Here is a 72,089-nt window from a genome sequence, read left to right on the forward strand (position 1 = left end):
CATTCTGTTGGAAACCTAGATGTTACATTCCCTTTGTCCTCTTCATTCTGTAAGTGTCCTGACTTGCCCCGATTTTTTGTCAGCAGTTTGCTAATATATGCTTACATGGTCTTTCTCACTTTGTGTGTCAATCTCAGAATTTCTAATGAAATTACACTACCTAGGGAGGGATTTTAAACAGTGTAAAGAGAAGAAGAGGATGCAGCTCTCTTTCTCATGCACACTACAAGTTCTGTAGGCAGACAGTTCTCCATCTGGAGGACAAACTGCAAAGATCCACTTTCCCCTGACAAAAAGGCTAACTCATGGCCATGCTGCCATTGGTGCCTCTTATCTCAGGTAGTACAGTGGTAGCTTACAATTATTTCCCTTTCTCTGCTTGCCACAGAAGTACATACGCACATTTGCAGGGATGAGACTCAATCATCAGGGAGGAATAGAGAGGAAATATCTTCTCACAGTCTTTATCTAGGTTGTCAGAAGTATGGCATAGTAGTCAGAAGTAAAACTGAACTAACCAATACTCTATTAGTGCAGTTCCTACAGTGAAATTCTAGTAAAAATGCCCATGCTGAAATATACAGAAGTCCAAAATCTTCTACCTTATATTCAACTGCTATAACTTCTAATGAGAATCTCTGAGGCATGAGAATATGCTGAGAGACTTCAATCTTGCACTTAAAAAGATAGTTGAAAGCAGCTCCCTCGAAAAATTCTGAAATGAACCTTAACTCTCAAACAAGTCAGTCTTTACATTTTTCAGTACAATGTTTGCAATAAATCAAACATTTTCATTTTAAAACTGTAATCAGCTAAATCGTGAAGGGAATTCATTTATAAAAAAGCCAAAGTATAAAAAATCATCTGTCTCCTAGCTCTCCAGTTTAATATCTTCAATAAGTCAAAAGTCCTTGTGCTAATCCAGAAAAATAGAAAAGGATATATTTCTGTTAGCATTTTCCACAGGAGACATTTTTCCATGGGAGTACTTGCAAGGTGACTACCTCCTATAGAGCTGCATGTCTCATTTAGCAAGGCCTTGGGAATAAATTAGGAGAAAGATATTTTCCACCGCTCCATTTATGTGTACAATGATTTTTGTGGTCTTAGCACAATCTTTATATTTACCCATACATAAAACGCTTGAAGCACCCTGTCAAGCTATCTGCTTCTGCTAAGTGAGGTTTGCGAATGGGGCAAGGAAGTGAAGGATGGAACAGGTACGCAGAGTAAATGGGAGGAGGTTCAGTCTCATACCTATTGGGAATCACTGACATTTTTTCCAGGTCCTCAGATGATATAAATGTTTTATATTTCCACCAATGGCCTGTTATGGATCAACAGCAAGTTATGTCTTCTGAGACTCTGCTTACTGAGTCACTTACATTTAGGATCCCTTAACTAAAAAGAAAGAGACCTTAAGTGAGCATTAGGAATCTTGATACAGCTCTTCAATGAGACTGATCATGCCCTTTTCCGCTGATGTTTACAGGAAGTGGTAGTTATTACAAATGCTATGGGTTACTATTTTGTTGGCCATCTCTATTTTGTTTAGTTAACTGGTAAATCTATGTGATAATCAGACAGGAACACAGCTCTATTGAAAAAAGAAAAAAAGGCATTTTATTGGGGGAAGGCTGGCTGAACAGTGGGGTTTGCAAACATTTCTAATTTAGACTAGAAATAGATTCGAAAACAGGTCTCTGAAACTTACTCCCCAGAGTGTTGAAGAAATTTTGATGAGGACCTGACAGCCTCTGCTCCTATTTTAAATGCAACTATCCCAGGCACAGCAGAGATTCTGTTTTTACAGCTACATAAAATATGGCAGTTGCAGAGCCAGTATTAAACCTTCAGCCAATTTGCATTGTGATATCTCCTCTGAACTATATATTGACAGCTGCAGAGTACTTATAGAAATGACAACATTCAAGAAACCTCAAAGAGGATGATATGCAGAATAATCGAAGTGACTGACCTGACATTAGATCCAAAATCAAGATATCCTAACTTTTCTTAACTAGCTCTATACATCTTAAATAGATGTATTTTAATATCAGATAGCTGAGTTATAAATTTCATTCATTTTATTACTATGCTCCTTATTTAAATAATCTCCTCTACTTTAGAAGACTTTTAAAGATATGTGCACATTTAAGCAAAGTTGTGTTTGAGCTGAACTTCAATTTAAACAAATTTCATAAGTAAAGCAAAAAAAAGCCCCCTCCCGCCAGATGCCAAGATCTTTTTTTTTAAAGGATCAATAAGGCTACTGTGTGATAATATCACTTATTCCTTCCTCTCTCATTAAAACCACTGACTTGAACTATGGAAATGAATACTTAATACTACGAATATCCAAACATAGGGCCTGGGTGACCCTGTGACCAGTCTAAGCCAGCTAAAGGCAAAAAAATTTATAAACACAATACAAACCATTGACAATAGCAGTGGAGATCTGCTCAGCTCAGCTTTTACTTCCATGACATCTGTAGGGCAAAAGGTAAGACTAAGAACAGAGAGAATGACTGGATTTACATTTAGGATATTGCAGCAAGAATGATTTATGTTATTTATTTGAAAGGTTACAAAATGAATGAAAGTATAATTATGTTAATTTAATTAAATAAAGCAATTTTATATAGTTATCAGACCAAAGAGTGAAAGAATTACTCTGTATAATAAGAATACCTGTAGGTATACCATCTAACTTTTGGGAAATTCCAAAATTAAATCCTCACTCTAAATCATTCAAATAAGGAACCTGAACTTTTGTTTCTGACATCCAATATAGTGTACAGATGGTTTCGGAGGGCAGAAGGCAGAATCTGTCTCAGAATTTTTTACAAAAAAAGATAAACCATTAAGCTCTACATCAGATCTCAGAGTGCCTTATTATCCTCATCATCATTTTTCATTAATTGCCACTGCCAATTTTTCAGCCAGTTCTACTTCTCACAGTAATTGGTAAACAGTCTATTGTTTAAATAGTATTAAATAATAAATATATAAATATAAATAATAAATAAATAAATAAATAATATTAAATAATAAATAAAAATATTAAATAAATAAATTAAATGATATTGTTTAAATAGAGCAGCTCTGAATTTTATCCATAACATAGCCACCACTTTACTCAAGTTTCCACACATGGACTCCCCCTGCCCATGGCTTGCTTGCCTCTTCAGAGTAAGTGAACAAAACATCAATAACAAATTAATTAGGTTCTTTGCTTTTAATATTATTTACATCAGATGTGAAAGGGCTCCAAATTTCATTAAGGAGAATATGCAATTTCATGGTATTCTGCTTGGATACCTTCAACAGGCTTAAAGAAAAACACAAACAGCTATCAGTTTGATAATTGTAATGATTTCAAGTCTACCAAAACAAATACAGGTTTTTGATTTTCTAACCAATATATTTGTTCCATGATGAGCAATCTAATATGAATGTCTGATTATAGGGCTCTCTTTGTTCATTGTCAGTGTGCAGTCCTTGAAACGGAATTGCTATGATGAAATAAACTCCTTCCACTGGAGCTAAATGCTGCCTTTGTGCATCTTTGATCTCTATTCAAAATGCGATGCTCATAGTATTTATGCTACTGCTGTAGAAGGAGTAGGGCGATGGGTGAATATTGCAGAAGAATAGTCACACAATGCATTCACACCAAAAAGATCAGAAATTCATTTTGACAGTATTAGGAACCTTTCTAATGTGTTCTCTAGAACCAGCTGTTTGCAAAAATGATGAGGAAAGTAAAGCTGTTGTATGTACTCTCTCTGATGGAGGAAAGGTACAGAAATCATTAGCTGACCTAGATTTTCTTAGGCTCCCTCATACAAGCTGGTTAACATGTAACTCACATCCTAACTTCAGAAGATGTTTACACCCATTTCTTTTCAATTAGTATTATGACTGTATGCTTTATATTATTTATATTATTTACATTATATTTTTTATTATTTATATAATTACTTCATAAATAATTCCAACAGGTTTAATCGCAAGCTGAAAGTTACACAAGTGCTTAGGAGCTTTGCTGAGTCAGGTCTGGGATGTTCATTTCACACAGGGTTCAGGCAGAGCTGTGTAAGATTCCTCTCCCCAGTTAAAAGGATTATATGATATAAGCCATTAACTACTATTCTGAATCAGTGTTTCTTTTCAAATATTGCAGCAGATGACAGGCAGAGCCTTTGCGGAATTAATACATTGTTACTGAGACCTTAAAAATTATCCGAAAAGTCACATAGAACAGTGTATAACACATCTCGTTCTGACAGTGGGGAACTCACCTTTAGCACAAGGATCATAGCTTTGAATAATACAAAAGAATATGCAATAAAACATCCAAGGGTAGCAGAAGACACATTTTTCCATAAGATCCTGAAAAAACGATAAACAGCAATCAGTGAGTACATACCATGCATATGGTAAAAAATGTTTCAAATAAAATCGTGCCTGAAGTGATCATCTAAATCACTGATGAAAATACTGCTTGCTTTTCCATTACTGCCCTCTTGTACTGAACAGTTACAGAGCAGCAACATAGACCAAGAATTTGTTTGCAATATTCAAAAGAGCTGGAGTTCCACGGTGCATGTGTAGTGCAAACTGAACAATGTAGATTAATATAATCCAATTTAGGAAGTTACAGACAATGAATATGTGCCAAATGATGTAACAATCTATTTTCTTTTTTGGAAAGAAAAGAATTAATGAAAAAATATCACTTTCATTATGTCTTTTGAAAATGACTAATGGATTAGTTCATTCCATGTTACTTTAATAACATACTTTTATTAATTCAAGAAGCTAAAGAATGCCCAGAAAGTGTGTGTGAGCAAAAAATCTCATTTCCAGTGCAAAAATAGATACAAAATATTGTCTTGCTTAGAGTATCTGACTTACTGTTTGTGCTGGAATATGACTTTTCCATAAAGATAGGTTGAGTGATAAGGGAAACCTAAAATTAATTCTTCACAGCACAAAAATTGGGAAAGGCATATAGGACTAACTATATGCAAGAACTTTTCTATCCCCTGCATCAGCCTTGCAATTTGTGCATGCCAGAAGCCTGGATGTCCTGCTTGGAAGAGAAGCACATCTCTTAGATCCTCAAGATAAGCAAGAAGAGTCCCAGACATTAGATCAGATCAGAGTTATAATCCTAGATTTGAGCACCTTCTTAAAATGTCTCTTTTCTTTTGACAAATAATAGTCCAGAACTGGAATATGGAGCCAGGATTCAAGAGATCCAACCTCAGTTCAGCTGAACAAAAAGCAATTACCACATCTTGCATCTCTGCTTGGTTTGTGATCTACAGATGCTTGTTAAGTGACCATTAAACTCAATATGGCAAGCAAACGAGAAGGCCTGTTTTATGGATACCGGTGGTATTAGTGTTACTTTAGTCAATTCTGGATGCATCAGAAGCAGTTGAGCACTTGGAGAACTGAGGTAGAATAACTTACACCTGTGGCCTTCAGTTCAGAGGTGAATGAAAGCATAGCAAAGCCTGCAAAAATGCGTATTTCCAGCCTAAGTATCTACAGAGCCAGCTATGCTGAACATGCAGACATGAATAGTCTTTTTTTTTTTTAATCTTTGACCTCTGGTTCATCTCAGTTTATTTTTTATGAAACTGGATGTCTTCCTACCAGCACAACTCAGAGGACTGTGGATTACTCCTGTGGAGGCTGCGACATGTCTGATATCTCTGGAGTACAGGCTTTGTATCCATCCTACTCTGAACAGAGTCATACTTTAAGAGGATTTTTTCATAGGAAGTAGCAGCATCTAGCTATGTTGCCATTGGATTTGTAAGAAATGCTGCACACAATAATCACCTAGACCTAGTACGCTGCCAGGACTACAGTAGCCAAGAGCACACAGAACGTAGAAGAGCAAGAATTATATTCCCCAGATACACTCCCAGACACCAGGATTTGCTGCTCAGAGATGGTCTGAGTTAGGGGAGGTATCTCTGGCTACATCAGTGCTTGTCGTCTGCTCCTGAGGCCAGCTGGCAGCACTTGCCCGTCAAGCTGAACTCTCTCCTTCCAGAAGATGAGGGCGCTGTGCAAGCTGCCTGTCGGCAGCGGATCTCCTCCCTGTCAGCTCTTGAACTATGCCCAGGCATTGACTAGGGAAATGCTGGTTTTCTCACTCCTAAGCCATTCCAGGAACCAAGCTAACAATTCGACAGTACAGGCTATAATATGCCGATACTCAAACTTACGCTCTGTCTCTGCTTAGTTTGCTACTGCAGACACAGAAGTGCTGTTTAACAGCCCACAAATGGGACCACCTTCCTGAAATTTGTCTAACTAACTGAGCTTTGTATCCATGTAAATTTGTAACATCCAGAACTGATGGGAGTTTTACAGCCAATTCCAATGAGAATATGGTCAGGCCATTGCTGAGTGTCTTAAACTTCCTGAGGAGTTAAAAAACTCGAGCTTTTTGCTCAATATTACATATTGTTTCACACTTCTAATAAAAGGCTTTTGTTATAAATATGAAAGAAGCAAACAACAGTTTTAATACGTGGTAATACTGCCTTAGTTAATAACTCAGTAATCATGCATAAGGTAAATCAAATTAAAATAATACAAGCCTGACTGTTGCAATGAAAAGGCTACATAAATATATACAGATTTGTACTGATTATAGAAGACATCAGTATGTCCATTTTTCATATGCCATCAACAGATCTTATGGGAAAATGTTGAAATTCATACACCACATGATATTTTGTAGATAATTATATAAACATTAAGCAGATGGGATTAGATTTTACAGCATTTCCCTATACTATTTACCATATTCTATGCTATATGAAAGTAATATTTAAAGGATGTCAGTTGCAATCTGAAATCTGTTAAGTAACTACATAAATATTATCTATTAATTATTTCAGTTAAGTAAAATATTCAATGCACAAATTTCTGAAATAATACCATGTATTTAAATTTTTTTGTATAAGTTTTCCCCCCTAAAAATATGACTAGGTAAATGCATTAATGTTCTAAAATGTGGGACTGCCTTTGCTGTGACAGCTGCAGCATAGGTAACCTAACAATACAAGAATGCACTTAAGCATGAGTTCAAATATTTGAACAGTCCCAGCAAAGTAAATAGCACTATCTTGTTCTTGAAGTTAAAGTAATGCTCAGGTACTTTGCTTGGTCTCAGCCTACATCTAAAGAGATTAACAATTAAATTAAAAATATTTACATAGAAAAATCAAAGGTCTAATATGTTGACACCAGCTGAGGAAAGGGATGCTTAAGGAAACTTAAAACTGCAGGTTACTTACCTAGAGTAGCCTCCTAGCTTCCAGTGATCCATAGACAAGAATTATCTTATTGCTCAACAAAAGACAGCTTCCTTGTAATAAATTGTCCTCAATGTGTTTTTCTTGCATTAACTTATCTGGACACTTTTTGAACCCACATCAGCTTTTAGCTTCACTTAATAAAACAGAAAAAGGAGGAAAATTATTTCCATTCTACGTTCTAAAAAACTCTTGGAGGAATTAATCAGGTTGGAAAAAGTTGGGTGTTATATTGTCTTCAAAAGATTATACAAAATCTTCAAAAGATTGTAAGAACAAAAGTAGAAGAAGTAATATTACTTCATGAACTTATGTTCTCCTCATTTTTCAACAGTACTCTTTTTAGCTCCCTCTTTAATTTTCCTAGTCTCCTTTCCTCTCTCAGCCTCACTTTTCTTTTCATCTCTCTTTCAGCATTCTGTTGTCCTCATCCTCTGTTCTCTTGCTGCTATGGATTATCCAGCCTTCTTCAAGCTTTTTTCATGGTTATTGATTTCTGCTTCCCTTGCATTCCAAATAGTTTTGGTTGTTACAGTTACCTGGATACAGAAACCATGCTTTAGCTATACCTTTAAGGCACAGTTTTTCATACCAAACACCTCAGGTAATAGGAATTACTGATCTAAACTGCTGATTGTTCCCAACATCAGTTAATATCATTGATGAGTATTTCCATATGTATCAATGAGTTTTGCTGCTCTGCATCAGGGGAACAAACTACCTCATGATTTCCCCATAGAATATGTGGCCTGTAGCAGTCTAGAGCCATTCCTGAAAACACTGAAAAGGAGAAAGGACAGGGACTCACTGGGCTACTCTTGAAAACCTGGAAATAAAAGAGAGTGCTAAAACCAGATAATAAGCAATCTTTCACTGTTTTCTCAGTAGTAGGAATGGAAGTCCAATGACCAGAGTATCCAAGAGTCTTATATGGGCTCTACTAATGTCATAAGTACTACCTTCTATAGCAGGCTTAACAATAAAAAAGAAGAATCAAGTCATAGAGACTGTGTCCTGGGGTACCTGGCCACCCATTTAAGCAGGCTTTCATGAAGCTCACTTTCCCTGGAAACATTAAGAAGATCTGGTATAACTCTAGGTAGTTGCATTTATTCACACTGCTATACAGGCAGGGCAAATATGTGATAATTTATCATGAATAAAGAATTGCTTGAAGAAGTTACAAATGCATAAAAGAGCAGCTGTTGTGTTGCTGAAAGCGATGCGTTAGTGCATGCACACTACTATAAAGCCTGGTACTGATTAATTGTTCAACTTTTCTACAGGGATTTTTTTTTTTTTTTTCCGGTTTATGTTAATTGTCATCTATTTCAGTCACAGCTTGTGCGGGATTTCCTTTCAGGCATGAACTTATCACGAATAAGCAAGTAATAATTAAGATATCAATGGGCATGTTGATCACTACAGACTGGGAAACCAAATGAAATAGAAGCTCAGAATTGTTGCTTTCCGTCAAAGTATTTTGGTAGACTTTGCCAAGTAAGAGTTTGCAGGAAGATCATTTAGATATAGAGAAACCATAATCTTTTTGATTAACCCTGGCTTGTGGAGCTGTTTAGACCACATTCACACAGTTTCATGCAGGCCTGCAGTGTCTGTCTATTCCGAAAAAAATTTTCCCTTCTTTCCCTTACAGTATGTGAAGATTTTGTAAATAGCACTTCCAGGTAACACAAAAAGGGAATAGTGCTGGATTATTCCTTCAGCAAGCAATTTGCCTTTTCCTATATCATGAAACACATTTTGCTAGTAAGAACAATGCTGTTTCAGCACCTGACCAGTGCTAAATTGCTTCTGGTTACTCAGGTATTAAAAAAGAAAGGAAACTGAATAAAAAGGTTTTGGCCTGGCATGATTTGCTTCATTTGTGTCTTCCTGGAGACAAAGTGCTTCACTTTGAATGTAGCTGGAGAAAATTAGGAGTACAGAAGGGTAACTGGGAGGAGCAGAAATGCTACATTACACACAGCCACACTCTGTGTGGTGTTGGCAGGTAGGTACTTTCATGATTTGGAGCAGCCCTGCTTGCTTGGTTGCACAGATGATACACGTTAAACAAGGAAGCCTCAACTCCCTGATAGCTTCCAGCTTTTTGCTATGTTTTTTTGCACTCAGGCAGTCCTTTGTCCATTTATGTTATGAGTAAATTGCTCTGTTGACAACAACTTACACACAGTGTGTCATCTCACTCAATTTTAAACCTCTATATAGGTACCTTTAGATACCAATATAGATGTCTTAATCAGAGCTTGTGACATACTTTTTTTATAGTCAATACAGAAAAATCGGCTCTGACAGGTGTCATTTTTCTGGCCCTGATGAGGTCAGATGAACCCTGGAAGAGGCCATTTTTCTCTGTTGATTATAAAAAACAACCTAGGGTGATCAGCTTAGCTAAATGCTAATTTACATTATAGATATCTGAAATAAGGTAGGAGGTATTAAGTTGCAGCAACTGGGTTATTCTTAAAACATAATGCAATTTCATTTCTCTCACAAAGATGGGGGGAAATTGCCAAACTGACAAATACAGATATTTGGCAAGCAGAACAGAGCTAGGAGATGAGAGAAAAGCCAACTGTAAAAAAAAGATGCCTTTAGGTTTTATTTTCTATTGTTCTTGCCATGTTTCACATCAGGATTCAGTGTTAAACATCAGTTCAGAACAAATCATGCCTTGAAAGTCTCCACCAGGCTTAAGGAGGGTCCACAGAGAATTCCACAACCTGAGCTCAACCCATCTCAAACGGGCAATACAGCTGTGGAAAGAGCTGTTTGGCAGACTTTCAAATATCTTTTGAACAAGCTCCTTTATGCTCATGCACTCATTGTTTCTGTTCAAAGCTCATCATGAAAACTAGTCCTGAAAGAAGCCAATATTTGTATTGATTCAGTTGTTTTATTTGAGAATGAGAGCAGTCAAGGAGAAAAAAAGACTTTCCGTGCTTATAACAAAATTACCATCTTCAGTGTCTGATAGAAAACTTGAAAGGCACCCCTACTTTACTGCTATCAGAGAATCTCTGACTTATGGGCCTACGGTATTTTTGATCCAAAACATACTGCAATTGAATGAGTTTTCCTAGCAATTTCTGTTGGTTTTGAATCTAGGCCTAAGATCATGTTCCTAATCACATTTTGTTTTGAAAATTTAGCCTGTAGTTTTTTTCTAGTCTTGCAGGGTCTCTGCTGGTTTTTTACAGAAGTTAACACTAAGCTCACATTTTTAAGGAGCTATACAATGAATCAAGTGTGAGAAATGCTTAAAGAACTTAAAAAAAAATGTGAGTCTGGTACGCTAATGTGGCCAGCCCTTCCCTTCTAACTCCATGCTTTTCTGTGCTTTTAGACTCTAGTTTAATAAAGCATGAACTCACAGCCTGACATCTCTGAGTTGTTTTTGTTAAAGCTAGGGTAACGTGAGTTGATTAACGAAGGTGTTTTAAATAAAAACAACAAAACAGTCAACAGCGATAATCTTCCATAAGCCTCAACCAACTAGAATGATGTCACCCCACTGCTATCCAAAAATGTCACCTTCCCAAATGTATGATTAGATTTAACAACCATACCTATTACATAGCAGCTCTTGGAAAATCAAGTCCAAATTAGGCTCATAGGATTTCAAATTCTTTTCTCTTATTTTCTTTGATCAGTCAAGAATTCCTAACTCTATGACTTCCTGGTAGTGCTGCTGACTGATTTTAAACTGCATATATTACAAAATGCAGATTTAGGCCATATATTTGGCCTGTTACTCTTCTGGCTCAGATCTAACCTAATATATGCAAGCCCATGGTGTTTGGAAACCTGGAAAACAGTAGTGCTTCATAGAAACATTTGAAAAATTGGCAGCTTCAGAAAAAACAAGCAAGAATTTTTTGTGTATATGTGCAAACTCTGTACTGAGGAACTGGAAAACAGTCCTGGATTTAATGGTCCATAACCCTGAGTGGCTCTAAGTTTCATTGGCTGTGAATCTGACCCATGGAGCCATAGAGTGAGCTGGCTGGTAAACGAGCATAAAAAAAGATGTTTCAATGTTTTGATGGAATATTATCCATATTTTTGGAACTCTACATAGCAAACTCCTAACCGTCTAAATATAACTAAGCTGTATTTGGAAAGTGATGAACTGGATGTTTTTTCAGAAGTTTGAGACAGTAGCTTATATCTAATTTATTATCCTGGAGAATAATTTATGGGAGTTTTCAAGCAAATTATTTTTCCCAAATTGGATGTTATAGTAGAAGTTTCTGAGCCTCTCCCCTAATCACTGCAGAAGAAACTCACTTGCAAAACTCTGCAAAGTCATCCAGAGTTAAACTTGAAGCATTCTCCCATGTTTCAACTGAAGGGCAGGTTACTCACTGGTGCTGCTTTACAGGGGCATGCGTAAAGCAGTCAAAAGACAGAACCGATCTCTTAAAGAATGACGACTTGTTTTGGTTTTTATACCCTAGAGTAAAGCCATCTTCAGTTTCCTCTTAATTTGGATGAATGCCCAGGAGAACTTATTGTCTTGAAGTCAAATTTACTTCATACATGTAACACAAAGTAACTCCTTAGAAATACCTGATCACCACATTTCATACTCTGATAATCCTGTTGGTTTATATGAGATTTGTACCAGGACTTCATTTAGAAGGTGCTGGTTCATCTCTCCCTCCCTCTCTCTCTATACTTTTTTTTTTGTCTCATTTCACTGACATATCAAAATTTGTCATTGATTAGATAAAGTGATGCATTTGGCACTAACAGTTCATTCCAGCAGGGTCATGCATTTATTACTCCCTGGCCCTGTTCATTAATTCTCTTCTATGGTGGAACACATCAAGCACTTCCTATTTCTTGCTGTGGTAGAAACTATAGATATTTTCGTAAGACCTACAGGAAGTATTTCCATGAAATATAAAGCAATGGCAATACACTGATTATATATATATATAAAAAAATACATCATATATGATCACATATATAAAAATACATCATATATATGTAATCACATACATCAAATACATCATATATTTATATTTTTATATAAATATTATTATATATATATTTATACATATATATATTTTTACAATGATAAAATCTAAAGATAAATAGACAATGCCATGCTATCTTCACATTAGCCATTTCTCAGAACATTGGTTAAACAATGGTTATAGCAGAAATAGAATGTGTTCAGAGAAGGATAACAAAAAGGTGAGAAGCACAAAGAAATTTCTTTATACAGCAGCATGGAGAGATCAGGCTTTTTTAGTATAGAGATACCATTCTCTGTCCATTCTCAGTAAGTAAAGTCATGAAACTGAATTAAAAAACATAAAATTTACTGAGGTGATCACAGGAGAGAGAGTCATTAGTTTTATTTAGAGTACACATAAGTCCCATTTACAAACTTTTCCCCACAACCAGAATATATAAACTTCAAGTTTTTCACATGATCCTATAACCCTTGAAAGTTAAAAATAAGGAAACAAATATTACAATGGTCATCATGAAGGATAGAAACAGTAGAATAAGTGTATCTTTTAAAATAGAGAAGGAGAATAATTGTCCAGTGAGATTCCACTTAAGCTTTCTTGTAACACATGAAGCAGGCTGAAAAGTGAAAGGTTACACATTCAAAATGCACAAATAAAATTACTTTCACAAGAGATATCTTTAACTTACAGGACACATGACCACTGCAAATCATTATATGCAAGGCTACTAGGTTCAAAAAAGAATTAGTCATCTATAGAGAGAATGAATATTCACAGCTACAATGTATTTTAGAATAAATATAGATTTATTCATTTAGTTAGTTTAAGAGAGAGGTGAATGTCCACATTTCAGGACAGTCACTCACTATTAAGATTTAAGATGAAACTTGGCCTACACACAGGCTTATACACAGTAAATACTGGAAAATTCACATGGTTTTAGTATTTGGAAACGTGGCTTTAGCACGCTGATTTACTGTTCCCCAATTTATACATTTTGTATGCTATGAGAGAAGTAAATGCCCTGTGTAGTATGATCACAAATGGAGAGTAGGGATAAATTTGGATCACAACTTGTTGATAAGGTTAAGTCCTGAATAAGAGATGCCAGATCCACACAGTACAGAGGTACTCATATTGGCTGCAAACAAACTATATAACCATGATGCTTCAGTCAGGCTAATTGGCTGTGCAGAAAAATGTCCAGGGTAATTAACCTTGGCAGAGTGCTGTGTGAGTGCAACTACATTGCTCTGGGACCTTATTTAGTGTCTGTGTACTAAACAAAGGTCAGAGCTACTTAATATTTAGGATTTATCATTAGTCTTTCCTACTACCTAGTTGCCAAGAATTTGTTTCAATTTCATTTTTTCACTGTAAAGTAGGTGCCTCTACTGTGCTATGTAGAAAGCAGTGATTCCCTTTACCCATAACAGGCTGATCTACTCTAAAGCAAAAGCTTTCGAGGGTGGTCTGATCAGTTGGGCCAACTCTAGACCAACTCTAAAAGATTCATGAAAGATGACTAGGAAAATTAATTTGACACGTACTATATAATTACAAAAATCTGAGAAATTTGTAAAGGAGTATGAATCTTCCTTGCAATGTTTTAAAGGGACCTAATAATTCTGGAAAAGGTTGAAAAAAACTGCCCTGGGTTTCCAACCATCCCATTTTGAAATTGGGCTTCTTCTGGACTTTCAGCACTCCTTCATCCTTGGAATATGTGGCTATAGCGACAGGCCAGTGGCAGAAATAATTCTTCAAAACAGCCATTACACTATGTAAAGTAGCAGACATTGTGCAATTTAAAATGTGAATATTCTTTTTCTTCCTCTGGTGAATCTGTGGTGTAGATACTGGGTAGTTTTGTCACTGCCAGACAAGTGGTTTCCCCTCTAGGAGATCTCTCTCTGCACAGAAACTCATTCTTTGAATTACTTTCTCCTTACAGGGTGAACCCTAGTAAAACTGAAATGTCAAACACTAGCAAGGAGAGATGGTATTTTATCAGGCACTTACATCACAGTGACTGAGTAAAACTGAATCAAGTATATTATTCACTGAAGTGCAGATTGTTGGCAACTTGGTATTAAGAAAGGCTAAAGATGAATCATAAATGTTGAACAGTTCTTACAGCTACTCAGAAGCTACTTGCAAAGACAAAATCAGACTGGTAGATAAGAGCTGGAACAGACCTATATGGGCATGCAGGTCAGCTTTCTGCTGGTGGAAAACTGTTCTGTACATTACAAAGGCTAGAGAGGTAAAATTTCAAGGGGAGATGATATTTTGTCTCCATAATATTCCTGTGTAACACGACAACAGACAGTACTATTACACAGATTTGTTAGGTGTCTGTGTAGGCTGATCGAATGTATCAATGCAGAGGTTTGGTTTTATTCTAGCTAAGCTATAATGAGGCTGTCCTCAACAGAGACGGTTAGAAATTTTAAGGCAAAGGACATTACTGCTTGGGAGGGACAAAATATAAATGTTTTGGGACCTGTCAGTTTCAAGTGAACACAGGAGGTGTGCAGCACTGTCAGCACTTTACCCAGGTTCCTGCCATCTTTCTAATAGGCTGTATAGTGCAGGCCTCTGTGGGCCATGGCTTTGAAGGGACCCTGCCATGCTGTCTGTTCAGAATTGCCAAGGATTCCAGTAACCCCATTCCTTGATAAACAATCAGGAACCTGTCAGCCTTGGAGATCCCTGGCTATTGGAATCCACAATGTGCCCAGGAGACAAACCTTAGCTCAAGGACGTTCAAAATGTTATGAGTGATCTCTCCAATGAACATGCAATAGTTTTAGGTTATGTTTCCAGACAAATCCAGAAGTCGGTGGGATGGTAACCAGAAATAATATTGCTATTTTTCAGAATGATCTGAATCACAAGTCAAATGTGAATGCATCCAGCCACCTCCAAGTTAATGTCCTGAGAAACCAAGAATATGGGTTAAAGCAAAAGGGTGAGTCTTTCTTGGAAAACAGGAATTCACAGGAGGGCTTAGACACTTACCTCAACATGGTCACTTTGTATACCTCTATGGCAAGAAAGGCTAATGTAACCTTTCAATTTATATAAAGGGGGAGATGAAGTAGAACTGAGAAAGACAGAAAACACCTAATCAAACCCACGCCACCCAGAAGATAGGCATCAAGTTTAATCTTAATTCGTGGTAAGTGGAGAAAGGTAGGCACTTCTGGAGGGACAAACAGCATACATAAATAGATAGAATAAACGGACCTATTGGATTAAAGAGTGATCCCAAACAATTACTTTAGACTACAGTGCTAAAGCCAGTTGATTCTATCTAAAATGCCTGAGTGTGTAGAGTGCATATATGTGTATTTGGAAAGACAAAAACTATAACAGGACCATAAGCTGGATTTTCATACTTCAGGGGGAATATGGAAATATAGAATGAGCTTCAGATAGTGACAGAAACTGTGAAGTAACTCCTACATAGAATAGGAAGCATGAGGAGTCCATCTTACTTAGCTTCTCAAATAAGGTAAATTTGAACAGGTTTGTGGCAGTATGTGGAGAAGACCTTTGAAAATGGGGAGACGTAGAGATTCCAGCCTCACTGACAAAGACTTAGCAAGATCCCATCACTGGAATTTGGAAAAAAAAATTTTTTTTAGTTTTGAGGCATGTCTCTTAAGCAAGCACAGAATAATTCATTGGGACAGGCAATAAGATTCATCACTATTTGAAGTCTTAACATAAGAATAATCGATTTAAAGATACTCTTTAGTTAACTCTGGGAGAAATTCTGTGACCTGTGTCTAACTGTAAGACAGCATAGTCCCTTCTAACCTTGGGGTCTGTGAGGTGAATCACTTATATTGTGTTCTTTTACAAGCCTTGGAAGGAACTCCGTTCCCTTAGCAAGCCCATACCTCTTTTATAGTCCTTTTTCAGGGCTTCAGAGAGCTATTTCTGTAGGGGAAGGCTCTTTTTAAATACATTCAACTCTGTTTACCACAGCATCTTCAAAGGGGAGTGGTCACGGAGGTAGGACTACTGAAGTTTGTATACTTGTACAGTAAGAGAGAACATAATGTTTAATATCATCTAGGTCAAATGCTCAGACAGAGATGCAGATTTTGGCCAGAAAAAGAATTTTCTTGGGTCAGATTGGCAGGGACTTTGCTTTTGTTTCCACCTTGTTCTGCAGCCAGGGATTCATTCATTAAGATCCACTAGTCTCTGTTACCATTTCTATCCCATTACAGAACTGTAATCATGCAGACTGTCTGTAGACAGGATCCAGATTCCTTCAGAAGTGGCACACATATGCTTATATGAGCATAAGCACGTTTACATGCACTGTAGGTCTGATGTGAGATGCATCAAAATTACTGGTTTTGGAGTTACCAGAGAAAGCAGGTCTGTCACTATGCTTTTGATTTCTAGTCCAACATAGAAGTAGAGAGAGAAAATATGACTAGGGTCATATCCAAAAAGGAGTTTGCAGTCTATCAACAGTACATGGTCCTGCTGCTTCAGTCTTGGGTGAAATATAATGCTCTTGATAAATAGAGCTCAAGCTATATCCTGACTGTCCTTTCTGTCCTCAAATTCTGGCTAATGATTCAAGGGAGAAAAGTCTTAGGGCTTCAGAAACATCTTCTGGAATGAAAATGCTCATTCTGCAGACTTGCCACTCTGCCTAGCAGATGATCTATCCAGTAGGATCATGAAATGATAGATACAGAAGAAGTTAGGCTGCAATCTTTCAACATTTTTAGCCTTTCTCATAAATTTTTAGAGTAAGCATATCAATAGGGAGGACAGACCTGAGACAGATTTCATGTGCAGGGAATAAGTACTGCTGGGTTTGTTTTCCTGAAACATCGGAGAGTACAGAGCAAAAAATCCAAAATGAAACCCAGAGCCATTTAGAATGAGATTCAAATGCCTTGCTCTCAAAAGAATGCATTTTGCAATGTATTGACTCCATGAACATGGCTGGTGGCATGACTTTGCAGGTTTTTGAGATCAGTTCTTTTATCTGCGACAACTTGATTTTTTGACTAATGTATTGAATATTTTTATTGATTACATTAGTTACATTAGATATTGGACATTAGAATGAGAGATGACAAAATTGCCTCCATTCAAGACCATGGGAGAAATAGCCAAGTATTGTCTCTAATTCAGTGAAAGGAGTTTGTATCATTAAAGAAAAAAGCAGTAATGATATATTTCAAAAGAGGGAGATGATTAATAAGGAGAGATAATTAAATGTCTTGTCAGAACAGCGATATAGTATCATTTACTACCACCATCCCAAATTATGCAATAAGCTACTGTAAACCATTAACCATTTAAAAGAAATGAACAAAAGAAACCAGACAAAAAAAAGAAAAGGATCTGATACAATTTATATTTTAAATATTTATTTGGAGAAGCTTTTAACTCTTTTCTCCCAGGTATCAGGTACGCTAGTACCTAAACCTGACCATAACTGTGAGTGGAGTTTTCCTTTGGATTTGTTTTTATTTGGTCTTGCTGAAAAGTAGATGAGAATATATAGAGCACTTCAATGACACTGACTACATTTACAAATGGAAGAAAAGGATAATAATTAGCGAGCCTGCTGCATTTCAAAACATGAGACAAATAAATTGAATTCTGCCTTTTGGTGGTGTCAGTAATCTGCCAGTAACATGACTATTTCCATAATAACTAAAGAGGAAATAGTCAAAATATGAACAAAAGGAGTGATGTGTGTGATGTAATTCAAATGTGTCATGTGGGTGGTGTGCAGGAAGAACACTTGCATCTCATAGGTTCATGAGTAATATGGCATCTTAAAGTATCAGGGAAAAATCTAGCCTACGTGATAAGAACAACCTTTTACAAACATTTAAGGATTTGTTAGATGAGAATAGCTAGTAAGCACCTTTAAGTGTACAGGAAGAATATGAGCTTATAATAAGAGTGCACAAGCACAGATAATGTGCAAGTTATTCATTCAGAAGAAACTGTGTAGTATTATTATTTCAGAAAGTGAGTGGTACAGAAGCCTGTCAGGCCATTCTGTGCATCAAAATCCAGCTATATGATCTGAACCTGCTTGAGAAGAATTCTGCACCCAAACTAGAATAATTCAGTTGTGTTCCTAGTAGAATTAGTGACAAAGAAATGCACAGTGATGAAGTATTCCAGGATTGTGCAGTACTGCTAGCATATGATATCAGCTTTGCAGATCCCAGTTAAAAATATTTCTCCTGGAAATCGCCAAACTGAAGGTTAAAAAAAAAATCAAATATATTTTTTGTTGTTGTATTACAGTGGGAAGCCTGGGAAATGCACTCACCTTCCTGCCCTCTAACCTCACAAAGTATAAAAAGTTAAAAATTGCATCTTATATACCAATAGGTTTGACTCCATTTTCTTAGGGGTAGCTCTTTCCTCACTGCTATATTAACACTTTCTTTTATTCAGCTGGCGTTTCTTTACAATGGGAAATAAAATAAACCACCATGGAGAAATAAAGAAATGAACAACCTATAAAGACCAGCTACCTATCATGGGGAGCTATAGCACTAGCTTCTTAATGAATCTTCATTTCCTTTATTTCATCTCCAAAGGTGTAAAGAAATGTAATATTCCTGCTAAATGGAAAGAACAAAAGTAAACTAAGGACACGCTTGCTGGACCAAGACTTGGGAATGGAAGGGGCTACAATTGGAATATCTTTGATTAGAAGCTAGGCAATTCCATTATAATTACAAGTAAGGCCGAGTGGCTGGAAGGACAGTAAGAAGTCCAGGGGAACAATAGTCATGTGTTTTTACTGTTTTTCAGTTATTTACTAATTTAGGTAAATATTAATACTTTCAATGAAGTTATTTTCAACAAAAGAAAACATATTTGTATGATATAAATTAGAGACAGTAAAATGGAACTTTTTGATTTTCAGGCCAAAGCCTGCTAGGATACCCGTATTCCAGATACTGGTTGAAAAATTATTGTATAGAAAATGGCATACCCATGACAAGATAGATGCCAGAATGCATTCTTCACTAACCCCAGAATATCCTACTTTAAGGCTAACGAGAACTAGAAGAGCTTGATTCAAGTTTTCTCTTGATCTGGTAAATGTCATAGTATAACATTTTCAGGAAGGAATTATGGATTTTGTATACCATCTTGTGGTCTAACTCTTTTTTATTTAATATAAAAATGCACTTTAAACAAATTGTTTCACTAAACCCAAAGTAAGCTCTTCAAATTGGCCACGATTTTAGAGAAAATCAAAACAGCTTAAAGAAATCATTTATTCTCTCTAGTCAGTGCACAAAAACATCCAAACAAATGAAGAAATGAAGAAACTAATTCAAAATAAAATGAAAAATTATCATCCTAGCTGCAAAAGTAAGGTACTGTGATTTTTGAGGTCCATTTTGCTTTGCTCCAAACCATAGAGAAATCTGCCTTAGCACAAGACTTTTTGCTTCTCCAAATCAAAATGAATCTCCAGACTTTATGAAATCATTCAAGGATGCTGCTATTCCGACTGCAAAGTAGAAGTATGCCTTCTAACCATATTTCCAGGAGTTGTGGGGCTGCAGTTGCTGATCATAACAGTTTTACTGCCTGAAATTATAGAGAGCTGTGTGCTTATATCCCATAAATCACAAGTTTCAGCCCTGTTCTGTACTGGATGTTGGAGGAAAGGTGACATTGTGCAACACAAAGCACAACATTTTCATTTAGAAGTTTAGGATGTCTAAAGTACCCAGAGGTCTTTGCTGAAGGGTGAAAGGCATTTGTTTGGTTTTGCTTCTTTTACATTTATTTTTCTGTAAATACCTGCTTTCTTAAAAGCCAAGTGGTCCCTTTTGTTCTGGTCAGCAATTCCTTAGAGATTCTAATTAAATCTAGTCCATTACAGCCCATTAGGTGGTGTTAAAAAGCAATTTGGTTTCCCTTCCCAAGTCCATTCTAACATGCTGACCCAATTACTTCCACAGTGCTTTAAAGATGAGATTTTCAAAAGCATCAGCATTGGCAAAATGCTGTTTTCACTAAGTCAGTGGTTATCCCATTGACTTCAAATCTACAGGAAACAAAGTAGCAAATGCCCAAGTGTCTTTTAAAGGCCAAAAACTGTCTAAATTATGGGATAACATTGTAATGCATTACAGCAGTACTACTAAGCTAATTAGTTGGTGCTTTCAGTCACGTGTTATGTCAATATAATTCACTTGCATAAGAGCCTCTTCCCCATTCTGCTTTTGGACAGTAATGGGGACATTTTTATTATAGCTGACAATGCCAATTAGATTTCAGAGATTACTTATGAACCTCATTTCTTTTATTTTTTTTCTAGAAATGTTATTTTTGAGTCACAGAAAAGCAAATATTGGAGCTTATGAGCCCATTCACAGTGTGGAAGGAAAAGTAGAGGCTGTCAGAGAAGATCTGAAGTAATTCTACATTTAAGAGTTTAGCAAACACCCATTCGAAAGGAGAGCAAGCAGCCAAGATCCGGCTGTAGAATACAAAATTCTGACTCCCAAGCTCAGTTCTGAATATTGGGGATATTGAATGGGATGTCCTACCATGCTTTCCTCATTTTTATTCTTGTTCTGAGCTTAATATACTACCATGAAATGGTTCTTCTTCCACAGAGTCTGGAGATAGGCCTCATGCACCTAGGATCCAGAATCTGAATTAATCGTGGTTGTGTAACACCTTTTAGAAAGGCTTCACAAGTGAGAGAAGATTATTTTTCTCCTTTCTGGTAAGAAATTCGTGTCAGGAGCCCTCAGTCTTATTAGCCCTTATGGCTATTAAATTATAGCACTTATTATAGCCCTGAATAGCCCCTATGGCTATTAAGTCTCCCAGCCTGGTGCCTCCTAGTGGATTTAATAACAACTGGCAAATTAGTCAATTTTTAGCCTATATTCAGAGAAGCAATGGACAAGCTCTCTATAAGACTGAAAAGTATGATTCACATATACTTAAGGATGAGCAAAAAGACATGCTGTCCGTTGGATTTAGCTGCATGGGTGGTGATCTCTTCCCCTGCCACAGTTAATATCCAAGGGGAAGAAGGAGTCCTCGGTTACCACCCTTCATAGCTTGGCATGTTAATGAGAAACTGAAAACGATGACAGACTACATTGATATGCTAAGCAGTGCGATGCAGCAGAGGAAGAGCCAACACATCCATCACACTACTGCCTCCGCCTTGGCGGGGACACGCTCTGGCAGCTGCAGGCAGGGCCACGCACAGCCCTGCGAGGCAACGCTCCGCTCCCCGTCACAGCCCCCAAGACACGGCTGAGCATTCACCTGAAAGAGACCTTGCTGCCCATTTGGTTATACATGATTTACAAAGCTGGAAAAAACAATCTTGTTAAGCGCAAAAGAAGGAAATAAAGACAAAATAGCTTCTCGATTATAGGTACAAGGTGTTAGGCAGCACGCCAATTGCTCTCCATCTGTATTCTGCATCTGTTGACTTTTGCATGTTTTGTTGCGTGTTTTCAGCACTTTTCATTGATTACAGATTTAGATCCTGTAATTTCTATCAACTACGATACTGCAAATTGTCATAATATTTGCAGCTAAATACAAACCTGCTCAAAATTCCATCACTTTTAAACTCCAAAGGTTAGAGGCAGTAAAAAGTGAAACTTGGTGAAAAAAAGATTGCTCAGATACATAATTTCCTTCAGCAAAAATAGATGCATTTTCCATCATGAGGTGATGACTTTTAGATCAAAAATTTTTCAGTGATGGATATTGTGATTAATATTCCACAAAACAATCATTTTGAATTGCATTTATTAAAAAAATAGTGTTGTTTCAGATTTTCCAGTCGACCAATAAAATTATATCTTTTTTCCTAGCTTGGAAGGGATATAAATTGTTCTTCGGCAACAGACAAACTGAATCGGATAGGAAACCCTGCTTCAAAGGTAAAGACACACAGAGCAAAAATAAGCTGACACAGTGCCTGAACTGCTGTGACCATTACAACACTTGATATAAAACACTTGGTATAAAACACAGGAAAACGTGAAGGGAAAACAATAACCACTGACTATACTCAATAGCCCTTTATTAACACATTAACCAAAGCTCCAGAGAGAAATAAAAGATTTTAGATGAAGATCATAAAGAAAAGGAATTATGTCTTTTTCCATTAAACTGTTCTCTCTGGTGAATGTTCTGTCGGATGAGATGGGCCCTCAGCTTTCATTTTTTGAGCAATTATGTAAATACAGTAAAAGGCAAACAAAATAGAAGCAGATTGTTAGATCATTTAAGTGTGGAGACAGAAACGTGGGACCTGGTCCATTTAATAAGTGAGCTTGTTTGGGAAAAGCCAGCATGATTTTTTTCAGGTTTTATTTCCTCCTTCTTAAGCCTTTAATGTTTTGTTGCTACTGTTTCCTGTCTATAAGGCCGAGTAAGGGCCTCGGTGAGACTTAAAGTCTCTGTGGATTTTCCTGCTGGCTTCTAAACTGAATATAAGCACAGTATTCCCAGGCTTATCCAGCGCTGCTTTAGAATCCATTTGTAATCCACACAAGAGCAGTAAAGAAGAAACATATACAGTATTATTACTGGGATAATTGCTGGCTGGCTAATCTCATGTTTCATTGCTGCTGGGCCTCTTTTCTTATTAGCTGTGAATGTTTACAATTTCAAGTGATTGTGTAAGTCCTTCTTGCCTCATCTAGCCCCTCTGTAGAGCTGACAGTTGTCCTTGACTGTAAAGCATGATATATTCTGCTTCATTTACAATACATCCAAATCCACTCTAAATAGACTTTCTGCTTCTTGGTGAGGTGCCAGGAATTCTGCACAGTCAGATCCTGCCAGCTATTGCTATTGTCAATAACTGACTTTCGGGAAGAAAGGCATGGTATGAGGCTTTGAAGTAGCTGATCAGTTATGCTCAAGTGACCACTGCTAGCAATGTGGCTATAGCTTGGATTTGTTATATCTGTGTACTTCTCGTTTCAGTACAGAGCCAGAGAAAGAGATCTGAAAAATTTCCCTCTTCATCTGCAAAAGCTGAAAACATGGACTGCCTTCTGGTTGCTTAGCAAATGTGGCTAACCTCAGAGCTACATGTTATCATTTCACATTCAACACTGGACAAAATGGGTTTACAAGACAAAGAGTAGGAGATATATTTATCCTGAAAAAAACACTGGTAGGTTTCATCATTATTTCAATATTTTCTTTCTTGCATAGAGCCACCTGCCTTTAGCCTTTCTTTTATTTACCACCTTCTTTTTAACACCCCAAGACAGAAATTTAAAGGACTCCTTAGTAGAAGTAGTGATTCATTTTTTGTGAAAACCAAGTTTGTCCCAGTTTGGGCAGGCCCTCAACCATTAGTAAATGCAAGTTAAATTTTCTGACTATTTCTGGTTTGGGAAGGGGGCAACAGCTATCACATCTGTGACTATCCTCCAGCATGCCAGGACCTCATGTTTCCTCTGCTGCCCAAGGAGAGCAGAAACTGTGCTGCCTGTCTCCCTTCCCCTTTAATGCCTCCTTTCTGGTAAATCTGCATCTGACAGTGACTGGAATCCAGGAATCCTCTCTCTCAAATGAATCCCCTAATCACAAGCCAGGAAGCTTCACAGCTTCTTCTTTTCTAGATGAATGAATATTTAATTATTTTAAAAATGCGAAAGCTCTGGCTGGAGGGCTGACTATTGCAAACTACTCCCCAGCAGTAGGTTAGAATACGCTCCTTGAAGACAAGACACCACACAACCTATTTGGATATCTAAACTCTTGTGTCTGGTGTATTTTAGACACCTACTCGGCCTCCAGCTTGCACGTTAGAAAGCTTCTTGTCTCCATACTCCTACCTTGCATCTTCCAGTCACCTCTACAGATACCTTGGGTGCCCCTCAGGCTTCTGGAAAAGCAGAAGAAACCCATATTTAGGCACATGAATCAGACTCTTCAATGCATAAAGCAATTCTCTGCTGGAAGTAACACCCAAACATCATAGGAAGTGTATGTTAAAATCTTCTCACAGGGAGGATGGAGTTGAATATAGTGATTCAACATCCCAGATGATTGCTCTAAACACGATTTTATAAGAGCAAGTCCTCCTTCTCCAACAGTCTTGCAAACTGAGCCCTTCCCTTCCTTTCCTTCATCCTACCAGTGCTCAAAAATTAAAGTGTTAACCCAGAATTGTCACATTCTCTTTACAAGGAAGGGGTGAGAAAAGACAGTGAGATCAAACTTATTTTCATTAAGTTATCATTGATGTTTCTGGCTTGGCAGCTGTTTTTACTTGATGCATGCATGCCTGTATTGCAAGATGCTTCACTAATAATTCTGACACATTTCCCATCTTCTCAATTGCATCTAAATGTTCACTACGGCACTAATAGCATGCTAGTGGGGAATTTAGATATGTTTCATACACTTTGAAAAACATTCCCAAATTTTGGTATCCCAGACTGGCCTTCCATACATATGGAGTAGAACAGAAATTTCTTTTTTGTACTGGATAGTCTTCAGAGAAGGACTGCCTTTGAATTCATCCATTCAGAAGTGTTTAAATGTCTTGCTGATTTACGAACAAATAGTAACAAGCAAAGTTAATGCATTCATGAGGAGGCATTCCTGTGAGTACTCTGACACTGAAGATCTAAACTTTCATTCTGAACGTTCATCTTTTTAATTTTTTTTATACATCTAAAATCCTACATTTTAATGGCACTAAGCTGTTTCTCCATTTTCCATCTACCTCCTGTGAGTAGCTAAGGGCTTGTCTATTTTTGCCTATTTCACTCCTGTCTTGTCAATGCTATCCTCCCCTAGTGGCAATGTTAATTCAGAATCCTTTGACAGGATGTTCTAAAGATGCCTGTGTCAGAGAAAGCCAAAGCATCACCATCACATTATGCAAAAATATCTATTGTAATATAAATCCCTATGCCACAGCAATTTTAGCTTCTCATTTAGTCATTTATACAAGATGTGCTATAATCATGGTGAAGACATAACTTATTGTTGCACTGATAGATTCCATACAATCAGTGCATTGTAAAATATGATGAGAATCAAGTTTTATTCTGGCAATTCAGCATTACATGACAATAGAGCCAGTGCTCCCTTAAATCCTCCACAGTTCTCAGTCCTTTCTTCTTCTGCTGGCTAAATTTGCTCTTCCCAGAGGATCTGAGATGCAGCCGAGTTTTATCCACAGTCTTCCTCAGGAGCTGGTCTCCATTTGACTAACAGAGCATCAGCTGGCTCACTGACCCTCGCACAAGGAATTCCCCCAATGGATCTAAAAGAACGAGTCACGTGAAACCTCCAGCCCCCCATACAACAATATTCCTTTTTCCCTTTTGAACAGAGCTTACAGGCCCCAGTTGCCAAGCCAGGGAAGGTTTTCTCTGGGAAAATACATCTGCCTTTTTGGAAAATCCCAGACACTGCCATTCTGGCAATGTGGTGGTCACCTCTGGCTCTCTTGCATCTGGCTGCGGGGTTGCCTTGCCCTGTGAGCCTCACTCAGCCTTTCACCTAGCAAATTTTAAATTGTTTTTTCAGGGATGAATCTTCAGGGTACCAGACCAAGATATCTTCCGTAATCACTCACCCTGAAACAAGCTTTTTGTTGAAATCAAAAATGATGCTTTTTCATAATATCCTTGGCCTCATTTCAGGGAAAGAATAGGCTCTTGCATGATCCTTCCTCTGGTTTCAGGAACACAGGCATCAGCCTACTTACTGTTTTTCTGTACAATAACTCAGGAATTTTTGTGGAATTAAATAACTCTTTCATAATGACAAATGGTAACAAGGAAAAATTTCAAAGTGGTACTACAAAACACCTTAGTGCACATGCAAACGTAATATGACAAATGGAAAGTACCGAAGACACAGGTGCCTATTTGGAGATGTTATCTTTGTAAAACAAAGCAAACATTCCCATAACAATTTATATTGCTGGATGGTAGCACACTGCAAAGGCCATGTACATCTCTATCTTATCAGAAGAACAATAAATGATGTGAGTGTTTTAATACTGCTACTCCCCTTTTGCTCTGTTACAGATACCCATCCCTTCACAAGATGATTCAGAACAACATGGAAACAGCCTGCTTTTTCAAGGATCTCTGTCTATGCATGAATACAGATTTCTTGTGAAACAGCTTAGCACCAAGAACAGATGCCAACTGGAGTGATTAAAGCAGTGTGGATTCTCTGGGTCTTCTCCATAGCTCCTCCAAAGAACTGAGGGACACTAGAACATTTCTTGAGACCCTACCCTGCTTTTCCACCAAAATATTTGCTGCATTCAGCTTAATTACATAATCTGGTGACTACTGTCGAAAATCCAGCTTTCCTCTTACCTGGGTTCATTTCACTTCATATCGTATCATACCATCTCATATCATATGCAGATGGTATTAAAGTAAATGTTAGAAAATCTTTACAGCTTTTCCTCCATCCTTTATTCTCAGGAAAGTGATTTACAGAATGTATTTTATGACATTATTACTACAAAGATAGGATAAAACATGGTTTTAACATTTAATATTGATGATGAATTTTGAGGTCATTCTGATCTCTCTCGGAAGTAAGTTCTAAAGTCATGGGCCAGTTGCTGATTTTCTGCACGTAAACTTCACTTTTGAGATTAACAAGTCCATTGTTATGGAAATGCGATATCACAAACATATTGCAAGCAAATGCCTTTGCAATTCCCATTGAAGGATTTGAAGATTAATTGAGGACAGAGAGAACATTGTCTTTGTTTTTTTTATTGCGACTTGAAATTTTGTGAAATCAATCATCCAGAAGAATCCCACACTGGGGTGTAATTTAAACTCACTAACAAATCCTTCAAAAGCCATGAAGTCTTCTACCATACCAGTGCTACCCGATGATTTTAATGGGTGCTGCAACAACAAATCTGAGGGCATAATTGAGAATCATTATGCTGAGTCAAAGCAAATCCCCTGTATTTGTATTTAAGCATCACCAAAATATGGCTACAATATATACTTTCAGTTTGAAAGCTCTGCTCTATTACTGATTTTGAAATAATCTACACATGGAATTTCACTGTTAGTTCCTAAAGAACATTTGTAGTTGAAAATGACATCCAATACATCTGTGAGTGCACTTTGATCCAGGTCAAATCACAATCCTTTATGTCAGGAAAAAGATGGCTTAGCAAAAGCAGACTTCACTCTCAAGGCAAAGGCAACACTATGTTAGAGCCCCCTACTTGGGAGGAAAAAAAGCATCCGATTCTAAAACACCAAGTATGTTTGCAAAATGAATTAATTGTAATGTATTCTAATAAATGAAAAGAAAGAGTCAAGTTTGTTTTAAACAAAAAGAATAAGTTGAAAATCTTCAAAGCAGCTCTACCTGACACCATTTTGTTTTAGGTAGTTAAGTGTTTGGTAACTTGATGATACTACTATATCATTGCAGAAAAAAAATTACATTTCTTTGGGGCTATTTTTAACTGAAAAAAAGCTTTAATGGCTCCACTTTTATCATGATCAATTGAAATTACAGAAGGAGACACCATATGTCCAAGAATCTTGAGTGATTGTTGGGAAAAAAAAAGGCATTTCTTTCAAGCTGAGTGACAGGTTGTAGGAGGTCGAATAACATGGTCAAGCTTTTAGAGTTTCCTTGGCTGAATGAGAGAAAGACATTATCAGAGAAAATAATCTTTCTTTCCCATCACTTTTAATTAACTCAGAACACTTCATCACATCCTGGGACTTGGCAGCATGACTTGAAATTGATAGAAATATAGATGATTTAGTCTGGCTGAGTTTTTTGTGGCACATTGCACATTACTGGTTTACCACAAAAAATGACAATATTTAGCTTTTATCTATAGGCACTTTTCAAATAACAATGCAAATTCTGGTGTTCTGCAACAGTCCCTCTAATATGAACAAGGACCCAGAATGACTCCCTGAGAAATTCAGCTTATGCATAACAGCACAGGGTCAACACAAGCAGCCCTATTCCACCTTCCTGCACAGTCCCAGTAGAGCGGAGCTTCAGTGGGAGCTAAACAGTCTAAGCTTCTCTAGGTTGTCTAGGGTAGAGGTATCAAGGACTATCCTCCCCTTTACCTCAGGGCAACTCAGAACTAAGCTGGCAAAAATACAGGTATGAATGCATTTCTTTGACCAACATTTTTGGAGGATGTGAGGTGAATCAGGCTGTAAAATTTGTGAGCATCTCTCAAAAAGCAATTGGTACCCACTTAGAACTAAACTGTAAGTCCCACCACATGACTGTAGACAGCTTTTTAATAAGAAAATAACCTAAGAATATAAATATTATTGTAATGGACAAGAGCAAAGATCCTTCACTGTCTTATTTACAATATAAGCCAATAGCAGATTCCTCAAATCATGTACCGCTACTTCCCTGGGATACACTTCTAGCAATTTGGGGTTCTGGAACTTCTTGATCCAAAAGTGGTGCTTTTTAGCTAATAGCCTTCTATTATTTCTATTTCCCTGATTTTTCTGTTGTTTTTTTGAGCCTATGTAAGTATTAAGCACGGATTTTGAAAAAAATACAGCTGTCAGTTGTGTCCTGGAGAAACAGCCTTGACAGTGGGTGCAAATGGCTCCAAAGCAGCTCTCTGTCACACACCTTAGTGCGAAACCATTAAGTTTTCGCAAATGTGAGAACACAGAAAAACCAAGAGCACCTTAAAAACTTCCGACTCTTAATTTATGACCTGGACTGCAAATCCATGACCAGGCTGAATAGATTTTTGAATGATATGATCCTAGCTGGCAGACACAATACAGAAATTTGGTCTGACATAATTCTTATGCCAACATTGTGGGTTGTGTGTCGATAGTCGAACAAATAGTGGCAAATAAATCAGAAGGCTGGAGAAAGGACTGTTAAAGCTTGCCATTCTCAGTAAAGCAGAGCTCAGGTGGGTGAGTAATATTGACAGCGACCTGGGATCCCATACCAACAAAGGAAAAAAGCTGTTGTTCCCACTTACACCAGATGGGAACATGGCCAAGTATCTTCTTTTTCAGTTCTCTGTAGAAGACTGGTGAAATAACTGTGTTTAGGGTGTCCTCTTGAAACATTGTACTGATGATGAAGTAAAAACTTCTGCGTGTATCCCATGTGCTTCTATTCTCTTTTTCCTCTTCCTCCATTGCCTTCTGCTCTCCATTGCCCTCCTTCTGCCATTGTTTGTTGCCACAATTTATCTATATCTACATAAGAACACAATTCTTTTGAAATTTGGCCCCAGCTATGGGTACTGGTGTCCTTTGAAAGTATGTCTTATGGCACAACTGATCCATTGTTAATTAATCCTGCATATAATTGCACATGTAATGAAATACTCTAGAGGATAAAACACTTAAATACATGGTAAATTAATTATCAGATGAGAGAGAAAATATATATGATTTCAGTTAATGCTAGAAAAATAACAAGCAAGATGATTGTTATTAAATTTATTAGCTGTATGTAATTTACAGTCAAAAGGAAGTTTGACTTATGGAATTAACTACAGATGTCTACAATGACCGGTGCTTAACTGTTCTACCACAGTGTCAGGGAAATCAGTTTTGTTTGCTAATAGGTCAAAGCTTTAATTTGCTGGTTGTACAGTGTATATGAAGGTTTAGTAGCTTCTTTAAGCCCAGAACACGAAGCACTGGGAGCCTATTCTGTCGAACGCGTTGGTTGTTCAGATGATACCAGTCATTCATGAAGCCTAATAAATCTCACACGGAACAGGTGAAGGAGAAAAAGAGAGATTACATTTAAATAAGGAAAGGCTGACTAATTCAGTATCTTCACTTAGCAGGAAGCAAGGGGACATTTTAATTCCCTTGAAACTTTCCTTTAAAAAATAACCTGCTATCAAAATCTGATTTAGTGCTAAATATTGTGAAGCTGGCTGACATCCTTGGAATAACAAATTAGTTGCATAATCTGTCTCCTGCCCTCACTTCCCTGCTGCCCCACAGATATGCCCTTTGACTGCTTGTCATTTTGGATGCTGACAAGAGGTATTAACTGAGGAGTCTGCTGATCACAGACTGTTTGCAGAGTAAAATATATCTTTATTTTGTGCAGAGCTGAACAGTGAAATCGGTGTGCATAGGAGGTCTTCAGGGTCTAAAGAAGATTCTACTCCACATTCCTGATTCTCAGGAAAAATTACCATTGTCTAAGATATCATAGTGCTCTCAACTTTATCTACAGCTTATAGTAGTTCAGCTTTTCAGCACCTTTTTTAGCCATGGCTCACAGAAAACTTTTATTTCACTGGAATCATTAGAACTATAGGTACCAATAGTGCTTTTATCTCATATAAATGTAGCATTTCTAAAATATATATGAAATTCCAAGCAGAAATCTAAAACGCCTATTGGCAATTTAACAATACTGGAGGTGTGCATTTCTGAATGGACATTTTTACTAGCAATTTAAGGTTCAATTGTAGCTTTGTCACAAACCTCAAGATGAAAAACACAGAACTGCAGCTACTGCCAGAGCAGAATAGGAACCACATTGCAGGTGATTTGGAGTCATGATCTTGCTTTTAGCCTCCCCTTTGTCTTGGAAAAGGCAAAAGATGTAACTAAACAGTTTTACTAGTTTAACTTATTGGTTGTCTTGCTTGTTGACACGCTGAAAGCCCAGACTGTACTCACAAAGTTTAAGCCAGAGCTTAAACTGGTCGGGATGAATCCTTGCAAATAACAATTTGTAGGAAGCAGGAGAGTGATTTCTAAGGACAGTTTCCTCCACCTTGTGACCTGGCAGGCAAATGTAACTTGATACACACAGAGGTACACCTTTCCCAATGACACCAAGGTGGCAGTCTCTCCTTCACTTAGTAAATTGGCAGCTATCAGAAAAAAATATTTATTAACATAGCCAAATGTTGATGCAGTCCCTACCTGTGCAGAGAAAAACTGTATTCTGCATCAATGAATACACAGAGAATTTAAATGTCTTCATGGACAAACAATTCAACGTAAGTGCCAGTGGACTTTTGCAACAAGAAAAAGACAATGCAATTTTCAAATGTATAAAAAATGAATAGGTATAAGGTGATTTTACTTACAAATGATAGTGGAATATTGTATACAGTTCTAGTACCCACATTTTAAAGGGAACCTTGCACAAGTTGTAATATGACAGATATTGAACTGTTCTGAAATGAGCTATTCAGAAATTCATGATAGGGAATTACACCATTTGCTTGTCTTCAAAGTTAAAAATGGATAGAAAACAACTATTTTGTATAATCAAACCTGCTGGTGTTAGGGCCCTCATACAGACATCTTGGCAGTAAATCTTGTCCATTATTATTCTGAAAACCTTACTCTAGCTAGAAAATAAGAATACGTAAGAATAACAAGAGCTCTAGATCGCAACTGCTTTCACCCTTGTGATGATACAAAGATGCTCAAAGTCTAGGCAAGGATGCCCATGACTATAACATTCTAATACATACCATAAGTCTAAGATAGCAGGCATTGGATGAAATTCAGCAATGCAGGCCATGGGAAAGTGAGTTGCTTTCTTAAATTTTTAGTAGCTGTGACGTGCCACTAGAGGGGTGTCCGGGATTCCTTCAGATTCTGAGGTTAGTTGCACTGAACTCAAGAGATCATCATTTGTCAAGTATAAGAATTTATCAGAGCTAAGGAGTTCTACACATGTGATGGATGCTGGGCAACACTAACCAATCAACACCAGACAATCTACAAGTATAACAAAGCTAAAAAGTATAGTTAAGAACTAAAAATAGAATACACATATCAGAGCTCTATGATTAAGCCATGGATTCAGGGCACGACGCCTGTTCTCGCCTTTTCCTTGTCCTTATGGGCCACCCCTCCAGTATAATTTTCTCTGGGCTGTTCTCACCACACTTGAGCTGTGCCAAGATGATTCAGATTCTCCCTGGCAGTTGGCATCAGGAGCGCCTCAGCTAATGGGTGGGTTGTCAGGTCTGCAGGCCAGCTGACAGTGAGTCTGAGTCTACACAGAGGTAGGTGGCTTACTTTCTTTTATCCTTCTGGAGCTTAGTTCATTATCCAGTCGATCAGTGCCAGACCACAGATATGCAATAGCACAGATGGCAATAGAACAAACGGCCTCAGTCAATAACAGTATGGATACCAACAGGATGGTCAAGAGGATGCTCAACAGTATGATCAACAGATAACAGTACACATATCAATGGATATCAGTACACATGTTCAACAGATAACCCAGTGTAAAATTCCACAGTACCTAGATGCTTGTGGTGTGAGTTTGTGGTGTCTCTTCTCCTTTGCTGACTAGGTTCGCTTAGCACTCATGGAGTCATTGGAGGGCTACAGCAAACCCACAGTGCGGTGACTCCAGCTGTGGTGCACCCGGGGTTCCTATACCCTTGGGAAGCACCCCAGCGCAAACTGCTCTTCTATAGGCTGCACCATTGTGAGTCCCACACTTGCCTGTGTGGCACCTCTCAGTAGCTTGAACACGAACAGCATGATTTTTGAACACTAGATAAAAATTCCTAGACTGACCATCTAAAAGTGAGCTACTTTAGTTCATCATAAAGATTTAGAGGTGATATGATTTAAGTGCCTAAATATTCTTATGGACTGAAAATGCTGCAATGGACAGCAACATAATAAGCAAGTATGCCTGAAAGCTGAACCCAGACAAGTTCAAATTCAAAATTAGGTATAAATTTACCCACTGAGTGATCAGCCACTGGAAGAGATCGCCAAAAGAAGGTAATAGATACTCTATCCCTTCTAGTCAAATCAAATCACCATGCCATTCAGAAAGATAGATTTTGACTAAGATATACTGTCCGCTTAACACTAACTTCATATAGTAATGGTGGAATGAAGGAGAAAAGGGAGGGCATACAGTGGAGAATTATTCAATCTGTGCTCAAATGCTATGAATTCTAATGCAAGTAGGATAAAAAGAGATAGTTGTCTGTCCAAAAAAAGAAAGAAAAGAAAAAGATTTCAGGGGCAAAAAATTAAAATACCAGCATAAGAGCTCTTTTCATTTTTTCCCCCAAATAAAGGTTAATTGACAGAAGAGCATAAAGAGAATGTGTTTGCCTTCTTTTTACTTCCTTTGGCTTCTAGATCACCTGATTTCCTTAAAATATTCAAACATGGTTGACATATTTCCTCAAAATTTCAGTTCAGCCAAGTCAGCATTTTTGAGAGAATGTTCTTTGGCCAGCTCTTGCAATACTGTAGCCAGTACAGTGCTGACTGCACCACCAAAACATAATCAAAAAGACAAAAAAGGAGTGATTATTGTTAGTAATAAAAGTAAAGAAAAACATAGATTTAGTCTATGTTTAGATGATCTGACATGATTGGAGAGGGTAAGTTTTGATTCTGTTTGCTGAAATGTATTGGTAGAGAGGAGAGAAATGTCTGACTTCTTCATAAAATCATTTTTTAAAATTCTTAATTAATATTATAAGGATTCGTGACTTCTGGTCAGTCTTTCCCTCCTAATACATTAATGCCTCTGACCTTCTGCTTCTGCACATTAATGAAGTCTTAATTAAGACAGTATTGCACTTTTTGCAAAGATTCTTTTCAACTTCATTCATTTGAATCAAATTACATTTTAATAGCATTAACTTGAAGGTCAGTACTTTTTCTTTGGCATAAACTTTTAAATCCTTGGTAATGGGATGTCAATTTGCAGTGCAAGGAAGGGGCAGCAAGAAAGCTATTTGCAAATAATGCCATTTCCATTCCAAAATGTGTCAGCTTTATCAGCTGCATAATTTAGCTCCTTTCTCTCCCTTTACAATGGTATTCCGTGGAACTTGCTGAAATCTATTAGGACCATGTGCCTGTGGGTGACCCAGGGCCAGGCTTTGCATGAACGGAGATGTCAGACATCACACCTGCTTTTGAGAAGTTAAATATTATCACAGTTTAAAGAGCACATCCCAGAACACAATCCTGCCTGCTCCAGCAACCTATTGGCATTCCTTTCTGTGGCTTCCTTTATCAAGTCATGAAGCCTCTGAGCTTTCTCCAGAGCTGCATGGTTTATTTTTCTTTAATTTTAAGATGTCTCATAAACAGCTAGCCTTCCTATTGTGAACTTATAGTCCGCGGTTACTTAGGGTTATTTATTCCAGGCCAGCCAGTGTTGTTTGAAAGGTACAGCATTTGAGCAAGCTTTTTAAAAAAATTTATACAGGGATGCTCTTCTTACTTTGAGCCCATGCAAGTCATTACCAAGGGAACTTAAAAGTTCCATTTCACAACACACAAAAATAGAGTGGTCACTGCACAAATAATATTTATTTTCATTATAGCTATAGAAACAAAACAATGAAAACCTTTAAGTGTGCCTATCTGTAGGCACTTGTATGTGTGCACTGTTAAAGGCAAAGGACTCCCTGTCATCTTATATGTAGAACTCACAATTCTGAGCTTTCTGTGAAGAATCCCTCAGGAAAGGATAAAAGAGACCCTGCTGAGGAGAAAAATGATGAAGAAATGTGCATATTTCGGGATGAAACAAGAATTTCATACAGCTGTGCAAACCATCTGTGGTGAACGCTACTTCTGCTAGCATAAGCTTATATCCAAGCCAGTAAACAACATGGGACTGACTGTGCAATTGATATTTGGTATTAAGCTGGAGAGGGGAACAAGATCATCACTGAAAAGGAAGAGGAATATCAATTTAATAAAAATGATGCTGATAATCCTCCTCTTCTCCCATGTGAACATATGATTCTTAACATGAGCTCTGGCAGTCCTTATTTAGGAAAGCAGCTCACTATGTTGCCCGAATATAGCCTTGCCTCCATTTTTTGATCAGCCCGAGGGAAAAAACAGATAGAATCTGTAGAGTCAAATATATAGACCAATGTTTTCCAAAATCACATTTTTATATCTAGACAGCTTTTCTACATTGCCATGGCAAGACAGGGCTTGTTTACAAGGGGAGTTTGTCTAAGCATAGGACAAGCTGTCAGAGTAAGCAAGTGTCTGTGAAATCTGGCCTGACAAAAGGTTTTATGATCACTTGGAAAGCATCAGTGATTCTAATGAAGTTATCTGGAGAGGGAACACCTGAAGATGGAGAAAAAAGAACTGAAGAGGAAAGAGCTAGGATAATCCAAGAGGCACTCGTGACCCTTTCTGGAAAGAATACACACAGGTACAGAAAGGAAAGATGTAGGTTCATGGAGAAGGGAATATATAGCTGAAAAAAAAATACAGATTAGAGAAAAGCAAGAAGACCAGGCGGTAGGAAGGACAATTCTGTTCTGCAGTCAGACCCTAAAGATAAGCCAAGGCTCAAGGACAATCCTGCAAGGCAGGTTCCTGCCAGCAGGGGAAAAAAACAAAAAAAACAAAAAAAAAAAAACAAAAAAAAGCAGATAAAAGATGAAATGGAAATTCCAATGGCAGTTTTCAAAAACAATAGAAATACTGAATTAGCTGTGATTGACTTTGCTGAAATGGTGCAGTATTGATAGATAATAACAGTGGACAGAAACACTTTGGAGGTACACATACATGACAGATATAATAAGAACTATACAAGATAGAGGAATTTGAGGAAAAACTAAAGGCAAGAATTCAGTAGAGAAGTGGATGAGAGAGGCACTACAAGTGTCTGACAAAAACGTCAAGAGATGGGGCGTTTTGTCTTAGGTATATTGGCCACAGTGCCTCACTATTACTGTCATTACCTAACTTCAGGCACCAAGCTTGAGTTTTGGTCAAAACTCAAATTTGGTTTACATTCTGAAGTCAGTAATAAAATCCTGAAAGCTTTGAAAGTTATTTCAGTAAGGTCGGTATCTTCCCCAATTAGCAAATCTTGTAATTGCTTCTAACACTGAGCAGATGTTACCAACTGATGTTGCTGCGTCTGTGACCTATGTTATATGGTCCCATGCCTGTAACTCTATGTCACATCCTGTGTCCCCTCTTCTCAAGGCCTCTGTTATTGTATCGAGTCTGGATTTCTGCATACTGCATCATTATGTTAGAATTGTAAAGCCATGGTGGTACTATGAAAATAAAAACAAAAGCCAAACAAATTCACCCTAGAAACCTGGTCAATAAGAAAAATTGCTGTTACAGTTAAACCAAATAAAACAAAACTTCAGGCAGGTCAGGAAAAGTTCAGTACTGAGGCCTTGTAAACTCAATACAAAACTTATGGCTTGTTACTAGCAAGGGCAATAGCATACTACAGGGCTATGTAGATACAAAGGAAGTTAAAAGGAAGTCAAGCTGAATTTATTCCTGTTGACATTTGTTTAGATTTTCTACTTCTGGATCATAGAGATTTCTCAGCTATGATAATGAAAAAGTAGAAATAGTCACTAATTGAAAGTATTTCTGTAGTTGATCCGGTTTATAGGATTATATTAGAAAGCAGCTTCTGGGATCTTTTCCAAGACCAATAACGGGTGCGAACTCCTCTTATCACCCTTACCTGTGGCTCTCCTTAACAGGAATATTTTGTTCTCTCTTCAGTCTCCCTTTTGCCTTTTTCTTTTTCATACAGGTGTATCTCATTTTTGTGGAGTGTCCCAGATAGAATAGGGACAGAAAATTTTCTATCAACTGTACTTCAGCAACATCTTTTATTGTGAGAGTTCTTCTTTCTGCTATTTTAGGGGACAGAAAAATCTGTGTCTGTCCTTGCACACCCTTATCAAAGATCAGGTATTTCACAGCTCTGATTTATTTTAATTTGAACTGCCACCATTAGAGATGAAGCAGAGGAGTATCTGATTTTTGCAGATTCTTTAGATCATATGCTGGAGTAAAGCATTTGGCTAAATGGATTGGAAAAGGAAAAATACAATCTATTCTATTTTGTACTAACGTGCAAAGCTCCTGAAAACAGATGTTCTTCACTATTATTTCCTTTAGAGTCAATGACCCTTCTTCTAATCCTTTCCCACAACTCTTCCTGGATTTTAAAAACCGTTGAAATTTCTGCCTCACCAGCTCAGAGCGTCATGCAGTACAAAATGCTACTGCTGTAACGTAGGATTAATGTTCACAATAGAGATGATGATAAAACCACTTACTTTTCCACTGACAAGAAGTTTCAGCCAGAATATCTGATCACCAAACGAATCCTCCAATCCTCTCCCCCATCATTTTCAAACTGAAATGGAAATACAATGCCATCTTGTTTTGTAAATAAGGAATTCTCAGCACCAGTATTTCCCCTGATTTTAATTAGAAGTGATATTTTCCTGAGGCATATGTTGATTTGAATAAAGCCATCTACTTCATTGGAAAATCTTCACACCAAAATTTCTGCCACCTCCAGTTTATACATTTTTCCTGCTCATATTCATGCCAGGGCATCTAACACACACTATGCCAAATTTGTGATAATCCGAACTGCCACGCGTAGGGTTGCCTCTGAGGGTGTTTTTTCCTTTAATTCTTCTCAGAGTCTACTCCTACCTGCAGACTTTATCCATAAGAGACAAAGAACCATCTAATTTCTACTATCCATAAGAACAACACTGTTTCTTTCCCTTGGATACATGGCCAGAAGTCCAAGGATATTTTCCTTTTCCTGAGTCAAATGAATAATGACATATGTGAATCATTACTCACCAGGTTATGTTCATCCTGTATTTAAATGAGTTGAAACATTGAAAAAAAAGAAACACCAAAAAACCACACAAACAGTTTCATTCAGATCCCATAGAGACAGGTAGCACACAGTTTCCTTGAATTTGAAGACTCATTACTAAATAAAGTGAAGATGAACCCAAATATGTAATTTCATTTTATTAGAATTTTGTTGGTTATTTTTAAACTTAGCAAAGCCATAGCTGAGTGCAGTTCAGAAGCAGGCACCATTTAAGAGCCTTTTGGACACATCCTCAAAATTCAGCATAGAAGGATACAGCCTTAAAATCCCATCCCATTAGACATGTCTTTAGCCAATGTAAGTTCAACATAGTTCAACAATAACATGTAGTTACACAGTAGTTAACAGTAGTTACAGGTTACTTTGAGGAGAAAGCAAAATTAGAGTGTGTTGTTTTCTGAAAAGTCCAAGAATTCTGCATCTTCTATACTTAATGGACAAGAACCCACAGTGCTAGATAAAAATATGACAGCAACCCTCCAAATAAAAACATTATTAAAAAATCCATCTTGTCTGAGCAAAAAGTATGCTATATGAACTTGCATCCTCTCTAAAAAAAATGACATTTGGTGTATTCTTATCACAGTAATAATGGAAATTCTGATTTGCAAAAGACATATTAAGTTACAGTTTAAAATATATTGACATGTACATTAAGCTATATTGACATATATTAAGCTATAATTTAAAGTAACTTATAACTTCATAAAAACTATATAGCAAGATACTCAAGCTACAGAGATGTATGGGTAAAAAAGAATATAAGTTTAAGCCTTAAATTATTTTGTGCTTTGTTAAGAAATTTCTTTTTTTGAGAACAGTGCTTTTTGTCTGAGGGTTTTTTGTGTTTTTTTTCAAGGAAAGAGTAATGTAGGCCACTCTACCAGGTGGATTTCTTAGCACACAGGATAGCCAAAAGGTTTCAAAACCCCTAAATAATTAAGGCGTGGTTACAAGAAGTAGCTCTACAAGGAGTAGACTCACTAAAACAGGTCTAGTCAGCCTTTATAAAGGCAGGGACCTTAGAGAGTGGTTTTAAGTCAAGTAGAACATTGAAACAAGGACAGAAAGAGAAACAGCAGAAGAGGATTGATTGCCAGCCCCTACCGAACTTTGCCAGAGAGACCCCACACGGTCCTGCTGATCCCAGCATCAGTCCTGCAGTAAGTACCTCATCAAAATACTTATAACTGTATTCCTGTGTAGGAAGAAACTGCTTCAATATAACTGATGATAAAGCTCAAAATACTGTCTGAATGTTAATTGGTTTTAGGTTTTAACAACATTTCTTCCCAGATAAATTAGTTTGGTAGTCTATGAATCTATTCAGTTTCCAAGCTCAAGTTTTAACTTCCATCTCTCAATAGTCAGTCCATGTTGATTTGGCTGTTCATTATGACTCTGCAAGATTATACTCAGCAAGAGCGGCACATATGGTAAGAGAATCTGTAATGTGTGTCTATGTCAACTCATTTCTCTCATATAAAAGAAATAACCTGTTCTGTGTTCAGGGCATCCTGACTGCTTCAAATTCCTGACAGTGTAATTTACTCTGGTTGATCTTTGTAATGCTTGTTTGGTGCACGCCAGCTGGTAAAATGTATGTGCAAGGCACTGTAGAGAATTGCACCTGCATCAGCAATTTGTGACCATTTTATGAGCAATATGATAGCCCTGAGATTGGGTTCTTATTTACATTCTCTTGTGAAGTAGGCAATAAACTAGGAGCTAAATGAAATCAAACATCTTGTCCATTTTTCTGTCCATTATCTTTTATGGGTTTTAGAAAAGCACAGCAATGAGTGATTTACTTGATTAATTTGTCAGACAACTGAAGCGATGGCTAGTTAACTATACATAATGCGTTGGTGAAGATAGGGTTCCAGGACATCTATTCTGTGGAATAACTATGATTATTTTAGAAACGATTAATTCTGAGATGTTTCTGATACCATGCATATACAGAGGTAATAGAGCTATTAAAGAAAATGATATGAATGAAGAAAAGACCTTGACCCAGATTCAACCCTGGGGTAGTTTCATCAATTAGAGTCGAGTCACACTAGGAATAAAGTTGATCCCCATGTCAGTATTTTAAATCTCCGGGATCTTTAAAGGTAGCAGAAAAGACTTGCTTAGTAAAATTACAGATGTTATTTAAATAACAGTGTGATTCAGAGCATGTGAACATACGCTCAAGCATTCAGCTAATGTAAAGGATTTCAAGACCCTGAACAGAATGAGCACTTTAACCAGTAGGAATATTTCAGCATTTTAGGGAGGTGGTACCTATTAGACTGTGGTGAATAGCGGACAAGGAAATGGTTGCCCAGGCTTGTTTGAGAACAAATTAAAAGTAACATAATTATGGAAAAAAATAGACGAAACATCAAAAAGATACCATTCAAAATGGTTCAGTCAAGTTTAGTGTGTCTTCTCATTGGTTGATTTTACATGTAAGCACTGTAAAAGGTCTTCAGAAGACATCAGAAGTGGGATGTTTCTGATAGGGACTGACAGAAACCGTGGTGGAAAGTGAAAAACAGCAGAGGACTATCATGAGACTATCAGAAAGGAGACTGCAAGACGTGCCAACTCGCAGACAACTTTTGTTTTATTATTTATATGGGGAAAAGTTTAGAGCAAGGAAGGGAATGATTCCTAACCACATTCACATGTCACATACATAGAACAGACTCTCAGGCTGTCTGCCCAAGTGAAGATCCCTCACAGAACTTTTAACTGGACAGTGCAAAAACTGGATAGCGCAAAAGTTAGTTACCATCCCAGAAGCAGAGCTATTGGCACACTGTTGCATGCCATCCATGCATCCTCCTGTTGCTGGAACAATATTCCACTTTTGCGGCTGAGTTCTGTTCGTAATTTTCCACTGTGTCAGCACACCTTGCTGGTGGGAAAGTCCCAGGTCATGAACTTCATATTTAACATCTTACGTACCTTAGCTCATACCTTAGGCTGGAGAAATCCTCTCAAGGACAGGGATAATGACGCAGTTGCTAAACATACGTCTCAATGCCAAGCAATCAATGGAAGAGATTGCATGTGAGACACAGAGAGTGATACAACTTGCTGAAGAATTTTGCTTTCAGTCCCAAACCAAAGTACTCAGAAAGAAGTTTGGAGGAATGCAGACCAAGAGGAAGAGAGAAAACCAGTACTGGAGCAAAACACCAGTATCATAAATTCCAGTATTGACAGAAACAGGAGTTTCAGAAGATGCAAGAAATTTCATACACACACAACTGAGAAATAAGCTGTATAAAGAGTCCATTTTATTTTAACCTCTGGCAGGTATTGGCCAACTTAATCCTTCAATTATCAGTGTTTCTACCTCTTATAATTACTTCATATATGATGTAACTGTGAATAATCTTATTCATACATATATCTAATATTTTTGCAAAAATCTTCCTCAGCTTTTCTTCACAATGATGTACTGTAACTGTGAGTTACTATGGAAGGTGAAAAACGCTGTTTCATCTCCAGGAGGTTTATTCTGCAGTCACACTGTCAGGCTAGTCTTCCCAGTTTTTCCATTTCACTGCAGTGCATGTGTATGGATTTTCTAAAGATCTTCATGTTAAATATTGCAAAATAACAATTCTGTCCAAAAAAAAGAATTCACAGGGCTGGCCTAAAATGATGTTTGGAAGAGGAGAAGAATCATGTCGAGTGATCCATCCCATACAGATCCATCCCATAATTCCAGTATACTTCAATTAACAGAGCTATGACCACTTACTGCACTAAGATTCAAAATTATTAATGGAACTAGGTAAGAAGGGACTACACTGATACCTGGCAATCAAGAGGAGGCCTTCAATCCTGTGAGACAACGCAGACCATGGAACCCAGAGCAAAAGTGTGAGAAGTACAGATAGAACTTTTGCAGCTGATGAGATCTGCTGGTATAGTAAGTATAGTTCTGGAGCAAACTGAATGTATCAGGAATCTGACTATGGTTAGGTGAGTTATTTTCAGTACGGTGCTTGGTAGAGATTATTCATTTTAGCAGATCATTCACAAAAATCCACTGCTGACCTTGCAATGTCAAAGGCCATACCATAAGCAGGAGTTTATATTTACTCTGTCAGAGAGAAATTCCAAAGAACATAGGAAGCCCAGTGGAATTTTTCCTTTTGCTGATCTATTTTATGTACAAAGTGGTACACTGCAATCTGCATAAATATCCAGTAATAAAGAAAGATACGTTACACAGAGTTATATTCAAAAGTAGAGTACCGTATCTTTTAAAATAGATATTTTGTCATTTAGAAATAATAATAATAAGAAAAAAACCCTGAAACCTACACGCAGTACTATAGAGAAAAAGAGAATCACAGAAATCTCTCTCTCTCTGATTGTTTTCCAGCTTTAGGTTGACGATGAATAAGAAGAAATGCTGCCCAGGCACAGCAGGTGTTTCTGAAGTGACCATTAAAAAGATCTCAGTTAATGAAGTATTCTCTTCCCCTTGACAGAAATGTCGAATATGGATGAATGACCTGGCCATTACTTGGTTTCAAACAGTTCAGATCTGCTTGCTGAGCTGTTACTTGTTAGTGGATGTCATGCAGAAAAGACAGAATCAAAATACATCAGCCTTGTTCATCATAGGTTTGCAATGACAGCATTTGAAATATGGTATTTTAACACCCAAATGCACCAAGTACTTCCCTTTTAATACTTTATGCCACGCTTTTTTGTAACTAATGAATAACTCATTAACCACAGTCATCCTATGACATTCCAAAAGTTGTCACATAAATTTAGAGTTACTGTTTAACTGAAAAGTCAGATACTGTCTGGCTTCTCTGCACAACAGCAAAAAAAAAAGCATGTTCATAAGCATCTTGATAAAACTCCAATTCGACATTCTCCTATAAGTCTTTAGCACTGCATTGTACTGGAGAGAAATAAAAATTTAGCAGCTTGGGGAGTGATATAAAAAACTCTGGTCAAAGATTCGATGTCAGAAGTGAAGACTTGTGAATTTATGTGTACAATTTTCCATTTGCAATTCTTAGACATCTTTTGCTCATCCTGGAAAGAGGTACATAAAATGTGTGGCCTTAACTTGCCTACCAGGCTCAGTGAAACAATTGAACACTTGCATTCTAGAAAAGGAAAAGGTAGAATTTGTTTTCAATTGACTGAGAAAGTTAAAGATTTAAATCTATGGCCTATCTGTTAAATACATCCCATGTTTAAAATATAGCTTTTACATATTTTAGACAAAATTTATGTGTCAATACACTATTCCCCCAAACAGATAGAAGACCATTCCACAGAAAGAAATAGCTGGTGGTAGAAATGTCCAATAAATATCCAGGAACTGAAAATGGCAAGAACATTTTTATGTATAGCGCAGTACATTTTATGAGGTAAAGTTTTTGTAACATATACAGAATTACACACTATTTGGCCCTTAGTGTTAATGGAAGTTGTTCATATCACTCCCCGTGTGCCATGCTGAAAGCAGTTTGCTCCCCCATGTCAAGCAGTTAAAAAGAATTTGGCATTGTAGACTTTGGACTGATTCAGAACAACAGAGAGATAAATGGATGTTTAACATACAGACATTATAAGTCACACTGGAGGCCTGATTCAAAAACCCACTGAAGTCTGTGGGAAGTTTTCCATTGATTTAAATCAGCTTCAGATCAGGCTCCCAGGCATCTCTTGGCAAAGACACAGTTAAAACATCTGACAGTGTTTGTACTACAAGTCTCCACTTTCACTGAGTTATAATCTGAGTCATAAATATTCACTCTGGACCCATCTCTTGGCACATTTGGTACACCAGTTTTCAAAAGTGGGTTTGATCATTCATAAATTATCATCTATCTGCACAAGTTTCATTCCTTTAATGGGAGTACCTACCTGGCTCTGTGGAGACTATTTATTTCTGTGTGTATATATATGTTTGTGTGTGTGTGTGTGTATGCATACTGAATGCAGAATTTACCCTTATGCTTTTGAAGAAAAATACACTCATTTCATGCTCTGTATTTGAATGATCATGGCAATGAAGGTGTCTAGGAAATTCAGGAGATAGGCACTGTAACCCAGGATGGGGCAGCAGAGGCAGGAAGGACAGAGTGATGAGCACAGCAGACAGAGGTGACATCTGTACTGACTAGCTGGCACTGCTCAAGCACAGGACAAATTCCTGAACTAGTTGGTCAGACTTACAGTAGAGGCCCCGGGCCTCTCTTCACATGCTCCTGCACTCTCCCCGTGACTCTCCAATAGGACTGTGCAGTAACATGCTGGCCATCCCACACACCTTTGCCTCTTGCTGTCATAGTCCCTCTAGAGTCTCTCCCCATTGCTCTGCCGTGTGAACCCTTGGCAGCCTCTGTATGCCGCTGCCCCTCCACTCCAGCTCTCCACCGAGCTTGAGACACACGGTGAGAGATTTCTTCCCTAGGGACACCAGAGCCCTAGAGACACATTTGTATGCTTGCAGGCACATACTTGTGAGTGAGGTGTTGAGGTTCCTAATAAAGGCAAAGGAGATCTAGTCAATACTAGTCAATGGCACCTAGAGAGTGACCCATCTCAGTCTGAGACAGATACCTACTGGCTGGCAAATTGCTCCCTAGGCTCTGCTGACTGAGCTGACTAGATCTCCATTGACTATAATGGGATCTTAGATAACTAGTTCACATGCAACACTTAAATTTTTAAGTATTGTAATACCGAATTGACTCACAGCTGTGATGTTTGCATCTGTTGCCAGATAACTGGTTGAAGCCATTCACATCCATTATAAAGAGGCAAGATAAACTGGGAACCAGTGTCCTGAGTAACTTTTCACCCTCCACGCCATTCCCCACATTTGTGGGGAGAGAAGAATTGTTCTGCTTCTGATGAGCAAGTAACAGCCTCTACTTACATCACCCTTTCAGAGTTGCAAGAGACTGGTAGCTGCCTACTGCTTCAAGTGCCCCTGGAAACTGGAGTGAGTGCCCAAGGACAGTGACTGCCTGCTGAATGGTGAAGAGCTACTAAACATCATGCCATTCTCCAGTCGTGTCCAGGAGCAGATCGGAGTGAAGTGCTCTTCAGCTGCCTACAGTGAGCCAGAATTAGTTGGCAGATTGTCTGTGTGAGATGTGGTGAGACGTCCATCTAATAGTTTGAGCAGCTCAGTATCCAGCAGCAAGTAGCCAACTGTTTTAGTAAATGTCCTGGAGAGCCATGCCAGATACAGGTCTCCAGCTCTGGCACATTGATGTCCTCCTGTCCCACTAGCCAGAGCTTGTCCCGTGAGAAAAGGCAAGCAGGTCCTGCTCTACTGACCTTGAGAGTGCCTTTCTCCTCTGTTTTGGAGTACCAGGATGAGCTGATGGGTAAGTGCAGCACATTAAGACAGCTTGATAAAGGTCTACATAGCTCAGGAGACATGGTCAAAGTTAAAATAGAAGTACCATGGAGCCCAGCTGCTGCCTTAAATGAGAAATTATATTATGATCTGTGCTTTTGTCACCTAACTGGTTACATGATTTTAACATCTATCTGGTACAGGTTAGTTTAATTACAAATCTTTAAGGGAGCACCATTAAAGCACACACTTCGGGATGTGTAGATTCTCAAGGTTAAACACTCCTTATAGCCTTTTGGTAAGGCTTATAAGGGTGACTTTGAAATGACTGACAATAATATAATAAACACTGCAAAAATAAATTTTTGAAAAAAGTATTTTCATGCTTTAATTTTAAATATCTTTTTTGGGAAAATTGAAATATTTTGTGTAAAAATATCTTAATTCTCAGATACCTATGAAAATAAAATATATAAGTTGAATTTTAAAAGGTCAGATTTCCAGTACTTTTTCTGTTTTTTGTTGGTTTGAATGTTTTTGTGATAGTGCTTTGCTTCTAGGTAACGGATGACTTTGATGTTGTTTCTATACACAAAATCAGTGCGAGAAAACACTCTAAGGATTTCAGACATCTCATGGTTTAATTCAATAGATGATATTGTACTCGGCATGATTAAGAAAAAACAACTCGAAGGATCTTTAGTACTTATGTAGCCCTATCTATTCTGCATCAGCAAATGATTTAATCAAGTGTGACTATAGCCAAACAGTAAACATATGTTACTCCTCCCTCAAGAAGCAGTAGATCTACCCTTGTTTGTTGATTCAAGCATGGCATACACTTCAACATTATTAGCCAGTCATCCATACTTTTAAATACTGAGAATTAGAAGGTCCATTTGCTTGCAGAAAGAACCCCAAATACTTACAGGATAGAGAAGAAAAGACCTGAAGAAGCAAGGAGGCAATTATCCTGGAAGATAATTGAGAATGAAGAATTACTTGCCAGCCTATAACTATACTAATACCTTTTAACAAGAGTAGTCTTACCTGGCAAGAAAGCAGCATCTTGTTTTGCTTCCCAAAGCATAGGCTGCTGAAAGCAACACTGTGGAGCAATAAGGCCATTGATACACTGATGCGGTAACATCATTTTCAGGGGAGTCTCTTGCTTGAGGGCATGTTTCACAGCATGGCACTACAAAGCAGTGGTTGCTTTTGGTGACATGAGTGTTACATATAAATACATTCAGCATGTAACAAACTTACCACAAAGGTGATAGCGGTGTTAGCTCTCACATTTAATATTTTTCCCTTCTTCTTCCTTAGCACTTCTGCAGTGCATTGGGGTGTTTGCTGCTTCCCTTATTACACTATTTTTATTCCTTTTGCACACTCACCTAAACATTCTGTCACTTAATTTTTGGCTCTGCCCTAGACCAGACACCAACAACAGGATTTTCTGAAATACCCAACTGACATGGATTGTAGGGTAGATCCCCACAGCGAACTCCATGCCCCACATTAGATACCTATACTGCCTGTCAAGGCCATGTTAAAAGTCATGGAGACCTTATGTCAAGCCACATACTGTGAGCACCCTATCTGCTCTCTCTTCTACAGTACTTTTAGTAGCAGTGGCTTCAGCCTCCTGGTCTTAGAAGCAAAAAGGAAGACTCTCTCACACTTTCCCTGACAAACAGAAACGGAAAGCTGTTAAAACTGAATGCTCAGCACCAAAGAAATATCAGACTCACAAGCCCTGTTACATCCCACTTGCCGCATCTCTTCAGGGCAGTGTTATAATTTTTCCTCTCTCCCTCTCAGTGAGCCTGCTGAATCCAGGATCCCCATTTGTCAGAATGGAAAAGCAGCCACAGACTTGTACCTTTGAAATGTGGCCCTAAGCAGTCCGTCTCAAAGGGACTCAGTCCTGCACTGTGGCTTTTCTCCTGCTGGCTCAGGTGAGGTGTCAGGTAGCAGTTCCATTACATGAGCTGCTCAGGTGCTATTTCAAGGCACAGTCTATATGCCATGTGCAAGGAGAATTTCCTGGGTTTCTATTTTGGGTTGGCCTTTAAGGTGAGGCTGGTCAGTCTCACCTCAATCATGGATTAGATAACAGAAAAAATCCTCCTGGAAGCCATTTCCAAACATATTAAAGACAAGAGGGTGTTTGGGAGTCAGCATGAATTTACAAAGCAGAAATCAGGTTTGACCAACCTGATAGCCTCTCTAGCTTGGTGGATGAAAGGAGAGCAGTGGATGTTGTTTATCTTGACTTTAGCAAGGCTTTGAACACTGTCTCCCATAACATCCACGTTAACAAAATGGTGAAACGTAGGCTAGATAAGTGGACTGCGAGGTGGACTGAAAACTGGCTGTACTGAAGAGCTCAAAGGACTGTGCTCAGCACCAGCTCAGTCCAGCTGGAAGCCTGTCACTACTGGTGGAGTCTCGGGGGGGGGGGGGGGGGGTGGATATTGGGTCCAACACAGTTTAAGATCTTCATGAATGACCTGGATGGTAGGACAGAGTGCACCCTCGGCAAATTTGCAGATGATATGAAGTGGGAGGAGTGGCTGATACACCAGACAGTTGTGCTGCTATTCAGGGAGACCTCAACAGGCTGGATAAATGGGCCAACCAGAACCTAAAGAAGTTCAACAAAGAGAAATGAAAAATCTTGCACCCATGGAGGAATCAACCCTTGCACTAGAACAGGCTGGGAGCCAACTGGCTAGAAAGCAACTTTTGCAGAGAGGCCCTGAGGGTCCTTGTGAATGGCAATTTGTACAAGAGCCAGCAACTTTCCCTTGCAGCAAAAAAGGCCAACAGCATCCTGGGCTGCATTAGGAGGGCCTGAAGCTTGATGAAAGTGATTTTTCCCCTCTACTCAGCCCTGGTAGTCACATCTGGAGCGCTTGGTCCAGTCATGGGCTTCTCAGTATAAGACATGGACATATTGGAGCAAGTCCAGCAAAGGGCCACAAAGATGTTGAAAGGACTGGAGAATCTGAAATAGGGTAGAGACTGATAGAGCTGGGATTGTTCAGTCTGGAAAAGAAAAGGCTCAGGGGGATCTTGTCAATGTGTATAAATATCTGATGGGAGGGAATAAAGATGAAGGAGATAGATAGACTCTTCTTGGTGGTGTCCAGTGATGGGAAGAGAGGCAATGGGCACAAATTGAAAGACAGAAAATTCCTTGTAAATATTAACAACAACGAAAACAACAACAACAAAGTTCACTGTGAGGGTAGTCAAACAATGAAGTAAGTTGCCCAGAGAGGTTGTGGAGTCACCATGCTTAGAGGTACTGAAAACCTGACTAGACGTGGTCCTGGGAAACCTGCTGTGGTTGCCCCAGTTTTGAGCAGGGCTAGATGCTCTCCAGAGGTTCCTTCCAGCCTCACCCATTCTGTGATTCTGTTGAGATCTCTGACCCTTTTTGATCCAGGGGAACTAGAATGTTTGTCAGTCTCTGAATAATCCATATCCACTGTTCCGGGCTTAGCTGTTATAAAAGGAGAAACAGGTTTAAGTCCTTTTATTGCCAAAAACCTGAATTATTGTGCAAAATAAGCAGCAGTTGCCTCTTCTGTGCTTGTGTAAAGCTTTCCCCTCCAGCCCACCTCCCTACAAAAAAACCCACAAGATGACAGCCATTTTGGGGAGAGTCACTGCTCTTGCAGATGTGCATTCTTAAGCTTTGGGCAAGCTAGTATATCAAGTCCAAAGACAGCTAGTAACAACTAGTTTTTAGACATCTTTCAGATCTGGCAGGAAATCAGTGCCAAACTACTCTGACCTGTGACAACTGGAGTACTTCTTGAAGTATGCCAGGAAGAGCTGTGAGTGGCTGGGGAACATCTGAGCAAAAATTGAGGAGCCTATAAAGCTTAGGCACTTGCAGGGTTGCACTTAAGTATCTCAGTTGCACTTACAGCTCTCTTTGGGCACCTTTTCTGGCTCTAGGTCTTCATTCCTCACCTATCGGGAAATCCCAGACTTGCCTAAAGACTGACAGCAAGCCCTATATCACAGGCAGTACAGGAGGAGTCTGCTTGGGCATTGGAAGTTAATGTTATGCCCAGAATCAGAGCCGGCTGCTGGGCTACAGACAGTTTATGGCAGGAGCAGCAGCTGCTACCCATCCATACTGAGAGCTGAAAGTCCTTGGGTCCCTGGGTCTGTGTAAATATAACTCTGCTGACCCTACTTTTGGCCCTGCTGCTCTCCATATTTATTACATGTCAGTGTGGAGACTCTTTCAGCTGTTCTCCTGGGAAGCTTGAGTAATCCAAATAGTCTCAGTACAAGGGCTTTAATAGTGCAGACAGACTGGTGCTGCCTTTTTGCAGCAGTAAGAAGGTTCATCCAGAAGAAATGTTTAGGACCACCTTAATGACTTTGAGTCTTCCAGTTGTTTACCCAAGCCTTACTCCTTAATTCACAAATTACTTTTCTCCAGTGTCTTTCCTACAAGCATAACAGCAAGTGGTTCTGTTCTCAGAAGCTGAGGATATAGCCAGCTAAAATTTGTTTTCTCAGTGCCTAATAAAAATGATGAAAGATAAATCTCCAGTCATCTACAATGATTGGACCCTTATATGAAAGCTAAAAATATCATGAAAATGTTAGGTCAGGTTGATCAATACCAAGTAAGAATAAAAGATGAAGTTTCAATGGCACTCAGCACTCTCCATCTCTGTCAGGTAAAAGAGGGGGAAATGTGTAATAAACAATTTCCCCTTTAAACTGAAAGATAAATTGTACTGTTAAGCAAACCTCCTTTGTGTGTCACAATGACTCATTCCTTCCTATTGTTAAGAGTACATTAATCACTGCAGATACTGGGTTTTAGTGGAATTTAATTAGCAATTAGATGATGTTTCTAATGCATTTTCTTCAATACCTTTTCTTCCTACCTTTTCAGCTGTATACATATAAGTTCCACTGCAATATGGTATATAATATTAAACCAGATAAAGTGTAGATGACAGTCACAGTTGGTTATTAATATTGATGTTCACCTAATTAAACATCATAACCCTGCAGTCTTAATTTATAGTGTCTTCAATAAAAATCTAACAGATTTGAATATATTAAGTATATGATAGAAATAAATCATCTTGTCAACAGTTCTGTAGCACTTAGTCATTTGAGGAAAATGATTGTTTTGAAAAGTATATAGTTTTATGCCAATTAACTTTGTTCCTTTGAATTGAGAAGGGAACCTTCTTTCTGTGCTGCTGTGGTACTTTGCAGAAATCAGATACTTTTGTGGTTGACTGTTAGTAGGAAATTCTGGGAGTTATGAATTACAAACAATAACAGATTCTAGAAATGATTTAGCACTTCCTCATTACAAGCTTGGTATCTGATATTGGATACTGAATATGTTTGTAGGAATGTTTATTTTTCCCCATCTTTTATTTTCTTCTCTGTAATATAAGATATCAACTCCTATGTGAACAGTCTTTTACCAGACCTATTTTGCATAGCCTAAGACTAGGCATAACCTATTATATCTGAAATGTAATGCATTGCAGCAATATAAAATACTTTTTCATCAGGAATAGTAGCTTAAGAATGCTGCATGTCATGATACAACAGTTTTTATTTTTAATCAAAGGGTTGATGCTGGCAGTTCAGATTCAAGCTAACCATATTTCATTTAGCCTCCATTCCCTAGTGTAATGCAACAAAGTAAGTCAATAGTCATCTTCCAACCCATCTCCCTCCTCCTGCTCCTCAGAATCTGTTGTGTTTGTTCACTTGTCACCTTTTGGATCATATTTCATTTCTATTTGGGGGCATCAAATGTGATACAGAATAGCCACTGCCTATTTGTTCTAAATTGCTTCTTGCTGCAGATTCTTATTCGTTTGCTGTGTAATTCATATCAGTTTTAATCTCAGGATAACACAGAGCTTTTCAAAAACACTGGACCAAATGTACAGTCTGCCACAGGAGTTTGCCTGGGGCCTGCTCCTCTTAAGTAGCATCTAAATACAGACAGCAGTTTAGACCACCTTCTTTCCAGGATCACCTATCTGATAGAAATTTACATTCATTAGACACATTCCTATTTGACCTAAAAGTTTGGAATGGGTGACCCTAACCTCTGTTGTGACCATTTTTAGGCAGGCAGGCACTTGAACGCATTCTCAGTTCCCTGAGAAAGCAGAAAAATTAGACATGAGCAGGAATATAATTAGCTTTACCTGTCAGTGATAGGAGATTGCAGTTAGAGAGACTTGACAGCAAGGACTTCTGGTCCCTGCTGCCAAGGCATTTTAATGCATCTGGCCCTGGAACCCCAGGTCTGCCACCTTCTAGCAAATGCAGCTACTATGATGCAGTCAGACTTCTTTTAGCTTACTTGCTGCCATTATGAACACAGGGAAAATATTAAGGCTAAAGATTAGCCAGAATTCTAACATATCAGTCTATTGAACATTTAGTCTACAGCAATCAAATTTGGGATAAAAATAGGTAGTGAAGAAGTAGTTGGCAAGAAAAATACTTGTATCACTACCTTTTTCTGTAAACATGCTTTTTTTTCTGTAGCAAAACAAAATTAATTAAACAAAAGAATTTCTTTGTTATGAAGAAACATGTAAATTTATCTTTTTCAGTGAAAATTTTTTTTCAGTTTCAAAAGGCTGAAAGTTTTTAATTAAAAAAATTGCTTATTCTCATACAGTAGTTCCCACACACATACACTGTTCTGAGATTGAATATGTTATCTCAGTAATGCCTTTGTCAATCTGAAAACTCAGTACAGAACCAGTTCAACTTACGGACCTGTGAGTCAGACCACATGCTAACTAAAATAAAACTAAGTTGAATAATGGATTTAGATATCATGATGCTAAGCATTGCAATCCTTAACTTTTAAGGGCCTGGATCCAGAATGGAATGTTTTAAGCACCCTGTTTTCCATTATAATACATTTGTACATCCAGGCACCTTGAAACAAGCTCCAGAATAATACATGTTTAGGAGAGAGAGAAACCTAAATATGAGGCAATGTTTAAAGCTTTCTAATAAGAAACACTGGGCGTACAACCTAAATATGGACTTCCACTATAATTTGGACGCACCTCAGTCTCACCAGTATTTGTAGCTTTGACTCATCTTCCAAAGGAATTACTCCTTTCTTTCACCAATGGAAGAGGAAACCTAACTTTCCCTTTACAACACAGCAGCAGGAGGAAATACTCTCTCCCCTTATACACAAGGATTCAGTATCCTAGTATTTGCATATTTTATCATGATGTAGTCACCAGAAAAAAATTAATGCATTCTTTTTGCACAGGGACTTGAATTCAGTCTGTGTCTCCTAAAGGAGTTTCCTGATTAGTAAGAGAAAGGCTCTTCTCATGCATAATCTATCAAAGGCTCTTCCAATGCTTAATCATGTGTTACAGCTCATGCTTTGTCTCCTCCTTCATCCCAAAACCCACCCACAGATGCACATAGGCACAGACATACACCACAGATTAGCCCATAGGCTTGTGGCTACAGCAGCTTTGAAAGAGCCTGATGAGGGTCCAGGTCTGAATCCCCTCAGTAGGTGGTAGAATTAAAACAAGCAACTTTTATAACCACTCTGCTGTAGTATTAAGCACTTCCCTAGGCTTTGTTTTCACTTTTTCTTTTGAAGAGGCAGTTCCCACTTCATTTTGTAAGAAGCACGGTTTTGCACTTACACTGTGATAATCTCTACAAGGACCAGTTCCTCAGCAAACCTGCACCCTGCGATGTCTGGCATGGGAAGCCTGATTCAACTCAAGTGTGAGATTAGTGTTGCTCTGCTCAACGTGCTAAGGCAAAGTTGTACAGTGGAACAACCTTGAGTCATTGGTGCCAGGGAATTTAAATATTGGAAAAAGGTGTGTAAGGCATGTAAATTCCCCCAGGGCTTTGTGGATGCTAAACTCTAATATTCAGGATTATTGTTTGGGATTTAGACAGTTAGTTCTCAGTTTAGGCCAATAAAAATATTTTGGATGCAGCCCATTGAGTTTTTTCTACACATGATTATCTTGAATTGAAAGGAAGCCTAGCACTATTTAAGGCTTCTGAGAGGACTGGTGTCAAGTCATGGACAACAGATAGCAAAACATTTTTACTCCTCTAAGAACTTCTTTTTGTTTCATGAACAACATGACATTTTCAGTAGATGAGTTCTGAAAATGATAGGGACAAGGTATTGATAGCTGAGAAAATGAGTCCAGAGTAATGCTCAGCTAAACAATCAAAAACTGGTTTCAGGAGCCTGGAGTTCATTCTCTCTGTCAAACTGGCAAGCAGCTCCCTGTACAAAGAATGGAGATTACAGCATATTCTCTTATCTGTCAGTGTATGGGAGGAGGAGGCTTTTTCAAAGTCATTTTTAGTAAGCCCACCAGGACAGAATTACAATTATCCATTGTGGGCAGATCAAATGAGAAAACCTTCACTGATGTGGAGTTTTCGCTGTGACAGCACTGGAGTCTGGATGGCAATTCCAAATGCAGATTGTTAACTTAGTGAGTGCAATTACAACTTCCACACATTTTCTTGATTACTTTGAGCATTAAAATGCACAGAATAACATTTTTTTTAACAGTAGATTTTCAGGAGAAGACAAAGAAGGGGCAGAAGTGAAAGACAGAAATCATTGTCTTAGAGTCAAAAGCAACAGTATCACATATAACTTTTACGTTGCCTTTATTTTGTATCTTTTTATGAATAGACATCAAAGTAGGAGATTCATGTCATAACACATAACCAGTCTGTTTGCCCCAAAACAGAAATTTTTCCTTGTCTTGAGAGAGGCAGATCTATGATTTAAAAATACTATGACAGGCTGGGATGTTGCTGTTAATGGGGAGAGAGGGAACTACATAATGAAGAGGAATCATTGAACGAAGTACTAATGGAGCAGCAACAGACTTCTTTTAAGAAGGCACTGAGAGAGTATTATTCTTTCATTACAGATAAAAGCTGTTTGCTTGAAGAGCTTATCCTTGGATAAAATCCCAGATTTTATTCTACCATTGTTAGCTAAAATAGTGAGCACGCTTTTGTGTGGGAATCACTACTAGGCCTGACAGAGCTGAAACTCACTCATGGGAGCATTTGTTCCTTTACCTGCCAGTGCTGAATAGTAATTGCTGTCTCTCAGTACATGCCTACCAGGCAGACTCGTTTGAATAGTATTGGCTGCAAAGACTTTGACCTGAAACAAATGAATATCAATGCCAACCTATCTGGCCTTGTCATAGGAATGTTTTTTTTTTGATATATGGTGACCTGGACAGAGACAAAGTCATGTGGGTTGATAGTGAGTGAAATTCTTTCCAGTAAGCCATGAGGCAGGTATCCTATCCAGGACCTTTCTTTTCACATGATGCTGTTTTATTTTGCATATACACACCCTCACATGTCTTGTTCCTTCTTGTGGGGCAAGTGGAAGCTAAATTCTGGGACTCTTAAAAGTCACGTTCTTCCTCCAAAGCATAGCAAAAGTAATGAGCCTATGCAACAACCTTTTAGGTGAGAGCTTAACTTCTAATGCACCCTGCAAATAGTCTTCCACATTCCTCGTATAGACTGGAAAACACTGAGTCTTACCCCCATGCATTTTACATGGGTGTCTATGTGTGTATATATATATATATATATAGTATATGTATATATATACCTTTATTCTTTTCTTTATTGGCTTCTAATAGCTGTCGAAGGCTGAAATGCAAGCAGGCCCTGCCTAGACACCCAAACAGCAGAGTTAGTAGAGGTTTAATGTCCAAATTGGCAGGTTCTTAGTGTCAATTAATTGAGAGGATTGCACTGCTCTCATTCGACTGACGGCACACATGAACCCAGTCCATCCTGTGGCCTCTCCACGCTTCCTCCCACCACCACCTTCAATGAGCCTCCCTGCTGCCTGCAGGCTACTCGTCAAGGGGGTTCAGCCACCCACAGCCTGCATCTCATACAGCACTTGGGGAAAAGATACCAAAGGACAAATAATATCAGTTGGTTGCTATTAGCTTGGAAGAAACTATTTATCCCACAGTAATGCCATCTCTCTTGGCATCACACTGTTAAAACTACAGTGCCTGTTCTTATTATAGGTATTTTAAAAGTCTCTACAGAAACAAAAGCAAAATGTAACTCATTCTCTAAAATGCAAGGGTTCAAACAAAAATAGCCTGTATCATAGTGAGTTAATAGTGGTTTATCAGTTCTGATAGTCCTATATAAAACTGTGTAAGAGAGGCAGATATTCTGTTAGTAATAAAATAATTCTCCTGGGAAATTCTCATAATTAGCAGCCTACAATTTAGACTGTAAGATTCCTGAAGCAGAAGCCCTCCTTCTCTTTGCATTTATACAGCTCCTAACATAATGTACTTCAGTCCAGATTCAAGCCTTAGATAGTGAGTAAAACTGAAGTTACTGTTGTTGTTCCCTTGATGAAACCTTTACCTCTTGTCTGGTTCCACCAGTGCTAGAAATTTGTTCAGACAATTCTAATCAAGACCTGCTGCATATTAGAAAAGGACGCAACACTGATTTACCCTTTATGGTTATTGCAGTCACACAAAATGTCAGCTACCTCTGCTGACCCCAGTTTTCAGTAAAACAATGAGCATAATGCATTAACTAATATTCCAAAGCGTTCTGCAAAGCTCCAGGTCACTTACATAATTCTGTACCCTAGCTCCACTTATAATCTCCTGGGCGTTTTCAGGTCAACTTGTTGCCATCTTGAGTAGTGGCTATACAAAACAGGTCAAGTGGTTAATGTTCTAATGAAGCCATTGCAAATAAGTCAGCCCTATAATAAAACTCTGCAAAGGTCCACTTGTCAGTAGAAAATAAAAAGTATTCAGGCTAGGAAAGACTGTTAATTTAATAGGTATCAGGAAATCCTTTCTTCTTGGGTTTGCAATAGTACTTTCACCCCAAGGTGGAGAGAGAACTTTCTTTTGGAATAGATCAGTGCCAAGCAGAAAATTACATGGAAATATAAAAATTTTTAGAAATACACAGAAATTCAAAGCATCATTTGTAGGAATGGCATAGGCACTTAAGTAACCACCATGGTGTGCACCAGTGCATAGCCGTGTGATATGACATCTGTTCTATGGCATCTGTTCCTGTGTTTCTGTTCCCCTTATCCTACGATAATTGTGAGAGAAGTCAAGGCACTTCAGCTCTCAATGAAAGAGTGATCTGTTATCTATTCACCGTGATAAGGAGGGGTAAGAGAATGCAATATAAGGTTCTATTTCCCTTCCTAGATTTAGAGTAAGATTTTGTGGCTTAGTCTTGAGATATAGTTGTAAGCTGCTTCTTATCAATGGGACAGTACAAGCATACTGGTGGCTTTGCCATTACAGACAGGTAGAGATTTAAATATCTGTAAGGTTCAACAGTAGAAACTGAATGGAGATGCCATTCTATGATACCTATGACCTAATAGTTTTCTTCACTGTCCAAGTATCTGTACTGAGACATCTAGACTAGTTCTGAAAAAGAAACTGCTTAAACTGAGTAAACACTAACACTCAGTGAGGAGTACTTCTAAAAGTCTGTGTCCTTTCTTTTTTAGAAGAGGCTCATATGTTCATCCAGTTATTCTGGTTTATGCCTCAGATGGGATGAAAGCCTTTTCCAAAAGTTGCTGTCGTCTGATGGCACTTAATGCTTTGGGACAGAAGAACTTTCCTTAAAGAACTTTCCTTAGATAAAGGAGAACTTTTCTTAACTTTCAGAAGAGGAAACCGGATCCCTGCAGATATAGAAAGGTATTACCAGAACTCTTTGCTACCAGTAAGAAAGGAAAAATTAAGAGTGTAAAAGTTCAGAAGAGGCCTCAGAAGAAGCACTGATGGGTATTTCTTAGCCAGACATGGTTCCTTTCAGGTTCTGAAATAAAAACGCCTTCAAGCAAAGCACTCGGAAGCAGTTGTTGACCCCTGCAAAGACACCCTGCGGGATGGCATCTGAACTCCATCATGTGCACTGACTCCTAATGAGAACCTTGCTCTTAATTATAAAGATGTAAGTAACAAAAAGATTGAACTGGTATAAACAGTAAACAATAGAATGGAGTGTCACTACTAAACCTCAAGTGTAGCTATAAATAATCAGAATGGAAATCATACTTAAGCAGCATATGTATAAATATGAAAATTGTCAGAGGATCTTTCAGCCCAAAATATTCTGTTAATCCAATTACCAGAAAGCTGATTGCCAATCTGACTCCAGTGTGTCAGGGTGGCTGCTTCATTAAATCTAATGGCTCCCTGAGGCAGGGAATGAGGTGGGTTAACAAGTGTTAAATTTTTGTAGTCCAATCAAAAATGTGGTGACATCAGCCTGCCCATATCAGAAACGATTAGAAATATGATTATGAAGAAAATTTGTAATGTACAGCAAGGAAGTTCAGAGAAAGACACCAGGGAATTAAAATGTTGATTTCACTTTGAAAGGATTCTTTGTTCCAAAAGATTTCTTGGCACAGCAAGTTAACAGGTGTGCTGTAAATAGTGTAATACAATTTTTTCCATTACAACTGAGAAAGTACATTTTTTCCCATTACAAGGAATTCAGAAAATCACTTCTGAATGAGTGAAGAGCAAAGGCTGTATTTTTTTTTTCTGAGACTTTATTTTTAGCACTTACTTTTATTGTGAATGATTCTCACTTCAGTGGAAGTCATAAAAAAATAGATAAAAGGTGTACTGTAATTATAATTCAGCATGAAAGTACCAAAATAGCACATACAGAAGTTGACATGGTGCAGCACATAGAGTGGATAGTTTGTCTGACATCATCAACTGCTGTATCACTCCAGTTTCGTGCCAGTGTAGTTCCACCGAAACCAGTGGAACAGAAAAATACAGGAAGAATTAGAGCACCACAATGCATGTAGCATAATGCAGTCTTTAAAGTCTTCTTGTAAAGACTTGTAAATAGCTGGCCTTAGACAAATCAGACATTAAGCAATCACCCAAATTGAGATAAGGAGCCTTACTGTATTCTAGAAAATAAAATTACCAGTCTCTTCTCTCCCTCCTTTCCTCACTGGAAAGAGTTCAGCTGGTAACCTGAGCAGTTTTTATGGTTCTTACACACTTCCAGCTCTCCTGCTCCATGGCTTCCTTATTCCTACCTTATACCACCACCTGGAAGCACAGGTGGCAGAACTGCCTCCAGCGCTGCCAAGTGCAATGTAGTGGATCAGGTATGGAAGTGTCACTGTCAGTCATTCACCCTGAGTTCTCTTCTGATTTCTAACACTGATTTTAATACAAAACTTTGGGCAAACCACTTCTTTCCTTTGTGTCTCTTTTCGTTACAGATTTGGGGAAGCAGGGTTTTATGTGCTACAGCAGTGACACAAATAATTCTAAAGGACAGGTGACTTGAAACATTAAGTAGTGGGCAGATGCAGGCAAATTGCCTCAGTAAGCACTGCGATTGTGCATGATCCTTTCCACCTGCTAATGAATATGCATGTGGAAAATAAGAAACTTTTTTTTCTTGCTATGTTGAGCCGGCATTGATAGTGAATAAATCTTGACAATAAAATATGAAGTCACCTATATTAAAGGTTTAACAAAAAAGGACAGTTAAAATCTGTCTAGGAATAAATATAGGTTTGGAATTAGTTTCTGAATATCAGAAAAATATCTACAATGTGCATTCAGCAGAAGGTTTGGGACAAGAGAAAGGGTAGTTTTAAGGTAAGTTTAGTCTGTGGCTTTAGTTTCAAGAATGTCAATGATCCTGAAGTTTCTTTTCCATCCCACATACCACTTAGGCAGACTGAAAAACTGTGTGTAATTAGCACTGAAAAGAAATTAATCGAAGAAGACAAAGGCTATCACTAAAGGATAACATGCTAAGGAAAAAGACAAGACTGTTGATAAAACTGTAATGGGAACTGACAGAAAAGAACCTCCACAACTGTAAATCTTGGCATAATCTTGAGCATTATCAGAAGAACAGAGTCAAACTGTGTGATGTAAAGAAACTTACTTCTCTTGTAAGATTTCCTAGCACAAGGAACACAAAGAGATTCCTAAGTCAATAAATTAAATACTCACGTACATTGTCAGCTACTACATAATTCTGGAGATGACTAAAACACTTTGGTGCTCAAATGTCTATCCTTTCCCAGCGGCACCTCTGCTTCTGCCACTCAGCATAAAATGTACTGCTCAGACCTTGGCAACGCTCACCCATTCGTAATGTAAGCCTAGTCAGAGCTTCAAACTTGATACTCCTTTGAGTGTTGCACTGGTGGAGTCCAAATCAGAGCAGTTGTCAGATCAGCACAACCAGACAAGCCTTTTACTAAATACAGAAGTACAGGTTGCTATGAATGTAATGTACTCTCCTGCCAGCTGCCCACCCGAAAGTTGAATGTATGGATTTACTCTTTACTATGGCTATCTTTAAACAAGAGCTGAAATCCAGATATTCTGTGCCCTGGATTATTCTGAGTTCAGTAGCTCTCGGTTTTATTTAATTATTTAACATTTGTTACATTTAACTATTATTTTACTTAATAATATGAATATCCCTAAATCTAATGACTAAGACAGCTATGTAAAACAAGGATGCAACAGTTTCAGGTCCTTCCTCAAATTAAGCAAAACAAGGATTTTGAGCTGCATCTTGGTAACTGGTTATTTAGTCACAGAACTGGTCTGAGAGAGATAAAGCTTCCTGTTTGAGAAGTGAATTTTAAATGGCATGATACACTTCCCTACAGTCTGGAGACAAGCAGACAATTACCTTTAAGAAAGTGGACTTTATGATCCTTTTTTTTTTTTTTTTCCCTCACTGTTTTCTATTAGCAGTCTTGCACTGGCTTAGTGGGGTCCCTTCCCCTTATATGGGTCCTGGTTTAGGATGATAAATCTACTGCAGAACAGCAAAGTAATAGATGGTGCAGCTCTGTGTCTTACTGGGCCTTGCTTTAGGAGTTTTGCCAAGAGTTTTACAAGGGAAAAATTCAGTCTCGCCCCAGAAAAAGATATGGGGCTAAATCCTCTATGCACTACATCAGGGCTGGGTCTTGCTGTAGCCAGAACTGGAGCCACACTATTGACTGTTACAGTGGTTTTGCTGTGTAACTTCAGGATTACGAAGCGCACATAGCAGCGGTCATAGTATAAATCAGTGATGCACAGTGAAGATCAAAATTGACTTCTACTTTGACTCAGGATCTCAGTGCATCCACATAGTCCAGTGCAACATTATGTAAAGACACTTTGGCCTTAATCCATCCAAGCCAAGCCTAGAAACAGAAGTGATATTCTTGTACAAAAGTGACGCTTCACTAGGAATAATGAGACAAATTAATGTAACCACATTACTTTTAGGAAAAACTAATTTCTTTGCCTTGACCTGCTCAGTCAAAACTGGCTGTGGGATCCTGTGCTGCATTATTTCGTGTGAGCTGCTTCTAGTATATTTTAGCCATTGGGTTGATATATAGTCTGCCTAAAAGTAGCATTTAGGAGCCTAAAAAATGGATGAGATCTTGACGGTAATCAGGATGCCTGTTGTCCAGCCCTGCAGCCTCCATCACCTGCGTTCATTGGGCATTTGTCTACTCATCTCAAAGGTCTTCATGTGAGACTGAGTCTCAGTAGCTTGCTCTAGTCATGCAGTTGCTTATCTCCCACTAAATACTCTTCTGTGATCCAAGCTTAAGCTGACCTACTATCTCTCTCCATTTTCTCCCTGCCTGAAGTTAAAACTTTCCTGTGTTTAAAACTAGTGGTAATGGAAAGGTCTAGGTGTGGTCAGGATTGCCTAAGACATAGGGCTGTCTGGAGAACATGCATGAGGGGACCAGGTTCCAACATTGACCTGGTGGGAAGTAAAAGCATCCTGGCATATAAATAAATTTTATGTCAACATACAACTGACTGCAAAAAAAAAAAAAAAAAAAAAAAAAAAGCAAAATGCTAAGAACAGCTGTCAGGACCCTTGGTTTCCCCTCTTGTCACAAACAAGCAGCCTAGCTATCACACTGGAACGAGATTCACTTTTGCCTGTTCTTTGCCCAGACTCGTAAGTGCTGTGTTATGTACAGAGTCCTATCTGGAGGACTCTGTACATGAGAGAGTGCAGGAGAGGAGGAGGAGAGCTCCTATTCAGGCTGGAGGCTAGAGCTGCCTTCTAGGCTAGGGTTTGTTCATTGCTCTGAGCGGATGCCCAGTCTCTGCAACACAAGGATTCCCAGTTCTGACCAAGTACTCTGTTCTGTGAGTCTATTGTTGAAAATGTAGCATCACTGTTCTCTTATCTTTCTGACTTTATTCAGAAAAGGCTGAGCAGACTGGATCCCAACTGTGTGGAATCATCAGCAGTTTTCTATTCATCCTGTAAGCTCACAGTGGAAGAGAAACTCCCAATTTAAATGCACTTGATTGCTCTCTAAAGTTGTGTAGTTCCCCAAATAACTAAAGGAGAAAAAGAGGTTCCAAAAGTAGGAATTTCCACATCAGGCCTACAGCAGGCCCCACTACATACTGGAAATGTATGGTTAAGGAAGCTGATGGAGTCCCTGCCTGTGTTCTCCGAGGACACAAGTTTTGTTAAGACAATATTTAAACTAGTCATCTAAATAAAGCAGCTTGATTTTAAGCTAAGTTTGTATTCTTACAAGATACTAAGGGTAACAAGATGAACATACGGTAGATCTATTTTTAATATTCAAGTCTGCATAAGTTTTCTGCTATTGAGTCATATTTGATTAAAATAGCTTTTCAGTTCACCTTTAAATAACATGATTTATTTATTTCTTTATTTAAGCAAGAAAACAAATCACTTCAGCTTTCCAAAAAAATCCCCAAATTTCTTTTGAAACGTTGGACACAGGGAAATAGATCTCTGCAGGTTTGTTTAATGATCTAACCACACCCCAGAGAAAGTCCTACAGTCTGGTGAAGGACTGGTTAATTTTTATTATCTGGTGAGGAGGAAGGAAGAAATTTTAAACATCAATATTTAAGATGAAGCTATTGACCTGAACACCTGTTCCACTTTTTTATTTTTTTATTTTATTTCAAGAGCACTAATTTTATGTGCATGGCAGAACTTGGAACAGATGCAGCGAAGCAGAAGTTAGAAGAATCTGTTTGCTCTGATTGCTGGCCAGAGGGCAATGCAGGACTACATAGGAATGCTGAGGGCAAATGAGCAGTGCATTTCGGACTGATCAAAGTATGTAAAACACACAAGTTTTTCTTTCTGCATGTTTGTTTGTTTTTTGCCAAAGAGCTAAGTATATCAACATGTTTTCAAATCTTAAGGATTTTACAGAGGTCAGGTTTATTTTAAGAACATGCACACTTTATAAAAGAATACGACTGTGCATGTGCAAGTGAAAAAAATGATGTCCTAATAAGCTACATAACTCAGATGCAGGCATAAATAATGAAACTCTATTAAGTGTTGTATTAAACAGCTTCATGGAATTTTGCATGCATAATTTCTTTAATTTACATTTTTATAATCACCAGTTCTTTATAAGAATATGGATCATGCCTTCTATCTCAGCATCCCAAAGTGCTTTGCAAATATTTTGTGATCTAAAACTTGTAACACTACAGTCAGGTAGGAAAGCAGAAATAACACAGTTTTTATGGTTGACAGAAACTGAAACACAAAGAACAATTTTGCCAGCTCCTGTGAATTTTTCATGTCTCTCACATTACCTGGTATTTTTCTTTAAAAAAGTTTGTTAGATTCCCATGACCTTTTTGTTTGGTGATGAACCCATCACAGTATTTCCTCCCTCTAATCTTACTCATATGCAGTTCAGTGCCTCAGTAGTGCTTCTGCAGCTGTTAATGGCAATTGCACTCTAGACTTGGGATCATGAAATTATCTGGATTCAAAAAAGCCCTACTGCCTATCACTTCCCCAAAGTTATATCATAACATGGATTATATTCCTAACCCATGTTCTAGCAATATGCCTCATGTAGTTGCAGTACTGCAGACAAAGGGGTAGTGAACCACAGTGAAGGGACAGGAATGAGCAGACAAGAGAAAAACTCTCTTGTAGGCTGTGTGGACCTGCATACCAAAACATCTAATTAGCTTGCTTCCTTTAAAGGCACAAGTAGATAAAACCTGTGTCAAACCTGGGGTTTGTGGAGAAGGGAGACTTATGTGGTTATCTTTTATGCATGTAAATATGACTACTTCTAGCAAATAAGGGGCAGTATCTTAGCTGAGCTCTACATACTTCCATCACAAACAGGGAAATGAACTGGAGTGACTGGATGAATACAAAGTTAAGGCTTTGTTCAGATGTTCATAATTCCTAAAAGTGAATTGCTACCTACCCTTAGGTAATGCACATCATCCCTGCACTTCCATTTCCTCAGTAGTGCATGACTTACACACAGCATTGGAACAAATTATTTAATGTTTTCACAGTACCCTGAATATCTCTGGTATCTCTGTGGCTTTGGAAAGAGCTTTCATCATACAGCAAATAGCTAAAGGCAAATAAGTAGGAATGATCACCCCTTTGCTAAGAAGAAGAGAAAGAGAGATAAAGGGTCAACTAGTGACTGTACTGAAACTGAGAGCATTTGTGCTATTAAATTCAAAGAACCGAGGGTTTCAACCAAGAAATCAGAAGGCCTCTTACCTCTTCCAGAGCTGAGCAAAGCCAAGGTGAGAACACATACGAATGATTTAAAAGAACTAGTCAAAGAGGCTTCATCAAGGTTGCTAAAAATAAATGATCCAGAGAGTAGATTATGAGCAGAATATTAGATAATAGTAGAACAGCCAGAAAAATATGAAATCAGATCAGAATTACACATCCATCCAAGACAGTAATTTGCCTACTTTTAAATATTATTGAGATCTGATTGGAGAATGTAAATTTTGTGAAAACTTTAAAAAATTTTGAGAAGGAAGTCATGTGCAAAACCAACCCCACAAAACAATCTCTTTAAAAAAATAACAAAATGGAGTTGCGCAAAATGTCCATTTTGAGATAGAAGAGATGAGGTTTCTGACTCAGTCTTTTACTGGAGACTTCATCCCACACCTCTGAAACTTTGTTGTGGAAAAGACCATTGAAAGCAACTGTATAGAACATTCTTTGTTTCGAGCAAAAATGTTTTCCTGATGTGAAATGATCAGCTGAAAGGGTTCTCAACACCTCTCATCACTATTATTGTTTAGATTCGCTAGCAATGCTGAAAGCTTTCCACACAGTGGAACTTCTTGCTTGTGTTCCAGGACCTCATAATCTTAAAATAAACAAGGAAGCAAGCAAACAATCCCCTGAAAAACTAAGACAGACAAAGAAAGAAAGAGAAACGAAAACTGAGAACAGTTGTGAAACAAGGGGTTATGTGCCATGGCAAGAATGGTGAGAGAAACGAAGCAAAATGAGCTTGATGATCAATGGTATGTTAATGTGTCATTAGCAACCTCTTAGTTGTTTCCTGTTAGTTTAAGAACATTAATATTGCTAGTCCCTCTCACCAGTCTGCTGTTTTGCTCCCCAACTGTTCTCAGTATGTTTTCAGTGTTCCGTCTTACCTTTCTCTCAGATACAGACAGGGAGCAAATACGTGAAGTAGATGTGAAAGACTGAATTGACTGATTTTTTTTGCAGGCCCAATGGAAAAAGTGGGATCTCTAGGAAGAATTAAATGAGAGAGTAAGTGTATTTGGAGGTCAGCTCAGGGACAGCTCGCTCTCTGTAGAAATTAAGAAGACACAGCTGGCTGTGGGAGAAGTCAGGCTCAGTCCCCCACCCCCCTTTGCTCTGAACCACTGACAAAGGGTAGAGGGCAAACCATAGTGAGGGAGGAAGGGTACGCAGGAAAAGGAAGCGTGCTGAGTAAGACTCTTGCCTTAGGTCACTGGTTTCGGTTATGTGCATATTGGTAATTAGACACCTCGTGACTGGACAGCCGTTTAATGATCTGCAGTCAACTATTCCCATTTGTTCTTAAAGACACTATGATATGCCATAATAGCGAGCCAAAATACATTACATACTACAGTATGGCTTTAACTGCAGAGCATTAAAAGCGGACTTTACCGAACCGGTGCTCTCCTTAGGAAAATAACACGATCCGATAGGATTTGAGGTAAACATTTAAAAAGACTGTTCTTTGTTCTAAACTTTAATGTATGGAAGTGGCCTTTAATGATTGCACTTAAAGCGAAACAAGTTGAAAAAACTTACAGGGTGTTGTCAGAGCTTATCCTGCATGTATTTTACTGATGGGCAGAGAAATACTTAGCACTTTTGTTTTCATTTTACTTGCCTGGGTAATGGGTCCCAGTTCACACTAGGGAAGATGAAGGGGAGAAGGTGATGAGTAAGAGCAGTAAGAGAATGGCTCTAGATGTCATTATTTCTGACATTTTAACTGCAGCATCCAAATACAATAATGATTTCCTTTAGAGCTCTAGATCCATAGTCTTCCATTCCTTCAGAAGAACAGAGATATTTGGGGATGTGTTTCTTAATGCACATGCATAACACATTTAATTACAGTTCTTATTCTTTTAATACCAATAATGCACTTGTATCTGTGGGAAAAAAAAAAAAACCCCAAAAAAAACAGCGCCTGTGATAATTTGTGGAAGAAGAAAGAGCTTTTTCTTCATTTTGGAGTGGCTTTATTGTTAAAGGGGGATTTTTAAGTTGCTTAAAGTCTGACCAGGTGGCAGACAACTCTAGCTGATGGCAATAACCTGAAGCTGAGCCACTTGGTGCCCAAAGTCCAGTTGGTGACATTATAGATGGAACGTGCTGCGAAGCTAAGCACTGTGGAATTGCTTGTTAAGGTAATTTGGGACGACAAGAACATGGACTGACCTATAGCCACCTGTTTTGTGTTTCTACAGCCAAATGCTGTGTTTTTCCACTGAACTCGTTCCCATGCTCTGAGTTGGAGGTATAAGGCCTTACTAATAGTTTTGCACTTTATCTGTGATTTTCTTTCTGGAAGAATGAGGTGGTTAAAAGAAAGCTGAGGTTACGAAATCTCACTATGAAGCATTATGAAAATTCAGCATAATAAAAAAGGAAGAAATAACAAACCACATACATATAAATGTTGGATGAATGCCCTCCATGCTTTAAAAGGTTAAGGCATGGGTAGAAAATAACTGTTTTCCATTCCTGAGGTTTTCTTTCAGCATTAGGTGGGAAGAAGCCTTACATGTTTTAATCTTTTCAGCTTCCCTTCTGAAATTCAGTCTGACGAGACGAATGAAACTCTTCTTTATACATAAGGGCTGTAAGTACCTCTGTCCTCTTGCCCCCAGCTTCTGTGAAACTCCAGTTTGTAACATGCCCAGCCTTAGCTAGTCAAGAGGCAATTATTTGTAAGACAATCTCTGAAAATGATATTTCTCATGTATACAACACATCTATGGAGGAGTGTTATTGCAAAGAGAGAGTTATTTTACTTCTTATATATTTAATTGTGTTATTACATAGTAATGACATTTTTGTCTGTCAGTCCAAAAGATATAAAGCTCCATTAATTTCAGCTGTTAGAGGAAGGTAGCCTTAAGTACTCAGGTTGTCAAAAAATGTTAGCAAAGTAAAACTCTTTATCCTTTCAAATGGTTCAGTGTAAGATTTATTTCAATGGAAGGAAAAAAGCAGACAGAAGAGAAGCAGCTCTACACAAAAAAAATGACTTAGTTGTTGATGCCAGAACTGGTCATAAAAACTGAAATTAAAAAAAGGAAATTGATGAAAGGGACAGACTTCTACAAAAATATTCATGACAGATGTTCTTATTTTTCATCTTTTTTTCTTATATTTTTCATAACGGCTGACACTATCATAAACCTCAGCAATTCTAACTGCAAGTGAGCTAACAGAGCAGACATTCCTTTCAGGAGTGGCCATTTTAAGATGTGTGCAGTTGAAGAAATATCAGTCCTGCTGCCCTCACTTGAAGCACAAATATTCTTCCCCAGATTTCTTTTCTTGTTCCCCCAAACTCCTATATTTTCAACCTGAATTCCAAGAATTATTGTCCACTGTCATTTCATAGTATTTGGAATTCCTGAGAATTTTTTCCTAAAAGGATAAATTCTCACTTTTCTTTTGAAAAGACCAGTGGTTTAAAAAAGAGTCCCTTTATACACATGCAGAAACTATGCCAGGAGGAATGCAACAGGTAATTACAAACCAGATTCTTGTATGAGTTATGGCCCCTCTTCCTGTCTCACAAAGTGGAGATGTGCCTTGCTACAAATAATTTCCTGGGAACTCCCAGCTGAGCCAGCTGCACCTGTTCTGGGACCATCTCTTTACTGCCCATATCAGCATAAGGTCCATGCATGACCTAGCACCAGCTGCCTTAAATATTGCTTGTAGAACTTGGACTTCAGAAGCAAACACCAAGTTTTATTATTCTGGCCTATTTTTGTCATTGCTCAGGCTTAAATTCTGAACCCTTTCCAGTCATCTGTTCAAGCTCTTTCTCTCAAAATATGGCGATAAAACAGGAGGAGGCCCTGGGTCTAATAACCCAGTGATTGTCTCTCTCATACGGAGTGTGACCACAAGGCGGGAAAGGGAGGACTGGATACTGGTGTACAGAGACACTCAGGGTTCATGAGGGGTTAAACAAGACAGATTTAATAAAGGACTCACTCACACTCCAAACTGCATGGGGAGCCCTGGGACCTGCACAGAGGGGCCACTGATGGGAGGCTGCTAGACGCACAGGTCGGATGACCAGGCAGGACTCAACTCATTATATCCTAAGGACTCCTTAAATCTACTAGAACTATTTCCTTATCTCAGCTGTGCTAACCTTGAGTAGCTACCAGCTGGGAAACAGACATTGTTGACAAAACGGAAAATGCATGCCCGGCCCTGACGCGAATTTGGTCAGTGTGCAGAGAGCACACTCTGGGGCTGCTGTCACTTACTCTGCCAGTCACTGACTCCTCAACAGACCTTCCTCAGGTGTTCTTACTACACAGGGTTTGGTATATGCAAGTGTGGCTTTCTTGTCTGCTTGGAGAAACTTGAACTTTTGTTTCTCACCTGCCTGAGAGTTCTGCTGTAATGTATAGACATGATATAAATGATCCATGCCAGAACAGGACTAGCGTGATCATCTAGCTAACATGACTAACAGATAATACTATGATTGCCATGCTGCATGAAAGCTGATGATGCAAGTCAGTCTCCAATACCCTTAAGATTTTAATTTCAGCATGAAGGAAAAAGTATCATAGTTAGTTACTGACCTGAGGAGACAATATTCCAAATAACAAAGATCGGCATTGTGATCAGCCAGTCAGATCAGTTTCTGAATCACAGGTATTACTAATTGTCATCAAGGTGACTTGTTTCCCACCACGGTGTCCTTTTTTTCTTGATGGGGTTCCTCGTCTCTCGTGCTCAGCCTGGCAGGCAGCTCGTACGTTACCTCCTTTCTTGTTGAAAAAATTTCTGCCCCATCCCCTCCCTCTTGTACGTGTGGGGAAGGGCCCTCCCGCTCCCCCTGACTCAGTCCTATTCATCCATTTCATGGCTTCTACTCAGACATAGATGACTTTGAAAGATCATCTCAGCCCTGGCTAAGAGGTCATAGATCACAACAAAAGATAATCAATCAAATATAAAGCTGAAATCCTTAATATTAGAGGGAGTAGTTGCAGATAAGAAGAGCTTCCAAAAGAAAAAAAAAATCTCTGCCTCTCAGGTAGCAGTAAAAATAAGCACTTAGGTGAGATGGTGTTCATGCAATCATACTTCACAGAGAGAATTTTATTCAGATAGGAATCAAGACATCATATTCCAGGTTTCAAATAGTTTTTCAGTCAGACAGTGCTCCGAATGATGAAACCTAGAGGAAAATAATTTGCATTCGGGGAGTGATGAGCTAAACACTGACCACTTCCCCTTTATGACAGGTATCATAAAAGTGTCACAGAGATGTGTGTCACACAGGTGTCGTATCATAGGAACATATAGCAACAAGGAAAGAGCACGGGGGAAGCATGGCTTGGGAACTGTCAACCAAATTGTGCTTTTTTTTTGTTATAGTTCCATCATCAGAAAACACAGATCTCTTCAGATGTTTGAATAAAAAATAAAAAAAAGATAAACCACATTTGTATTAACATGAAATTCAGATCATCTGCCTAAGATGCAAGAGCATGTAGGGAAGTAATCCAGCAATCACAGTCCTTCCATGCCAAAATGCATATAAAGTTGGGAGTAAAGAGAAGTTGGAAAAGAAAATGAACAGTACAAATCTAAAACCAAAACTGTACTCCAGGAAATTCTGTTTTGAACTGAGGGACAGATTAGGCAGTTGTAGAGGCATAGAAATATGAACTAGAGATTTCAAGTGAAGAAAAAATACCAGCATTTGAAGACAATGTGCTCCAAATTATAGCAATCATACCAGGACTCCAGCAGAGGTGGAGCAAGAACTACAGAACTACAGAAATGTGGTACCTTGGGGAAACATACAAGATCTCCAAAAGGAAATTTCCTGAATACTAAACCCAGTGAAATGCTGGAAGGAAGAGAAGAAAAGGAGCATGAAACAGCAGAAAAACACTCCAAGAAAAGATAATTGCAGATGTTTGTAAGGTTCAGCAAGTCACTGCTTTGGCAGGAACAGCCTAAAGTAATAAACACTGGGATTAATCTCACCTAATATCACCTAGCTTCCTCTCTAGGCAATAAAGACAAACAAGTACTTCTGAAGTGCAGCTCACCTTGTCTCTACAAGTTCTCTACAATAAATCAGATCAGTGGTAGCTTAAAAGTTCGCATTTCTCTTCATTAACTAAAAGAAGAGTCTAAGGTGACTACCTCAGATGAAGACATCTACATTGTAGACTTATACAATTGATCATTTGTCCAAACTAGCTAAAATTCCACATTCACATTTCAGAACATGGAAAACTGGTCACAACAGAGACAGAAAAAACTTCCAGATGGAACAGTTCACGGAAGTCCTCATGGAAAGCCCAGTAATGGGAATGCAGACATCATCAACTGCAGCTCAACTTCAGCTGAATTGGAAGGAAGTATTCAATATACCAGAAGCATGTGTCCTGGAGAGTGACATGTAGATGACCAGATGAAGCTACCAAGTGAAAATGAACTGCTATCAGGAAAACATTATGCAAAGTGCTTAGCAGAGCAGACCACTCACTAAAAATACTGAGGAAGCCCATCTGGAAAGGACTAAGCAGGGAGTCACTGATTTCACTGGATACACCTGTAATTGTGACAGCAGGGACTTGTAAGCTATGTATACTTTATCTCCAGTGAGTGTCATAACCATAAAACACTATGGTCATGATTTCTGTCTGACCCAGTAAGTATTTTATGAACCCCTACAAAGCAGAATAGTTTTAGTTGGAAGAACTCAGAGAAGTTATGTCCAGATCATTTATCTGTGAAGCAGGTGATGCAGGTTACCTTTTTTTTTTTTTTTAGAATTCACCCCATATTTACTACATTCAGAGCAAGTGTCCCTGCAACTGGACCCACGGGTCATCTGCCTGCTATCAGATCAGAGGTATATTCTGGGGCTCCACAACAGAGCAAGTTCTAGAGCTAAAAATGAACAAGACTTCAACCCAACTTCAGATCTCAACATAGACCCTGTGCAAGTGGAATGTATAGCCCAAGATTCTGACCTTTCTAAGCATGCCCAAAATCTTTAGGGAGCATTCATAAGGAGACTTTCCTAGGGAAGCACGGTTGAATGATTTCTGTTGCCTCCAGACTCAGTCAGCAGGTGAGTGGAAGCTTTGTGAAGCTGTACCTTTTTCACACAGTGACTGCTCTGGTATTTGGCCAGCATTTAGGTATCAGATTTCTGTGAGGAACTGCCATGGGACTGTATACAGAGTGGCTGCCTGGTGTCGCGGCCCGAAGGGAGTCGTTGAGGACGACCTCCCTCCCCTTGGGGCCAAACGACCAAGTTCGTGATGCCCTTGGACTGAATTAAGGTGAAACGACACCAGCCAACCAGTTTTAAGATTTATTAAGGCAAAATGGAATCAACTAACTAGACACGTCTCGCGTCACACGTTTAGGAAAAAGAGAGGAAAAGGAGAAGACAGAGAGAGAGAGAAAGAGAGAAAGACAGATATCACCACCCGTAGATCCAGCGGCGTCCCGTTGGTCCTCTTCTCTTGGGAGTCTCAGTGGCGGGGTGGGGGGCCCAGCGGCGGGAAGCTCCCGTCTGGTTCCGCTGACTCCACTCGAGTTCCTCAGTCGTTGCAAGCAAGCCCCCCCGCAGTCACACAGTCTGCAGTTTTTATAGGTTCTTGCCCCACCTCCGGGAGGTGCTTCCTCACTTCCCATGCAGATTAGCTGTCATGCACAGTCCGCCCTCTCGGAACCTTCCAGAAACGGGCTGGGGCATCTGGGGGTCTCCTGCTCATGCGCAGATGGCAAATGAGTACGTGCGGTTCCTGCCCTAGAGATGACCTTCTGCCCTTTTCGCGCCCTTTTTACCTTGTGCAGGTGCACGAGGTTGTTTACCTCGCGGACGGCTCCCAGGGCGCCAGCGTGGCATTGCCCGACGCGCCTTGGCAGCAGCAGCTTTGCTGCAGCAGCAGCAGCAGCAGT

This window comes from Dromaius novaehollandiae, chromosome 1 (genome assembly GCF_036370855.1).
Source record: "Dromaius novaehollandiae isolate bDroNov1 chromosome 1, bDroNov1.hap1, whole genome shotgun sequence".
In the NCBI taxonomy this organism is placed as follows: domain Eukaryota; kingdom Metazoa; phylum Chordata; class Aves; order Casuariiformes; family Dromaiidae; genus Dromaius; species Dromaius novaehollandiae.